The sequence below is a fragment of the Pleurodeles waltl genome, chromosome 2_2 (assembly GCF_031143425.1).
Source record: "Pleurodeles waltl isolate 20211129_DDA chromosome 2_2, aPleWal1.hap1.20221129, whole genome shotgun sequence".
NCBI classification, from domain to species: Eukaryota; Metazoa; Chordata; class Amphibia; order Caudata; family Salamandridae; genus Pleurodeles; species Pleurodeles waltl.
Genome location: NC_090439.1, coordinates 545183509 through 545255597, shown reverse-complemented (window position 1 = coordinate 545255597; position 72089 = coordinate 545183509).

Sequence of the window (72089 nt, the reverse complement as noted above, 5' to 3'; positions counted from 1 at the left end):
TCATTAGCACCTATCTGCTGTTTCTAATATTCACATGCTCTTTCTTTTATTAATTCGAACTGAGAAAAAAAAAAAAATCTATCACTGAATTTTATGGATTTCAGTATTATATGCTTCGACCAATTACGACTGAAGCTATGGTCTATTGTTTTGGCATTTTGCCTTTCCTTGTTTGATGCTTTCTGTCTATGCTTGGATTAAACATGAATTATTTTATGTGCTATTCCATGTGTCTGTTTTCTTTCACACTGGGGTCCATATTTACCATGATTTTGCATTGAGTGGCTTCACTTTTGTGGTGCAGCCATGACACAAAATGCATTTTTGCATTTAGTAAACCACACTAAGGGTCTCAGTACGAGTTTGGCAGTTGTACCGCATCAGTCTTGGCAGTCCGACTGAGAGGTTGGTGGCGATCAAATCATGGTCTGACACAGAGTTGTTGAGTTCAGCACCGCCATGTTGATCCCGACTTCCCTTTCTGCCAGCCTTTTCATGGTGGGATCCCCACCATGAAAAGGCTGGCAGAAAGGCAGTGCTGGGGCCACAGGGAGGCCCCTGCACTGCCCATGACCAAGTTGTGGGCAGTGCAGGGGGCCCCCTCCCCATAACCCTCACAATGGCCACTGGCTGCTACAGCGCGCAGGCAGTGTGCATTCTGAGCTTGCTGGGTGCACCCTCCATTTGACAACATTGGCTTAGGCTCCCTGGGGATCGCAGGCCAATGCAGCCATACTGTTTCCACTGGGATGACCAGCTGGAACCTACTGATATGAAAGTTTGCACCAGCCAGTCAGCCCGGTGGAAACATCGTAATTGGGCCGGAGGGAGACCTCCTCCTCACGGGTCTGGCCAGCCAACGGTCAGCCTGCTAAACTCATAATGAGACCCTAAGTCACGTTGTGTGGTTTAGTAAATACTAAGTAATGGAACTCAGTGCAGTGTACTGTTTTATGTTACTTTGCAGAAAAAATAAAAGATTGAGTCTTTATCCCCCTCTAGAGCCTAGACTGCACTAAACAATATATAAAGACGAAAAAGTTTAGAAGGATAAATGAAAACTATACCAAAAATAACTTTTTGTTAGTTATTGGAAAAGGAAATATCCAACTGTTACTGGAATTTTTTTTAATACAACATTGTTGGTGTATAATAAACATGGCATTATTTTTATGTTAAAAAACTGTTATATACATAGACAAAGAAAGTTTTGAGCTTTTGTCTAGGATTTAGGCAAAGAAATTATAAATCAAATGCAAAAAAAATTGTGTTGAATCCAAAGTGATGTCAAATTAACTTGTTGGTTTTCAATTGTATATATGGGTATAGAGCACAATCCTTGCTAGATATAAAGTATACAACAAAAGATTGTTGAGTCCATTAATTGGGGTTTAGGTACTGTCACCAGGCAAGACACCTAAAATGAGGAGTAGCACTTAGAGTAATTTATCAATTGTCTCTAGTGAGATGGAGTAATGGTTTTTGGTAAAACATGTAACTTTATTTTGTCATTCTTGTGGGGAAAGCTCCTGGAGTAGATAGTCTATGCTTTTTGGCCTTGCTATTGTGGGCCTCTTCAGGATAGGACAAAGGTCTGTACTGCTGCTTAGAAAGATAAGTTAGAGTGGACTTGCCAAAGTGATCATAAGGAACGAGTTCTTACTTTGGTATCAAGATGTGTGTTGTAGATAGAGGATAACACATGCATAACACATGCATAACCTCATTTTGAAGTGTTATCCGGAAATTACAAAACATTGTGTGTAGTTTAAGTGTGTTCAAGTGCAATAATAGAAGCCAGGATACAGAAAAAATGGCAAAAAACCTTTTGGTATAACCCCAAGTGAAGGTGCAAAGAGAAGGAGCACCATAACATATCAAAGCTCAGATTTACAAGGTTTTTGCACCACCTTAATGCCACAACTTTTGGTGCAATTGTGGCAAAAGATTAGCGCCCTATTAAAAAAGTGGTGCTAGATCTGTTTATGCCACTTTCCTGGACCTTGCGCCATTTTTTTGTATCACCGCCTAACTCTGAGCTGTTTAATGAAAATAATATGTAGGTAGGCGTTCCCTACTAAAAATGGTGCTGGCCACCCAAAGCCATATTTACAAGCCTGTTGAAAAATCGTGCGTGGATCGGAAAAATAACACACATACCCATTAGTGCTGAAAATATATCATCTGCTCAGATCAGGCGTTAAAAAGCTGCAAAGTCACAGGTAAAAAAGGAAAACACACATTAAGCAGTCTCGAAATCACAAGAGAAAAATTGACGTTTTGCTGCTCCAACTAGGCATGAGAAGAGGAAGACAAGGATGACGCCAAGCACTGCCAGCCCATTGTAGAACTCTGCATCACTGCTACACCAACCACAAAGGGAGCGCAGGAGGAGATAGCAAATCTATCAACAAAGATATCCATCCGTGGCCAAGGAGAGGAAACTGTCATCAGATAATACTAGCTGAAGCCAGAGTCCAATGTACAGCTGCTTTATATCATAGCACCAGCAGTCACACCAAGGATGATTAGGTCAACCAACATACCACCCATGACCAAGCTCCTGGCTGAGCAGAGCATCCAGGCCTCTGGCACTTTCCAGTCAACTGTGGCAGAAATGGGTGGATTATTCCAGCCCTCCCTGTCAGCCCTACTGCCAAGTGTGTTGGATGCCTTCATCCACCTCACTCCTCACCATATCCTGTTCCCCAACACACACCAACTGCAGCATGAGACCAAACAGGGATTTTATGCAGTTGCCAGCTTTCCACATGTGCTGGGTGCGATAGACTGCAAGCATGTGCTACTTGCCCCTCCTGCCGAAACCGAATACCTGTACAGGAAGAGGAAGCACACGCATCCAATCAACGTGCAGGCCCTTGTGGACCACAAGGGACTATTCACCAATGTGCTGGCCAAGTATCCTGGAAGTGTGTGTGATGCCTACATGTTACGGCATTCCACCACCATAAACCAACATTTCCAGGATAGACAATATGACAATTGTCAACACCAGGGCAGAGCGTGCTCTATTGGCGACTAAAATGCAAAAACCCAGCACTCCCAAAACAACGTAATTTATGCATTGTGCTGATATGTTGTTGTTTAACCTTTTGCATTGCTGAGTTCAATCCTGAAGACTTATTTTTAATGTGCTTACAAATGCTGTTCATTTGCAATGTATTGCTGCAGGCTTTCAGAGTGTGTTAGGGTGTGGTCCCTTTCTAGGGCCTTCTAGAGACTTTACCTTCAACATGCCTGGGTGTGGTTGTGGGCTGGGCCAAGTCTCTATAAAAAGGAGCCAGCTAGCTCTAAGTGCTCACTATTCAGAGGTCCCGGTGCAGAGCAGCAGCTACTTCCTGAGCTTGTGTCCCGGTGGCCTATTTGATCTTCCAGACATCTGACTTTCATTCTTCATTTGGAGACCCTTCTTCTGGGTGGTAAGACGGTGGTTGGGCTGGCCTCCCAACGCCGTTATCGAGAACTCTCATGTTCATGGGCCTAATTCTTTTATGATTTGACAGAGTACTTTGCGTGTGTGAAATATGCACTTGAGTGTTTGTGACATTTGCAGGGTGACTTGCGAATCGGCAAGACGCGCAATTCATTTCATGATAATTTAATCTTGTTATTCATTGCACGCTACCATTTCTTGACATTTGCATGGTGGCTTGGTGGCTTAAGAATCGGCAAGACGCGCAATTCGTTTTATGGTGTTTTAACTTTGTTGTTCATTGCGCGCTACCATTTGTTGACATTTACATGGTGGCTTAAGGATCAGCAAAAGAAGCGAGATTCGTTTCATTGCACTTTGATCTTGTTATTCATTGTGAGCTGTTATTTCTTGGCATTTACATCGTGGTTTACGAATCGGCAAGACACGCGATTCGTTTAATGATGATTTGACTTTGATATTCATTGCGTACTACCATTTCTTGGCATTTTACATGGTGACACTCGAATCAGCAAGACGCACGATTCTCTCCTCGAGTTTAATTCATGTTGTTTATTGTATGCCACTATTCTAAGATATTTAGCATATAATATTCGAGTTGACAAGTTATGTGATTTGTTTTCCTGAATCCATATTGTGTTATTCATGGTGCACAATCCTTTTTTGGTGTTTACTATATATATATAGAAGAGGGAGAGGAACAGACAGGCCAAGAAGAGGGGGCGCAGGAGACGATACAAGACCCCAGGGAATGACAACTCGAGCACGCAAGTGAAAACCATGAATATTATAAATCTCTCCAGCAGAGTGTTGTCTGCTGTTGAAGAGGACCTCTTATCTCTGGGCCTGTCATTCTGCCCAACTAGTTGTTTCAATTACACTCAGACTAGGATTGACACCTTTAAGTTCATTAGGAAGTTAAAATTGAAAAAGTGGTACCACACTAAGGTTAGAAAGGATAAGAAAGTGGGGGTGGAAACGAATGTGAGCAATCTATGTATCTCTGATATTGATGTATTACATACAGCAATGGATTTATGTGAGGGGATGGTTCCCCATGAAGACCCTATCCTCAATCTGATGGGAACTGGTATTGCTTTAAACAGCAATTGTCCGAGTAATTTCAAACCAAAATCTACCTTTCTACCTGCCATTCATTGTGATGCCCTTGAGGTTTTTGAGCGAGAAATGACCAAACAATTGAAGAAGTTGAGATATAGTGTGACGAATGTGAAAAACAGCAATTTATCAGGTGAACAGTGGCAAGCCCTTCGGAAATTGAAAGAAGACCATACCATTGTGATTAGACAATCCGATAAGGGGGGTAATGTAGTCATTCAAGATACCACCAAATATGTGTCAGAGGGAATGAAACAGCTAAGCAATACTCTGTGTTATGAAGAAGTGAGTTGGGGAGATGTCAAATCAATGAATGAGAAATATATTGATATGCTCATTGATTGGAAAGATCAAGGGTTGATAGAATGGGATGAATTCCTGTTTCTTAAATGTGATCATCCGAAAATTCCAGTTCTGTATCTTCTCCCCAAAATTCACAAGGATGCGGTTAACCCACCAGGGAGGCCTATAGTTTCGGCTATGGAATCGCTCCTGGAAAGTACATCAAAATATATTGACTTCTTCCTACGTCCTTTTGTGGAGTCAATACCCTCTTATGTTAAAGACACCACACATTTTTTAAAAATCATTGAGGATATTGTATGGGAAGATGACTTCTTACTGTTAACCCTAGATGTGACTAGTCTGTATACGAGCATAGATCATGGCTTGGGGGTGAGAGCTATTAGACACTTTCTCAGAGCAAGGTCATTGTCTTTTTTCTTCCATTCGGAAATGCTATGCACTATGATAGAGTTCTGTCTTAAGAACAATGTATTCATCTTTGATGGTCAACTATACAAACAGCTTCAAGGGACAGCTATGGGCACCTGTTTTGCCCCCAGCTATGCAAATTTGTTTATGGGCTGGTGGGAGGAACAGGTGTCAGAAGAAATTACCCAATTCGATACCAATGTGGTCTTGTGGTGTCGTTTTATTGATGACATTTTTGTAATTTGGAGGGGTAATGAAGAAGCAGCTATGCAATTTGTGCGAGATCTGAACACCAATGAGTGCAACCTAAGATTTACTGAGCATTTGGATTCAAAGTGTATAGAGTTCCTCGATGTGGAAATTTCTGTGAAGGGCAGTAGATTAGTGTCCAAATTGTATAGGAAGGCAACAGCCGGTAATAGTCTACTAAGTGCTCACAGTGCACATCCGGGGACTCTAATACGGAGTATTCCGTTTGGAGAATTGTTGAGAGCCCGGAGGAACTGTAGCGAAGAAGCTGATTTTCACCAAGAGTGTAATGTGATGTGTGAAAGGTTCAGGAACAGAGGCTATGGGGCTAAAGTGATCGATCAAGCCAAACGCAAAGTGGTGACATTAAGTAGAGATGATGTTTTGTATGGAACTAACAGAAGGCAAGAGAAGGAAAGTGAGTCCATTAGATTCATTACAACCTATAGTAATCAGTCGTACAAAATACGCTCACTACTTAGTAAGAGTTGGCATATCTTGCAGACGGACCCTGTTTTGGCAGACTGGATCAGTGATAATCCCCAAATAACCTTTAGGAGAAATAGATCTCTCAAGGACAATTTGTGTCGCAACGAGATAACATCAGTAGGACGGATACAAAATACGGGAATGGAAGGTTTCTTCTGTTGTATGAAGTGTAAAGCCTGCAAGACCAGCAATAGTTGCAGGACATTATATGTTCCAGGAAGGTTAGACAGCTTTGTAATTAGAGGTAATTACAATTGCAATACATCTTACTGTGTGTACTGTCTGATATGCCCATGTGAAAAATTGTATGTGGGCAGCACGATACATAATGCAAAGAAAAGAGTTCTAGAACACAGACGAGCCATTAGAAATCAGGATAAAAACTATCCAGTAGCTAGGCACTTCTTCAGCCATCATTTTGGCAATGAGAATCTGCTGAAGTTTGTAGTTATAGACCAAGTAAGGATGAGTAAAAGGGGAGGCGATAGAGAGAGATTGCTACGTGTTTTAGAGTCTAAATATATAATAGACTTCGAAACGTTGGAACCTGTAGGGCTAAATTCGAGTGAGGAGCTGAGCATCCATCTAGGGTAATCGATACTTTGTTTGGTGGGTGGTCATCTGATACAGAATGTGAAGTAGGGGTGATTTTTTGAATCCTATTTGATTCTTAGTAGAAGGGTACAGGTGTTGGGGTCTATAAGGTTTCTACAATAGAAGAATTTGTTTGTCTACCCACTTGGGTAGAGAAGCTCCATATACCAATATGAGATTCCCCAAAAATATGAGATCCCCCAAAAGTTTTGTGTAGGTGTACAGGTCTATTTGGATGGTATAGGATGATATGTAATTAATTCAAGCATAGTTAATAATGTTCAGGATTTAAGTGATATATTGAATTTTAAAATTTTGAAAACATTCATAGTTAACAAACTTTTATAATGCAATGAATTATTCTATTTACAATTTTTGTATTTTGGCAATTGAATTCTACTCTATTTATTGTGCGAATTATGATATCACATTAATTTAAAGATTCTGATGGATTTGAACAATAATTTGAGTTGTATTTTGATAGGACTATGGTACAAACTACTGTGAAACTTATTTATAGATGCACTTTAAGATGGCCGCCACATTTTGTGTCTTTTGGTGGGGATTTGAGATGTTGTCTGTTTTTTATGTCTAGGATTGCATGGTTTTTAACTTGGGGCACTGTAACAATGATGTATCCATGAGTAAGGCTGCTGCCGAAACGCGTTGGATTTGTGTGCTGAAATAAATTGATTTGCACCTTGGAGGTGTCCTGGGTCTCCTGTTATTTGGAGGAGAGTTGGAGGATTTATTAGGGCCTCTCGGAGCCCACCCGGGACCGCTGTGTGGTGTTCCTGCAGTCCGAGTGTTTATGTGAATTATATATATATATATATATATATATATATATATATATGTATCAATCTACAATATGCGCAATTTGTGTTGAAACATTTTAAGAGTACACAGAAGATCAGAGTTTCTAGATGCAATATTGTATGGTCCTAGTTTGCATTCTCAAAAAAGGATGTATATGACTGGTTTGAAATTTAGTCAGAATGTTTTTTTGATTCTCATGTAAAGGAAAGTACTTGAATAAGAAAGTTTTCATTTAATCCATCTTGATTCTCCTACAGGTATCCGGCCATCTGGAAACATAGTCATTTTAAACTTAATTCTTAGATTGTTCATGTTTTCAGAATGACTATGCTTAGAATCATAGTCTAGTATTGATTTCAGAAGATATAATTTTCATATAGTGTGTTCTAACCTTTTTCTTACTACAGGTCTCCTTCCCAGCTGTTTCCCTTCCTAATCCCCTCTTCCCCTCTTGAGCTCTCTTAGCCTCTATGATTTATCTATCAGAGTCTTGGAGCTTTTCAGTGGTGGACGTGTTGGGAACGTGCGCAGACCTCGAGGATCTGGTGACTCTGACAACAATGGCCTACTAGTAGGTAAGCAAACACCTACAACTTAACACCTACAACACCCTTAGTGCAAACTAAATACACACAACACTAGCCACACATGATTAGGGACACATGGATCATTAATCAACAAAACACATACAACATGCATCACAGCAAACTTACAATACACATCTCCAACACATAAAGATTGCAGTACAAGCCTTTTACAATGATGCTACAGTATAGAGGTGCCTTCACCAGGGGGTGTTCAGCGACTCATTTGGCTCTTTAAGCAGCTCTGTCAACATAGCTGTTTAATATGCACCCCTGAGTGTGGAAGGGCCTTACAGTGGGTCATGATGTGGGTGTGCCACAACAAAATGTATTGCATATTGGCACTGGCACACATATTTAGCAACATGTACACCTGCTGCAGTACTACACAATAAGCCCACCATAGGGGTAAAAATAATAGTGTGCAAAAAGGAGAAACAATCCACAATTCAATTGTTTTTCATCTCCCAATGTGTACACCAGCCTACAGTAAACCTAGAAATAGCTAATTGGCCACATTGATATGTCATGTGCAGAAAAGGAAACAGTCATACACATGAGCAATCACCCCTGCAATGTGGGCATCATAGTATCAAGGTGCCAGGGTACTCTTGTTGAAACTGAGAAGCTAAACAAGTGTCAGCACAGTGGCTGAGGACAGCAATGCTCCATATCTAGAAGTCATGGCACACTGCTGATATGTCCAAGTGGTGTAGGGTGGGGTTTCCTGACAATTCCTGTCACATCCTGTGCCACAGGCACTACTCCCAAAAACCACAAATATGCCAATGTATCTCAAGCTACTATGCCACACTTTGCATGATGCCCACACACACACACACATGCGTCTGAGTCAGGAACTATGGTAAATAGTCATTTGGACAGGGGGAAGAGTACCATGCCCAAGTGGGGTGTGGTTTGTGTGCTACACACAGGGCACTATATCTGTCTCATGGCACAGAATGTGCATAAAGGGATCAAACTCACACTACATTGGTCTTTGGTAGGTCACTTGTTACAAATAAATTTACCTACATACAGCACATTTCACACATCCTTCATATGTGAACTGTAATGCCATTCAAATAACACAATCCCCATGCCCCTGAGGTTGCACACTCAACTAGAAGGAGTGCCACTACAGAACAATATCATCATTTATGCAAACTGGAACTCACACAAGTAAGTAAGTGATGCAAGTCTGAACCCCTAAATCATGCTCCAAAACCATGCCAGCTCAGTTGAAATGATACAGAAGGGCAAGTCTAACACTGGTTCTCTTTTCTCATTGCAGCAGACTAGGGATATGACATCCAACCATGGGTGATGGCCCCGTTTGCCAATCCACAAATGAACTAGGAGAAGGCTTATAATGAGGCACACAAAATGACCAGGAACCTGGTGGAGAGGACATTTGGCATACTAAAGGGCTGCTTCAGTTGACTTGATTTATCTGGAGGAAAACTGTTGTACTCACCATCACTTGTGTGAAAAATTATACTTGTGTGTGCCATTTTGCACAATGTATACGGGAGGACCAATGTCCCCATGGAGAAACAGGTAGAGGACCCCAAGGAGGTGGATGAGGACAATGAGGCTCCACCACATGAAAGACGACTATTTAATACTGCTGCTGGGGCATGCAAAAGTACAGTATTAGAGTAATTGTGTTATTCTTGAATACTGACAACATATAAAGCCACTATACACCTTTGCTGTAAATAAATCACTTTTCCTCACAACTGTCTTAGAGTAATTTTAGACATAAGTCTGCAACAGTAAATCATCCACAAACCTTAAACATTGAGTAGCCTACAAATGTTGGTAGACAAGGACTAGCACACTCCAAAAGTCTCAGCATACACACAAACTGCACTGAGGAAGGAAAGTGCAAGTGAAAAGTATGCACTGCAATTTGAATATGGTTATCACATAGCTACGCTCATATGACACAAGTCTGTCACTATAATACATGACAGCAGAAACAAATTAAGATTCAAGTGATGAACGCCATCCATAGGTTAGGCAAAGGTGGGACAGCAGTGGTCAGTGACAGCATCATTGAGTCACTGTGATCTATATGAAGAATCTATGTCTGACAGTATCACAGGTTACAACCATGAACACACCCCTCATTAGCAACCACATGTGTGTGATAACGCGTCCCGTCTTAAATAATTAATAGTCTGGGGCTCGTTTAGGCCAATGAATCTTTTGACCCTGATGGAAGACACCTCAGGACGAGACAATTAATCAACATAGCAATCAATTGATCAATAACATCATCAATACTCACTATAATAAATCGACTCAATTTGTATAATGGCTTAGGTAAGAATCAAAACACACCAAGGCCTCTCAGTCATGAAATAACCACACAATATTTTGTAAAATGTATGATATTTATTCCCTATTGATTACACTCTACTAGCAAGTTTATTAGTCTCAAAACCGGAAAACACATCAACACTGTTATAACATGGCAGATCGAACAAGATTTCATCAAAGCAAAAAATATCATAAACATTAGAACAAAGCACAGCGTCAACATGGGTTAATCTTAACAGAATATCATTAGTGCATTATTCAACAAAGCATAGATTCAGTCAATTGTCTATTTGCATCCGTTTAGTGAATTCCTTAACTAACCTCAAATCAGCAATAGCATGTTGGGCTTCATGCAAAACAATTTAGGAACAAAAATGTGGAAAACATTTAAACTATGGTCTCTATCAAAAAAGCAGTTGGTACCTAGAAAGAAAAGGCAAACAGACAATTTACAATTTCATCATCATGTAGTTACCCTCTGTAATGAGTCAGCATACAGAGTCAGTCTTCGTCCTCAGGACATCAGTTGATTCGCCATCAGTCAGGAAACGCAGCAAAGTTTGGCAAGACGGGTAATAAGGGACACTTCCCTCATAAGGAGGAAAGTATGAATCGGGCAAGGCAAAACAAGGATGGTTCGAAGAGATAAACCACAAAGTCTTTAAGACAGAGTGGCAAAGTGTCTAGGCAATAGCAAAGGCACGTAATAGTTATGGCAAAGGAATGGCATGTATTGGCCATAGAAAATGGCTCGGAATGGTATATAATGGCTGATTTCTCCTGGTGTCCTACGATTATATCAAAATTGTCGAACAAGTCTCTAATTTCCAATTTGTCAATATTTGGTGCATCATTATCTCCATCCAGTAGTCCAACGGTCACCCCATTAGAGCTTTCCACTTTTGACAGTTCTCACGCAGCTCATTGGTTCCTGGGTTTGACGTCTTTAACGGGTAGAATGTCAGGTGAGGAATAAGTGACATTTGTTACTCAAGTCAGTAGTCCCATTGTCTTCCTTAGTCTAAATGACCTTGTACCTGTTGCGAATTACACTGTTGCGCTCCACAAGAATGTCTCCTTGAGCAAGTCGGGTTCTCATGAGAAAATTTACTACGGTTACATACATCTTCTCTAACTCCTGGAAAAGTACAGCTTCACGTCCTTCAAGAAACATTAAATTGCCCGTTAGAAAATGCAGTTAATATGAAACCGGGCAGCTAGGCCCGACTCATGCTAACTAAGGCCTAGTGATTAATTAGCAAAACCTTAACATATAACTCTTAATACTAATACAAATCATACATTAGTACATTAATATTTCAATATTAGTCAGTTTCATCGAATACAATGGTGGCCACTCCCCGTGGGCACATTTCAAACACACGTTTAGTAAAAGCACATTAATACATTTTCTATGAGGCATCATTAGGCATTAATTCATAAACATTTCATGTTAATTTTAATTATAAAACTACACTCCAGCAATCCCTCCTCTGATGACACTTGTCATCACACAAATCCTTTCCCTTCACAACATTTCACTTTCTTAGTTCCTTCATTTCAATTTGTTCCCCCATTTTTAACTTTTCGTATTTTGCTTTGAATATTTTCTTTCTTTTCTTTTCTTCTCTCCTCATATTGCGTTTTGCCAATTTTTCTCTAATTCTTTTACTAATTTTACATGATAACCATAGTCCGGTACCCCCTCTATTATTTTTGCAAATATCCCATGCCAAATATTACTAAACCAACTTCCCACTTTAGCAAGTCCCTTTCCAGCCTTTTTCCAGACTCCTGGTTCTTTCAGTTCCTTCAAATCTGTACTATCTCTTGTTAGGTTAGTAAGCATACTTCTAATCTCATTACTATTATCCAGAATACAAGCACAACAGTGGCGCTCATTAAGCATCTTACAGACTCCACCACTTTTCGCTAAAAGAATGTCTAAAGCAAGCCTATTTTGAAGAGTCATAGCCCTCTCCGCAGCAAGTTCAGTATTCACCAAGAGTATAGCTCCTGTGAAGTTTGTCAGCATGTTATCCACAATAGTAGACAACTTTCAAATCATTATGGAGTTTAAGATAACTCCCACTGAAGGAATTATTGCTCCAAATATATCACCCACGACAGCAGCAGCTGTCTCTACTTTCTGTCTAGTATGATGGAATTTAGACACTTTAGGAAACTTCCTTAAGTCATCAAATTGGTAAATCTTTGGAAAAACTATTCCCAAATAACATGTCCCATACACGGTAGTGAGCATTAAGTCCACATATGTAATAGATCCCTGGGATCGCTGGATCCTGTCCATTTAACATGAACGTCCACTTACTCTGAAACAAAAACACATGTCTGCACTCACTCGTTCCCACAACTAAAGTGTCATGGTAAGTTTTTGGCCTATATATACAAAGCTTTCCTACGTGTAATGCATCTAAAGCTAATTTGCCTTGTGTCTTTATTGCACTATAAGCATAATCATTTGCAAACATTTGTTTCTCTAATCCCTTATCTAGCTTTTCTTTCAACGCTTTTCTTCTATCATCAGTGTGATCTAAAAAGCTCTTCTCTACAGGCGTAAGCTGTACCAAATGTCAGTGTGGGCTCAAAGAAACCCCTAACTATTTTTATACTATGCTATCTAGCTACCTTACTCAAACATTCATTTATAGGCACAAAAGAAAACACAACATCTAGATTAGAATAGAAGTACTGAATATATTCTTGATCATAAAACCTTGTTAATAACAAACTACAACTTATCCCGTATGTTAACGGCAAACTATGATAGGTAACCCCTTCTTGTACTAAGAAAGGAATTTTTGTGCACACATAACAATTCTTCGCATCCATTGTTTCAACATACTCATTCAACAAGCGATAGAAAACATTAGTAGATAGTTCTCCTTTTGTGTTAGTTCCCTCATGCAAATGTTTTGTATCCTGCTCAAATCTCTCCCATGGTGTTAGTGTAGCAGTCTCAGGAATTGTAGCATTGTTAGTCTCACTCTTATCCACCCATGGGATTCCCACAATCACAGCTATGATTACTATCGCACACACAACACCCAAGATAATACCCAACCATCTACAAATCCTACTCCCCTTATTATTATCTCTAGTGTTAATCATGATCTGTAAAGAATCAGAAAGCAGAACAATTTAAAGGCAAACAATCAACTGAGGAAGGTCTAAAGCTCTTTTTTTTCTTTTTTTTCTCTTCTCTCAAGCAAAGTCTTTCTTTAGCAAATATTTACAGCTTTCACTCACTCCCAGGATCCTTGTCAAATCAGGTTAGCAGCTTGTCAAAATCGTTTTTTCAAGTCAATTCAGGTTAACAGTGTCACATCTGGTAATTTATCAGTCTCTTTTTCTCTCAGCTTTTCAGCTTTACTTCAAGTTTAAATCAATCTCTCTTCTCTGTGGTCAAGTTCAGGTGCCGTAGTATTGACCTGGAACTTCTCGTTCAAAACAGAATGCCAAGAATTCTTGTTGCCACTCAGCTAATGTTGCATACGCCCACTCAGGACCTGCGTACCTTCTGTTTGCTATCCTCTTTCTTTTCAGCTTTCGCTCGCCCTGCAATTCTCCATCACTAAGATCTTCTTTCCTGGTCATATCGACTTCCTCTTCTATACTTTCGTTAACAACCACCTTTCCTTTGGTTACTCGCGATTCTGGCCACTTGTCTCATTCAGTACCTTTTCTACTTTTCGTCTTTCTTGTGGCTGTTCTCCACCCTCCTCTGATTCTATGATGTCTTTTCTTGATGGACCTGCAATTTACTCAGGAGGAGTCTGCCTGCTTTGCTTCTCTCCTGACTCTTCCCCTTCACCTTCTGGGTCTGTCACGGGCTCTACTTCAAACCCGCATCCGTCTGCTTCTGGGAGAGCCTCTCTTTGCGTCAGTTCTGCTTGCGCTTCAGTTGAGATAGGCTCACTGTCACCCCTATAGGTCTCAGCTCTTGCTGGAGTGGCCAAGCCGTCCTCAACAGGCTCTCCTTCTGTCTCAGTTCCCCTTTGATTACTCTCCAGCCCTGAGACTTCCTTTTCAGTAGTTGTAATTTTTGACAGTTCAATTTCCTCATCAGTTGGGCACGTCACTTTCTTTGTGTGACTGGTATGGATCCAGTTTGGAATTCCCACACATTTCACAGCAGTTGTAGTTGTCAGTATTACTTGATACGGCCCCTTCAACCTTGGCTCCAAACACGATTTCCTTACGTGTTTCTTGACAACAACCCAGTCACCGGCTTTCAGGTTGTGACCTGGATCATTTATCGGTGGCAGTGTGGTGGCTTCCACCTGGTGAGAGAAAGAGCAGACCACGTCTGCCAGACCCTTGCAGTAGTCCAACACCATATGATCCGTGGTATTCACAAGAGCATTTGCAGGCACTGTGGGCAATCTCATGGCTCGGCCCATTAGAATTTCATGAGGAGACAGTCCTGTTTTCCTGTATTTCTCATTGACATCAGCACTAGGGGCAACGCATCAGGCCATTTCAAATTGGTAGCTGCACACATTTTTGCCATTCTCGACTTCAAGGTACCATTCATCTGTTCCACTAGTCCTGAGGCTTCGGGCGGTAGCTACAATGCAACTTCTATTCAATGTTCAGTGCGACACACAAGAGTTTAACCACCTCGTTGTTGAAGTGACTTCCTCTATCTGATTCTCAAGAGATCGGAAACCCGAAACGTGGTATCAACTCTCTAAGCAGCAACTTCGCTACTGTGAGACTGTCATTCCTACGTGTAGGGTAAGCTTCAATCCAGTGACTAAAGATGCACACAATCAACAACACGTACCTCAGACCTCCACACACAGGTATCTCTATAAAATCCATCTGAATCCTGCTAAATGGACCTCCGGCTCTCCCAATGTGGCTCAAATTCACTACGGTCCCTTTCCCCGCATTCATCTGTTGACAGATGATGCACCTGTGACAGATTACTTCTGCAGCTTATCTGAATTTTGGATTGAACCAATCAATTTTGAACAACCTAATCATGGCATCTCTCCCAATATGTGCTTGACCATGGTAAAACCTTGCAAACTGTGACAAAAGGCTGTTTGGCAAACCCATTTTCCCCTCACCTGAAACCCACAAATCATCAGGTCTTTGTACACATTGCATTTTAAGCCAAGAACGTTTCTCTTCTCTGCTGGCACGTTCCTGCAACAATTTTAACTCTTCCATTGTGTCAACCACCCTCAATGCATAAACTGTGCATGTCTCATTTTCAGTTTCCGGTAACAATTCCCACTGATCTTTGAACGATATACAGTTCAATGCACAAAACTTTGCGACTTGATCTGCATATCTGTTTCCCATTGACACAAAGGGGGTCATTCTGACCGCGGCGGACGGCGACCGCCGAAAGTCCGCCCGCCAGCCCAGCGGGAAACACCCTTCCCACGAGGACGCCGGCTCAGAATGGAGCCGGCGGAGTGGGAAGGTGCGACGGGTGCAGTTGCACCCGTCGCGAATTTCAGTGCCTGCAAAGCAGACACTGAAATTCTTCGTGGGGCCCTCTTACGGGGGCCCCGCGGCACCCCCTACCGCCATCCTGTTCCTGGCGGGAGAACCGGTGTGAGGATTCTCAAGGGCAGCGGGAAGTCGGCGGTACACCGCCGACTTTCCGTTTCTGGCCGCGGCTGAACCGCCGCGGTCAGAATGCCCAGCGGTGCACCGCCAGCCTGTTGGCGGTGCTACCGCCGACCTCCGCCATGGCGGTAATTACCGCCAGGGTCAGAATGACCCCCAAAGTCTTGTGATTTCACATCAGCTCTGCATTTCACCACAGCAATTTCAAGAGGTAACTGAATCGCGGTCAACAACTCCTTAATTTTTTCACCATTTTTCCCGGAGAAACAGAAGAAGTCATGAAACCCCTCTGTGACCACAACTGGCCAAAATCATGGATACTTCCAAATCCGTATCTGCCGTCAGTATAGGTAGTCACTTTTAGTTTGTTCAACGGCATGCATGCCCTATTAAGAGCAATCAATTCAGCCACTTGAGCAGAGTACACTCTTTCGAGCCAAGATGCTTCCAGGTTACCAGTGATTGTACACACAGCGTATCCGGCTGTTAGTACTCCCACTGAGTCCCTCAAGCATGAACCATCAACAAAGATAATGTAATCATTTTCTTCCAATTGGGTATCTTTAATGTCAGGTCTCGGTTTGGTGCACAGTTCCGTTACCTCAAAACAATCATGTTCTACCTCCTCAGCATCATCAACATCTGTATTTTCATTAGGAAACAAAGTTGCTGAGTTTAACACAGTACATCGTTTGAGTGATACATTAGGTGACCCAAATATAATAGTTTCATATTTTGTCAGGTGAGCATTTGTCATGAGCTGCGTCTTGGTTCGGGTAAGTAGTATTTCAACTGAGAGTGGGACCATTACTGTTAAGGGATGCCCCATCATTATATCTTCACATTGAGTGAGGCTTTGACCAACTGCTGCAACTGCTCGCAAACAACCCGGTAAGGCTGCTGCGACTGGGTCCAAAGTAGCTGAAAAATATGGTACTGGTCGGTTTGCACCTCCATGGACCTGAGTCAGGACAGACAGAGAACAAGCATCACGTTCATGACAAAACAGTACAAAAGGCTTTGTGTAGTCAGGCATACCTAAAGCTGGAGCCCTGCACATGTACTCTCTCAGTTCAATAAAGGCCCTCATTTCTTTCTCGGACGTAGTTAGGGTATCCGGGCCATCCTTAACTTCTTTGACAGTCAACCTCACCAAAGGCTTAGAGATAACTAAGAAGTTGGGAATCCACTGGCGACAGTAGCCCACCATTCCCAAAAACATCCTCACGTCTCTCTTAGACGTAGGGTGACTCATTTGCAATATGGCTGTCACTCTTTCTTTGTATATTCTCCTTGCCCCCTTTTCAATCAGGTGGCCTAAGTACTTCACCTCTTTCTGACAGTACTGTAGCTTCTTTGGGGTCAGTTTATGTTCGTTCTTTCCCAAATGGTTCAGTAGGGCAATAGTATCATACCTGCAGTCATCTTTCGTTTTGGATGCAATCCACAAGTCATCAATGTACTGTACTGGGGTCGAATTAAAAGGCAGTTCCAATGACTCCAAATCCTTTTTTAATATCTGATTGAAGATGGAAGGCGATTCTGAAAATCCTTGAGGAATTCAACACCAACTGTAAACCTTGTCCAAGAATTTAAAACTGAAGAGAAATTGGCTGTCCTCGTGAAGAGGCATAGAAAAGAGTGCTTGAGACAAGTCCACAACGTGAACCACTTCACATGGGACCTGAAACATGATCACAGCTGGATTTGGCACTATGGGGCAACATTTTACCAATATCTTGTTAATTTTTCTCAGGTCTTGAACAATTCAAACTTTCCCAGAATGCTTTCTCAGTCCCATTATTGGCGAATTACATGGGATGCTCATCAATTCTTTTAAGACCCCTTGCTTCACAAAGTCTGAAATTATCTGCATCACTTGGATAAGGACATCTTGTGCCATGTGGTACTGCGGTACCTGGGGAAACACAGCATTTGGCTTCACATTTACTTTGACTGGTTCTACTCCTTTGATCAGTCCCACTTCCTTTCCTGTCAAGTCCCACACCTTCTCTGTCACTGTTCCCTGCAATTCTGTTGGCAAATCGGTCACTGTGAACATCGGGAAGAAGCTTATCAAAGGGTATTCCTCATCTGTGGTCTCCGTCTCTGGCTCTGAGATCTGACCATTGTCCACTTCATCATCACTGTTTGTCTGCACCTCAATTCCCTCATTGGAGCAGGTGATCGAACACCTCATTTTACACAGTAAGGCCCATATTTATACATTTTTAGCACCGTATTTGCGTCATTTTTTGCCGCAAAAGCGACGCCAACTTACAAAATACAATTGTATTTGTAAGTTGGCGCCGCTTTTGCGCCAAAAAGTGATGAAAATGCAGCGCAAAAAAAGTATAAATATGGACATAAGTCTCTTCCCAGTAGGGATACGGGACTTGAATCACAGACTTCAAACCTGTGCAATCCCTGGAAGGTACTAATCTCAACCTGAACCGGATCTGTAATCGGATTAGTCAAGAGCTGATTTGCTACTCCTACCACCTTTATGGTACACCCGAAAGCGGCAATTTCTGAACCTCTGCACTTCTGACTGTAGAGCGTGTAGCTCCTGTGTCAACCAGGAATGAAACTTTGTAACCCATCACCTTCCCCTGTACATAAGGTCCCCTCTGATCTACTTCTAGGGACGCTGCAAGCCTGCACTTCTCACTATCTGAACAGTTATCCGACCATTCATCATTTATTCCATTCTCACCACGTAAAGGGAACTGTTGTACTGTATTATTTTGACTCATTGTTTGGCCTGTGACCTGTTGAGGAAGCATCACCTGTTGCTGTACCATTGGAGCTAAAGGCAACTGCATTTGCTATCTAGGTACCATGGGAATCTGCTGTTGTATTTGCTGCAACTGTGCTGGCTGAACACGTGGCATTTTCATTTGTTGCATAGGCTGGAGACCCTGCATCTGAACCAAATTATTCTGGAAGTTCGAATTTGGACCCCTCATTCTTGGACCCCTCACATTTTGACATGTACTGACATCATTGCTTGGTTGAACAACACCATCCTGCACCATCATTAGTCACTCCCGCTTCCAGTGTCCCACGCCCCGCGCGCATGGCATGGCGACATCTTTTTCATCCCTTGCACGTCATTTTGAACCACAACAGTATTCACGTCTGGACCACGGTTCACAAAACCTTCCCGACCTCTGCCTCTTGTTTGCGGCTGGAACATTCCGTTCCCCTGAGGCTGTTGCTGTACCATCTGCTGTACTCCATTTCCCTGCATCCCTGCCTGAGCTGCCTTAATTTGCATCACCATCACCTTTTCTTTCATCTTTCTCTGCTTCAATTCAATCTCATCGCTACAGTATTTTGCATACTGCAACACTTCATCAATCGGTTTCGCTTGCCAACAGATCAAATGATTCTTAATCATCTGGCTGATCTCTGGCCTTAGACCTTCAACAAACCTGAACACAAGGTGATTCATATCTTTCGATTCTATGACCTCCGTGCCACTATAGTGTTTGAATGCCTTTAACAATCTCTCATAGTAAGCATGTCTCGACTCTGTCTTCTTGTGCCGTTCGATCAATTTTCTGCCAATCAGTGTCTTTCGGCAACTTTTGTTTTAGAAACTCAATCACCTTATAGTAATACCTCATCACCTCAGGAGACGGTGCTCCAGTAATCTTGTCCCTTGCCGGTTCCTCTGTCGGTCAATCCACACTCCTCTTGCATTCAAGCCATAAATCAGCTGGAACTATAATCTCAAATAGGGTATTCAAGTCTTCCCAGAGGCACTTTGCAAGCTTCACAAATCTATCTGTCTGCTGATACCACTCTATTGGCTTTTCCCTCAACCTGGAATAATTATTTGTGAATGACAAAATGTCACCTCTAGACCACAGTACATGGACTAGAACCCCTCCAGTTGTCTCCCTCATCAGTAACATCTTTATTGTTCCCGTGTCTGGTGCAGCTTTCGTCTGCTGCGGTTCCAGGCAGTCACTTTTCCTCTTATCTCTCTTCTTTGCCCATCTGCCTTCTCACTTCTCTAATGCTCCCCAAACCTGCACACTCTGTAGTATCTCTTTGAGGTGTGCCTTAATTCCAGTGGATCTCATATGATCAAAATCTTTAGGCTCGAAGTCTAACTTATAACTCCTCTTCAGATGCTTAGTATTGTCTAGGTCTATGCCGTATTTGTCTGCTATGTTTGCTAACCTTTGGTGCCCCTTACTCACTTCTTTGGTTATTTTCGGGCACAGATATCTTAATTCTGCTTCAGTGTATTATTCTAATCTGTTCACTCCCATAGTCCCTTCAACTAGCTCAGATGCTTCCACACCCAACCTCACAAAATTCAGGTATTCCTCTCTCTCTGACCGCTCTGCTGTTGCAGGAGTAGTCTGTGGAGTGCTAAGCTTGTCTAACCACTCAGTCAACTGTTGCGCCATTAAGCCATGCAACAAGATATTTACAGCCTGCATCATTGGTGCCTGTGATGTATTTGCTCCCAAGACCTGTGGAGTCAGTAGACCCAAACCTGCTTGTCTCATGGTCTCTAAAGGAACCCCAATCGGACTGAAGTCCAGCAAAGATCCAGACCTCTCTGCTGTCTGTTCTCCCGGTGTCTTTCCCTGGGAGCTTTCCCTGAACCCTCCTCTTATTACTTCTTGAGTCATTACCCCTTGGTCACATACACTAGGCTTCGCCTGCGCATATAGCAGTACTAGCGGACCAACGGTAATCTGTCAGTTTCCCAATCCCAGTGGAGCGTTAACTCCCATAGCTTGATTCATCATAGGTGCTGTAACTGACTGCGATCCTGTGACTGAAGTGTAACTCAAAACCACCTGTTGCTACGGCTGGGGCAGCAATTGGGGGTTGGCTCAACCTGCACTAACTTTGATCTCGTGTACACTGGATCAGGCGGCACCATCAAACTCGTAGTTGTCTCTAATACTGGGATATCAGGGTAGAGCCTCTGAATTGGCAGTGGTTGCAACCGTATCTGCGTCTTGTGTGCAGTGGATACACTAGCACCATTCTGTATCGGAGCTGATGTGATAACATTATTTGCCCGTGCTGCACTTGTGGTTCCCTGATTTTGTGTTGAATTTACTGGACCTGCACTAGTTTTCTGCTTTCCTAAGTCTCCACTCGAATTTCTGTTGCCTCTGTAGTATGGCCATTAATTCCCAAATTGCTAACGTCTCAAACTGAGCTGGTCTCAGAGACGGCTTCTGCTCATTTAACGCTTTCCGCAAATTTTCTAGAACCCCTATGTTAAATGTTCCATTCTCTGGAAACGCCAAACACCCATCCTTCTCTGTTAATTTGCAACAATGCTTCAGCCAAAGGCATGACGCGACTCCCTTCTCCTCCATTATGGCATAAGCCGGGGTGTCCTCTGGCGGTGTAGGCTTCCCGACATTCGCTGTAATTTACGCATCTCCCCTCAAAACACTCTTTAGAGCCTTGAAAAACTTTATTTTTGTGTCTTTTATTTTGTTTAGAATCTAATCAGGAAGTGACTTTAATTCCCAGAACACTCTTCGCCTACCTTCTCAACCAATTGGCTCTCACAGACGGCTGCCAATCCGTGCCCGACCCCTCTCGGCAACTAACCTATCCCAGCACGGCTCCAATGACATCACACTCACACACACTGTGGCTGACAAAGTCTTGCCGCTTGTCTTCCTCCCTCTCTATTCACACAAAACTAATGCAAGATATTGCGAGCACCTTAACAACAAACTCAAATTTGCCAGTTTACTACAGGAAGGGTAACACAATTGCTTCAGAACTGTACAGAGATTTCACTTGAAGCCTTGGCCGCTACTCTCTCCTTCTTAGATCCCGCACTCGCAAGCAGAATTCGACCCGCAAATTCTACTCTCGACTTGTCAATGGTTCATTCTAGTGCACTTTAGAACTTGCCAAATCTCCATCGAAGGTTTCACTCACACAATTTGACTCAAACTTGACTCGTCAACCACGCCCGATTGACCTATTAAACCACGCAAATTACAACATAAACTAAGTGTTTCATACACTTTCACTATACTCTGGATCCGTACATCACCAACAACCACATTGATAATTTTCAAGCACAAAGCGCCACACTCACATGAAGTTCGCCGACGCGCCTACTCTCATACTGCGGAGTACGCCTACTCCTACTAAAACATTACCTGGCCTAAATTCTCGCAAACCTCACAATTCACCTGCGATATGCATAAGCTGAGCAAGCGCAAATTCTACTTCACTCATACTATCACTAGAATGCCGCGAACATACCCAACTCACTTCCGCAAGCTCCGAGATTCTGGGAAAGTAATTTGGGACTTAGGGGCAAATCATACCTCCAATTTGCATTATTTCAAGAATACTTCTGAAACAATGGTCTCTCGTCCTGGGGCCCCAAAGGGCCTAATCCATCCTCTGCTACCAGAACTGATAACGCGTCCCGTCTTAAATAATTAATAGACTGGGACTCGTATTAGGCCAATGAATCTTTTGACCCTGATTGAAGACACCTCAGGACGAGACACTTAATCAACATAGCAATCAATACATCAATAACATCATCAATACTCACTATAATAAATCGACTCAATTTGTATAATGGCATAGGTAAGAATCGAAACACACCAAGGCCTCTCAGTCATGAAATAACCACACAATATTTTGTAAGATTTATGATATTTATTCCCTATTGATTACACTCTACTAGCAAGTTTATTAGTCTCAAAACCGGAAAACACATCAACACTGTTATAATATGGCAACCCGAAAAAGATTTCATCAAAGCGAAAAAAATCATAAACATTAGAACAAAGCACGATGTCAACATGGGTTAATTTTAACAGAATATCATTAGCGCATTATTCAACACAGCATAGATTCAGTCATTTGTCTATTTGCTTCCGCTTCTTGAATTCCTCAACTAACCTCAAATCAGCATTAGCATGTTGGTATCATGCAAAACAATTTAGCAACACAAATTTGGAAAACATCTAACTATGGTCTCTATCAAAAGAGCAGTTGGTACCTAGAAAGAAAAGGCAAACAGACAATTTACAATTTCATCATCATATAGTTACCCTCCGTAATGAGTCAGCATACAGAGTCAGTCTTCATCCTCAGGACATCAGTTGATTCACCATTAGCCAGGAAACACAGAAAGTTCGGCAAGACGGGTAATAAGGGACACTTCCCTCATAAGGAGGAAAGTATGAATCGGGCAAGGCAAAACAAGGATGGTTCGAAGAGATAAACCACAAAGTCTTTAAGACAGAGTGGCAAAGTGTCTAGGCAATAGCAAAGGCACGTAATAGTTATGGCAAAGGAATGGCATGTATTGGCCATAGAAAATGGCTTGGAATGGTATATAATGGCTGATTTCTCCTCGTGTCCTACGATTATATCAAAGTTGTCGAACAAGTCTCTAATTTCCAATTGGTCAATATTTGGTGCATCATTATCTCCATCCAATAGTCCAACGGTCACCTCATTAGAGCTTTCCACTTTTGACAGTTCTCACGCAGCTCATTGGTTCCTGGGTTTGACACCTTCAACAGGTAGAATGTCAGATGAGGAATAAGTGACATTTGTTACTCAAGTCAGTAGTCCCATTGTCTTTCCTAGTCTTAATGACCTTCTACCTGTTGCGAATTACACTGTTGCGCTCCACAAGAATGTCTCCTTGAGCAAGTCGGGTTCTCATGAGAAAATTTACTATGGTTACACACATCTTCTCTAACTCCTGGAAAAGTACAGCTTCACGTCCTTCAAGAAACATTACATTGCACGTTAGAAAATGCAGCTAACATGAAACCGGGCAGCTAGGCCCCGACTCATGATAACTAAGGCCTAGTGATTAATTAGCAAAACCTTAACATATAACTCTTAATACTAATACAAATCATTACTATATTAATATGTCATTATTAGTCATAGGGATAGTCCTAGATGTGAACCAAATAGTTGGAACAAGCTTTGTGTCAAGAAATTGCTGTAACATGCATGAAGGTCTGGATTGCGTGGATGAGGAAGATGAGAAGCTATTTTAAAATCTTCAAACAGTGGCAGCCAAGTGATAACAGACACCTACACTACATGAAGTAGCTGCACCATCTGGGAAGCATTACAAAATGTCATATCCAGTCAACAAATCAACACTCTAACCATGTGAGCCCACACACTAGCTTTCAGAACGTGTATGCAACTTTACATCACACTCCCACTGTTAGGAAGTCCCCCCATGTGATAGCCCAGATCTAACAAGTATAAGTGAGGTCTGATGGCACTGACAATCTTTGTACCCCAGGTTGCAGCACATGTCCCTGTCCCAATGTCTACTAATGAAGTGTAACAGCATAGACTGAAGACATGAAAACCACATATCACAGTGCCCTGTGAGTCCCTAGTAGATAATAGGGTATGGCTACAACCAATTGACCACTGAGTCCCAGGAAATAATGGGTATGGTTGACACTAATTGACCTGTAAGTCCCTACTAGATAATAGGGAATGGCTACCACCAATTGACCACTGAGTTCCATCAGATAATAGGGATGTCTGTGACCAATCTACCTGTATGTCCCTAGTAGATGATGGGGTAGGGGAGTGTAGGCAATGGTTTCATGTCACTGCACATCATTGTGCACTGATGTGTACCCTGCACTCCTTATCAACAGCCCTGCCATACAGAGTGTGTGTTAAAACAGTCAGTGAAATGACACATGATGAGCAAGGCCACTGTCAAAGTGTATGTGTAAGGTACCATTACAAAAATTACTACTTAATTGTACTCCCTGCTGACCACTGCATTGTGTGTATCACTAATTTGAACATGCACAAATGCAATGATACAGCAAGGGACCTAGTGTATAGTCAAACCACCTCTGCACACCTAGGTATAGGAGAGATGTCTCAATATTGAACTACAGGCAATGTGCCATTATATGCAAAGATACTGCAGAGAAGGACTGCATTGACCTATAATTCAGTTAATGGGTTATAGAATTTTACATCCAGAACACACAACTGTAGTTTTCAGAAGATGAAGGTACACAGAGAACAATTGCTATTTACATGAATGTCGTCAGTAAACCAAACACCATTTACATTTTCCAAACACCACATCCAAAAACAAGTCTGCACCACTAAATAAACCCATCCACCCACCCAACCACCTTGCATGATGGCATGCACTCCGCACTTTATTAGGTTGGTCATAATATGTGACATGTGGACAAGTCGACATGTTGATGTTACAATCACATTCCATGTCAAGTACTTAGCATCCATGGGTTTAACATGGGCATTGTGATTTGATGACAACACAATGTCAGCACATGAAACAAATATATGTAGTTCATATGTAAAACACTATTACAAAATGTGGCCTAAACATTTACATATCCTTTTAAGGCATGTATCATAACCCCTGTATACAGTTGACACAGTCATTGTACACGTGTATAGAGCAGTATGAGTCATACAAATTTACATACGCAGGACATCAATCCACAAGGCATGTAAATTGTGAACCTGTGTACTATATGGCACCATACATCTGCAAACACAAATTACACACATTTTGATTAAAAAAATGACGCATTGGTCATATACGTGCTGTTTACACATGTTGCATGTGAAAAATACAACACATACCATGCAACGCATATGTACTACCTAATGTTTTGACATTGTGACTTCATAGGAAAATGAGGCATTGGAGCATTGCATCAAAAAAAGACACATTTCCCAAAACGTGCAACAGGTGCCAAACAGAACCTGCTGATTTACTTTTGCTTTCATTTTCTAATCTCAGTCTTTTTGTCTGTCTTGGAGGATGTTGTGATAGTTTTATGGAGAGTTTTGAAATGGATTTGGAGTGGTGTGTTGTGCGGTGTTGTGTCCCTGTATTGTTCCTTGTGTCTATTTGGTGTGTAGTAATTGTTTTTTCTACCTAATGATCATTGTATTGTGGGGTATTTGTATTAGGGATAGTTTAGTACTTGGTTCAGTTGGGATTAGGGTAGTGTTTGCTTAGTTTTTAGGAGGATAAGGTGCTGTGGGAGGGTAGAATGTCAGGGAACAGTAGGTCCTGTCATTTTAGAGCACATGTAGTAGGGGGATTCATATGGTTGGTCCTGCACTACTTCTCCAAAATGGTGGCCCAGGGTGGGAGGGTGATCCAGGGCTACCGGACAGAGGCCATAAAACTCGGTTGGGGCATATGAACAGGATCTTTAAGGTAGAGAGGGTGATACGGCAGCTAAAACATGGATGGGCCGACCTGATAGCGCATGAGGGTGACCTGATGGAGTTCTTCAGAGTTGAAGTTGGTGGAACAGTGGGTGAGCATAAAGACTTTGGCCCTCATTATGACATTGTTGGTAAGTCCCGCTTACCGCCATGCCGACTGCTGCCAACATACCGCGACCGCGGCGGTACACCGCTACCTATATTATGACCCACATATAGCAATCTGTCACTATACAGACACACACACAAGTCCGCCAGCCCACAGGTCAGTGATAAACTGGCGGTAACAAAAACCACACCGTTACGCCAACCGAACTACGCCCACAGCATTATGACCTACGAATCACTGCAGTGGACATTTAATCACGGTAAACCACTAGCGGCACATACCACTGCGCTCAAAATACACACAACCTAACAAAACAACACTACATTGGTCAATTCAAACTACATACACCTGATACCCATATACACACCACACACCCACAACACTATAAAACACACACACGCATTACCCACATCCCTTTACGACTAACAAAAATTCCCACTAGAGAGAGATACAGCAAGAGCACCTACACAACCAGAGCCACAGAAAACCATCACCCATACACCATCCACGCACCTCAAAGCACGCACCCCAACACATCACCCCAGACACCCTCATACACACACCACTCACACTACACACATGGCACCACAAAGACACCTCAGGTTCTCAGAGGAGGAGCTAAGGGTCATGGTGGATGAAATCATCCGGGTAGAGCCACAGCTATTCGAATCACAGGTGCACCAGACATCCATCGCTAGGAAGATGGAGCTATAGCAGACAATCGTGGACAGGGTCAATGCCATGGGACAGCACTAAAAACAAGGGATGACATCAGGAAGAGGTGGAACGACCTACGGGCGAAGGTGCATTCCGTGGTAGCAAGACACCATATAGCTGTACAGAGGACTGGTTGTGGACCCCCACCACCTCCCCCACAACTAACAACATGGGGGGAGCAAGTCTTGGCAATACTGCATCTTGAGGGCCTGGCAGGAGTAGCAGGAGGACTGGACTCTGGTAAGTCAAATCTTTAGTACTTTCACTCCCCTGTCATCACATACCCCTACCCTCACCCCCATCACCCTACCACCTCACATACACCCCAGCATCACAACACACCCATCCCAGTACCCATCACTGCATGCAACAACAATGCATTGACACCACTCACAGCCCTGCATGGACATCCATCACCACAGCATGCACACTAGAGAGAGTAACCTAGCCCAAAAAAATAACTACTCACACAAGGCAAAGCTGACAGGACACTCACCACCATACAGGGCAGCACACCCATGCACAAGATGTCACATGCAGAAACAATAACACTGCATTTATATCCCCACAGGTCTTACACCATACATCACCGGAGCGAAGGTGCCAGCAACATTCATTCCCCCCACAGAAGAGGCCCACAGTGATGACAGCAGCTCTGCTCACCTGGATCACGATGACCAACCCCGGCCCACCAGGGACCTCCGGACAGTCGGTTACCCAGGCACAGTCCCATACCACCACAGACCCTCCCCCTCAGGAAACACCGCCACAGCACCCACCCAGCAGGCCCGTACCTCTGTCCCCAGGACACATCAATCAGCAATGTGTCCACCACTACAGGGACCCCAGGCCACCACACAAACACAGGATGATCAGGGACTGGGGGTTAGTGGCAGTGGGTACACGGTTCAGGGGACAGAGGCACAGGACAACAGTGAAACTGGGAGGACTGCTGTGTGACAGGTGGAGGACAGGCCCAGGGAACCGATTCTCCATGAGGCACTCAGCAACATCCTGGGAGCATACCACCATTCCCAAGAGACGATGGGCCAGATACTGGCCAAGTTGCAGGAGACCCAGCAGCTGCAGGAGGACAATACCTGGGGATCAGGGAGGACCTGAGGGACATAAACACCACCCTGGTCACCATTGCAGGGTGCTGGCAGACATGGCCAACACCATGAGAGAGGTAGTGGCACACCAACGGGCCCCTGCCACACTGATGAGCAGCCCTCTACCTCCGCTGCCGCTAGTGGACAGGAGGCCCCGCCACAGGACCAACATGCCACCAGCACCACACCCCTTGCAGAAGGAGAACCACCCTGCAAACGGTCCCTGAGATCCAGGTAGAAGTCAGAGAACATTGCCAAGACCCCCGCCAGGAAATAAGACTCTCCTGATTGCCACCCTTGTGTCCCAATCTGTCACCCTGTCCACCTTGAACTGCCATTGCTCCACTTCCTATGCCCCCTTGGACAATGCACCTGTGATACAAATAGACTAGACTTTTTCCTGGTCTCTCCTCCACCACCCCCTAGCCTATAGCAATACCCCATCCACTTATTAGCACATGACTAAACATTCTTGTAAAAAATACAAGTATTGAGTCTGTCAAGTGATTGAACTATGTATTCGTTTCACAATCTGTAGACATTGCAATTCAACTGTACAGTCATGTATACTTAGGTATGACCAGTAGTTTGCTGCAGTCAACACACGAGGAGCCAGAGTGGGGCACAGATATCTGTGAATAGACATGTCAAAGGGTACAGTAAGTCGCCATAGTAGTGGGAACATTAGCCTGCCAGTGAAAATTGACGACACAAAACTACAATGTTAGGTGAAGTTACAGTGTCTTACCTGTGTGTCACTGGAAGTACTGTTGAATGATTGCTGTACTGTTGTCCACATCCTCATCCTTTGCCTCAGCTTTGTCACTGTCCACAGGCTCGACCGCTGCCCACGCCCATCTCCAGCCTCATCCTCCTGCAGAAAAGGTACCTGGTGACGTAAGGCAAGGTTGAATAACATGCAACATGCCACGATTATCTGGCCCACCTTCTTGGGTGAGTAGCACAGGGAACCACCTGCTAGATAGAGGCACCGTGACCTGGCCTTCAGGAGGCCAAAGGTTCGCTCTATAATTCTTCTTGGTCACCCATGTGCCTCATTGTAACGTTCCTCTGCCCTTGTCCTGGGATTCCTCACTTGGGTCAGTAGCCATGAGAGATTGGGGTAACCAGAGTCACCTGCAAATACCGAGGGATACTAGTTAGAGAGACACTAACCCTTATGTCCAACTCCACACCCATATGCCAACATCCACTGGGTGGGGACCATGGGCTCACCTACTAGCCACACCCGGTGCCTCTGGAGTTGAGCCATCACATATGGGATGCTGCTATTCCTCAGGATAAAGGTATCATGCACGGGGCCAGGATACTTTGCATTCACATGGGAGATGTACTGGTCCGCCAGGCGCACTATCTGCGCATTCATCTAGTGAAAGCTCTTTCGATTTCTGAACACCTGTTCATTTCTCCGGGGGGGGACAAAGGCAATATGTGTACCATCTATTGCCCCAATATTGTTGGGGATACGTCGCATTACATAGAAGTCAGCTTTCACTGTGGCCAATTCCTCCACCTGGGGGAAAACGATGTAGCTGCGCATGTGTTTCATCAGGGCAGACACCACAATGGTCAGCACTATTGAGAACATTGGCTGTGATATTCCTGCTGCCAAGCCCACTGTCACTTGGAAGGAGCCAGTTGGCAAGAAATAGAACACTGATAGGACTTGCACAAGAGAGGGAATTCCAGTGGGGTGACGGGTAGCTGAGATCAGGTCTGGCTCCAATTGGGTACACAGCTCTTGGATTGTGGCCCTATCAAGTCTGTAGGTGAGGATAATGTGCCTGTCCTCCATTGTTGCCAAGTCCACCAGGGGCCTGTACACAGGGGGATGTCTCCATCTCCTATTCATCCTCAGCGGTTGTAATCTAGGGGGCAAAACGATGAGCATCTGGTCAGTTTTCAACATTTCCTAAATCTACAGTGCATTGCATGTTGTGACAGAAACAGTATGTTGATGTTTAGCCCCAAAATGTGCCTATGTGTGCTGTGACGCAGTTAGGTGCCATGGCCTGCACCCTCCCCCGAAATGGCAGCTGCCTGTCCTGTGTGGATGGACAGCTGGAAATGAGGTAATGGCACTGACGTTGTGCGCTGTTGCAGGAGGCAGTCGACTACTGCCGTGCAGCTCCTCATTGCTTAACATTGGGCCCTATGGGTTACAGTAGCCAATGGTGATGTACGCCGGCGGTGACAGTACGCACCGCCGTGGATGTGACTGCCATTTTCTATCTGTTCACTCAGTTGCTACCTGACCTTCAACAGAAGAGGACCTACACTGCAAGTGCTGCTGTGACCTGTGTCTGGAACCGAACATGGCTTGTGTCACTGGGGAAAGGGCCCCTGCCTTCACCGCTGCGGAGTTGGAGAGACTAGTGGATGGGATCCTCCCCTAGTACCGAATGCTGTTATTTGCCTCCAGACTAACAGGTGAGTACACTGTGAGCACGATGCATGGGGCATGAATGCATGGAGTGCTGTTTGTGAGGGCCTCGTGTAAGGGGGGGTGGTTGAGGGGTCCTGGGCTGCGTGCTGCATGTATGGTGGGCAATGTATGTGCATAAGGGGATGGGAGGGGTATCATGGGCCATGAGTGTAACAGGCCAGACAGTATGACTGATACCTTTTTCTATGTTTAGTTCTCTGCAGCACCCATCAGAAAAAGGGTATATGGCGTGCCATCGCCCAGGACGTGCAGACCCTGGGGGTCTATGGCAGGTGGAGCACCCACTGTCGCAAACGGTGGGAGGACCTGAGAAGCTGAGCATGGAAGACGGCAGAGGCCCAGCTGGGGATGGCCTCCCAACGAGGAAGGGGTGCCCATCTAACCCTGACCCGCCTGATGTTCCGCATACTGGTGGTGGTCTATTAGGAGCTGGATGGGCGCTTGAGGGCATAACAGCAGCCACAAGGGGGTGAGTACAGTTCCCAATATACTACTTGCACGTGGTGGGGTGGTCTCTGAGTGGGGGATGTGCGCCTGTTGGTGCCCCTAGGCCAGACCGGACATTGCAGGGTAAGTTCCATGTTGGGCAGGGGCTGATGAACACCACCTCCAAACAAGCTAGTGGGCATCCACTACTGGGAAGGGATCTATGGGTCTCAGGTATGCTGCAACTGGTGTTAGGTATTACTGTCCATGGCCTGGTGACTAGCATTGTGACTTGTAGTGCATTGCCTAGTGTGTAGGGCTGTTCCCCGTGTGTTGTGTATGCCAACGGTGGTGTTTTTTCTGCCATTGATCAAGTGTATCCTCTGTCTCTTCCCCCCCTTTTTGTTTTGTCATCCTGTCCTTCTGTGTATTAGCATCATCTGGCAGAGGAGCAGAGGCACCGGCGAATGGAGTGAGCTGCATCCCACAGGGCCCAGGAGGTCGAATCCACCGACGGTGAGTGCACCAGTGGGACGGAGGGCGAGGGAAGCACCCTGGCGGAGACAGGAGGGGACAGTTCTGAAAGTGATACCTCCTCCGATGGAAGCTCCCTAGAGGTGGCAGACAGCTCTGTGCCCATCCTAAATACAGGTACAGCCACCACCCCGTACCAGCACCGCCCTCCCAGCAGCCCCTCAGCGTGTTTCCCATGGCTGCTCACCCAGGAGGGTGGGCATCTCCTTTGCTCCAGGCACCTCAGGCCCTGTCCAGGTTAGCCCTGCTGCCCTGAGTGAGGAGGCTATAGACCTCATGCGATCTATTTCTGTTGGGCAGTTAACCATAGTGAATGCCATCCAGGGCCTGGCAGGGCATTTGCAACATACAATTGCATTCCTGGAGGGTATTCACTCTGGCACAACAGAGATCTTTCAGGGCTCTGGCCTCCTCCCTGATGGCAGCCATTGTTCCTGTCTCTAGCCTCCCCCCTCCAAATTCATCTGCCCAGTCCCATTCCCGTGAACCCCAACCTATCCCAAGCACACATTCAGACCAGCCTGCACCCAAGACAACACACAGGAGTGGCTCAGGCAAACACAAGCACCACACATCACCCCACAAGCACTCACACAAACAACATCCACTGCCTCCTCTGTGTCCCCCTCCTCCTCCTCATCCACTTCCCTCTCAGTAGCGTCTCCAGTCACACCTGCATGCACTACATCCACACCCACTGCCTCCATCACCATCACGCCCATCACTACACGCTCCTCACTTGCAGTCACCACCCCCACATCCATACACCCGTCCCTGTGTCCTCTCCCACTGTGTCTGTGCCCCCTCCTCCCAAAGTACACAAACGCAAGCACTCAGACACTCAACAGCCATCCACCTCACAACAGCATACAGCCCATGCACCTGCACCCAAACACAGCAGAAAGACACCTCCTACAACCAATCCCTCTTCCTCCCCTCCCAAACCTTCCCCCTCTTCCCACCCCAGTGTCCCTAAGAAGTTTTTCTTCTCTGCCGTTGACCTCCTCCCCACCTCTCCCCCAGTCCTTCACGCCGGTTCCAGGGTGGGCAGAACCCAGGCTAGCGCCTCAGCAACCCAGTCTACGGACATTGTAGTTTCAGCAGCTTCTGCAGGTGTGAGAAGCTCCAAGGAGACACCCATCAGCACTGGCAGTGTGCCTGCACCAGCTGTCAAGGAGAAGGGCAAGGATGTACCACCAGCTGCCACGGGCAAGGAGGCACCACCAGCTTCCAAGGGGTAGAGCAAGGTGGCACCACCAGCTTACAAGGGGAAGGGCAAGGAGGCATCACCGGACGGCAAAGTCAGGGGCAAGGAGGCACCACCAAATGGCAAGGGCAAAGACAAGGAGGCACCACCGGAGCGCAAGGGCAAGGAGGCACCACCAGACGACAAGGAGGCACCACCAGATGGCAAGGGCAAAGGGCCTGTCCCTGAAGGCAGGAGGGACAGAAGGCCTGGTTCTGTGACAGAATTTGAGCCCCCAACACCAACCATGGTGCTTCAGCCGTCTGAGCCTCCCACCACCACTGGCAGCACCAACACCAGCACCGGCACTGCCACCTCTGTGCAGCCATTGCTGTCGGCGGATGGTCTGTAGTCCTGCCTCCATGGAGTATAGTGCATCCTGCCCACTGAAAATCCTGTGGGTATGACACCCAGGTGAGAGACTGTGACCTTGCACTCCCAAAGATCTGCGTCACAGGGCATAAGGCTCACTTCAGAACCAGTGGAAGAAGGCATCCACTCACCCCCTCCTTGGCATGATGAAGCACACTGGGCGCAAGGACCCCTCCAGAACCAGTGGAAGAAGGCATCTACTCACCCCCTCCTCGCCAGGATGAAGCACACTGGGCACAAGGCCCCCTCCAGAACCAGTGGAAGAAGACATCCACTCACCCCCTCCTTGCCAGGATGAAGCACACTCGGCACAAGACCCCCTCCAGAACCATCCATTAGAGAGACTATGGCCTTGCACTCCCCAGGACCAAGCAGTGGGCAAACCACCCACTTGAGAGACTGTGGCCTTGCACTCCCCAAGACCAAGCAGTGGGCAAACCACCCACTTGAGAGACTGTGACCTTGTACTCCCCAGGACCAAGAAGTGGGCAAACCACCCACTTGAGAGACTGTGGCCTTGCACTGCTCAGGACCAAGCAGTGGGCAAACCACCCACTTGAGAGACTGTGGCCTTGCACTCTCCAGGACATTGCACAGGGCATGTTGCCCCTTCCAGGACAAGTGGTGTTGTACCATCTTCCGGCTGAGGAGCCCCCGCATTCCCGATCTCCCTAAGGTGCCTGTGTATTTTCAACCTGATGCCCCAGCAGTTTTCTTTCTGTGTTGATGCAGGAGTAAGATGGCACCTTGGCCTATGTGATGTAGCCCTGTGGCCCACGGACATTATGGACTGGGCAGTGTCCCTCCATTTGTACATATGTAAATACTGTTTTGAATTTTGAGGACGTTTTCTGGATTATTATCTTATTACACTCACTTTCATCAATTACTGTAGTCCTTGCATTATTCCTGAGGGGTATGGGGTCAATATGTTTTACTTCATCTGATTGTGTGTATGGGGTGGGGGTGTTGCTTGTTGCACGTGTTTCTCACTCTCTTTTTCCTCCCCCCTCCCCGGTGTGCTAGGCAGCAGTACTCACCGTTGTCGTTGTCGCTGGCATTGGTATTCCTGGTGTAGGAGGAGGTAGACCAGCATGGGGAAGATCTGCAGTTCGGGCTCCATGGTGGCGTGGTTGTTCCCTGAGTATACAGATGTGAGTCCTTTGACTTCTGAGATCTGTTTCTGTCATGCTTTTGTTGTCGTTGGTACCGCCCCAGAAAAGGTGGCGGATGGGCCTCTTGTAATACAATGGGCGGAACCTTGTCTTCCATCTGGCTGTTGGTTGTTACCGCCGTGGTGCTTGTTGCTACAGCTGTGGTGGTCGGTGTGTTAAAGTGGCTGTCTGTGTTGGCGGTTTCCGCCGTGGTCATAATTTCATTTTTTTTTTTACCGCCGGCTTGTAGGTGGTATTACCGCCGCTTTATCACCGACTGCCAGGGCTGTAATGAGGGCCTTTGTGGGTTATTCCAGTTGTGTGAATGCTACTGCATGTCTGTTTAACATATGCCCACATTTTTTAAAGTAAAACATCAGGGCTGCCTATTGGGTGGCGTCAATTTTGTACGTATGCAACCATGAAAAGGCTAGTGAAGCTACATGCTGTAGAAAAATAGCTCATCACTCACCTTATCCTTAGTATGGTATATTAGATGTCTTTAACACTGAGATGATATATAGAAATGTTGGCACAACTGTCTCATGGATGTATAGAACACATTCATCAGAAGATATGTCCTTGTCCACTAAGGGATTGATAGATGTCGTATGTTGCATATTAATGTACATGTGATGATGGAATTGATGCAGGAATTAAATAAACATGTCTGAATGTGTCCCTTGAGTCACATATGGGCTGGGTGATATGACGATTGTCTATGTTTGCTAAATGATGCAATAATGAGACCTTTGTAAAACTGTGTACAATGTGGCTGAGACACGTATGTATTGTCCCTGCATGCCAGTTAACATGTCAAGGTGGCCTATGCAATGTATGTCACAAAGACATCTCATTTAGCTTTTTAGGGTTATCTTTATCCAATGTTCCCTCTGTACTTCATGCAAGTATGTGTGATGTGCAATATGTAACCATGATGTTAAGTGATAAACATTCACAACACAATGTCTCATGCTTATTCTTGCAGGTGGTCCACCTCCCTATACCATCAGAGAGATCTCCACATTTGCTGACCCCGATTCTGTCAATAAGTGTCAACATACTTTTCATCAACTGTGGTGAGAGTATGGTGTGAGATGTAGCATGGTCATCTGTGATTGTCTTGAATAATTGCATGTATGCCATTACAACCATCATATGCAAAACATGGATGAGGACTGATTTATTGCACAGGTGTTTGAGATGTGAATCCCTAGTACACAATGCACTGGTGTCAACATGTACCGGTAGAAGCTTGTAAATACATGTTATGGTACAAGAGTACCAAGAACAGTGTTGACTGTTGGTAAATGTGCATGTTTTGAAGATCAGAAATATATTTGGACAATGTTCATATTTTGATTTCTAAATATAAGCCTGCACTGTGTGCCCTATGTGGAACTTGTCGAGTCCGTACATGGTGAGATTTTACAGCCTTTGATTACTACCCAGATGATGCTGTATAGTCGGCAGGGTCCAATGACTCAGTACTACATTCAGTGGCATACCCCATATGCAGTGTTGTTAGTCACTACATTGGCAAAACATGTTATCCTCAGATATCTTGCCCTGTGTGTGGGCTGAGGTCTGTCCATACAACCTTGTCAGATCACATTCCATCTTGTCATACAATCTCTGTTAGTGATGGACCTGTAAGTGTCCATGATGTAAACCAAACAGCTTGTCACTATGTACAACATTAGTCAGTGCTGACCCAAAGTCACAGTGCAGATTAGGTCTTTGCCATGCGTACACCTACATATCAGATGGTGGTGCTGAGTGTTGTATTGTATTGTAATAGTATTTATATAGCACTTACTACCCCTGATGAGGCGTTGAAGTGCTTTTCGGCGAGCAGCATGCTACTCCGGATCCCATTAGTGTAGGGAAATAGGAGTACAGTTTTAGTATTATTGTGAGTTAATTTAAGCAGAGGATATGTGAGTTTGTTAGTTGGATTGACTAGAGTAATGGAGGGATAGAGAGTGAAGAATCGAGAAGTGTTAATTGGGAGTTTATAGTAATAGGATGAAACTTGGGATGAGTACAGGAGAGATAGAAGAGGGAAGAGTCTGTGGAAAGGGTTAGGGAGATCATAGTAGCAGAAGGGGTTTTGGATGAGTCAAAGGTGAGATAAATGGGGGAGACTTTAGTAGGGTTGTTTGGAAGGTCATGGTAGTAAACTGAGGTTTGGGTGACTTAGATGTGGAAGAGGAGGGAAGAGCTTAGGTAGGGTTATTTTGGAGATGAAAGTAGTAGAATGGGTTTGGGATGAGTCAGAGTGGGGATGGAGGATAGATTGTCTACCTATCACCATATGTCATGTCTCTAATCAAAGTAAAGCTTACAAGAGAGAACATTTATATTATTTTTATTTATCATTTTATTTATATATACATACTTTAATCTTTATTTTTATTTGATTTATTCATTTATTATTGTTTTATTATTCAATTTACTTATTTATAATTTGAATTTTATTTATAGATTTTATTTAATTAAAATTTTCTATAGTACAGTAGGACTAGAGTGATAAATAAATAGATATGTAAATAAATAGTAAGGGAATATATGTTCAAGGAATAGAATAATGGATATAAAAATATGAGAAGAAAAGTTGCATTGTATAAACAGACTTTCAAGATTTGTAATATTTGAAGTTAATTAATGAGTGTACTTTTCTAACATTTATTTCTCTCCTCAATTTTTGAATAATGAAATGCTTATGATAATAAAACATTTGATCAGTGTGATATAAAAACGAGACCAGAGATTCATAAGTATCTAACATAACAACTTATCTAGGAGCTATGCAATGACCCATGAACATGTTAAGCACAGAATAACACACATATATATGTATATATACACACACGCATACACACACACATACACATTTAATCATGAGTAAATGTACATTTGTTCAACAGGTTTCAAGAGTATGTGTGTAATTTGTAATGACAGAGTAGCGATACATATTTCCTAAATAACTATTCATATCTAGAATATACACATAATCAGATAAAAAATATTAAAATCAACACAGGTATATGCAGTCCATTGCTGTTTGAACATGGTGGTTATGAGGGAAAGAGCCAACTCCTGAGTAGTCTTCTAAAGACAAGATAGTTATCCGTGGATCTTCTATTTGGGGGTAATGAATTCCATAGTTTGGCTGCTTGAATGGAGAAGGATGTACCACCAATAGGCTTTTTCTCGTATGGTGGTGTTCTAAGACGGGTGCCAATCTTGAGCGGAGGTTTCTTTGTTGAATGTATTTGGTTATTTTGTTTCTGATAAAAAGTGGTGCGGTTCCGTGTATAGCTTTGTGGGTGATACAAAGCAGCTTGAAAGTGGATCTTCTGGCAATGGGTAACCCGTGTAGTGCTCTCAAAGCAGGGGAGATGTGGGCTTGTGGCTTTACATGTAATAGTAGCGTGGCAGCGGAGTTCTGAATACGTTGTAGGTTCTTCATAATAGATAGAGATGATCCATGGTAGAGGCCTTTGGCAAAATCCAGATTGGATAGTACAAGAGAGATAGTAGCCTGCACCTTGTGTGGAAATCTGAGGTAGGGGAAGATGCGTCACAGAGTTTTCAAGGTGACAAAGCTTGCTCATGCTAATTTGTTCACTTGGGCATTCATTGTTACCTTGGAGTCCATGGTAATTCCAAGGTTTTTAACTTCCTCAGATAATTGAGTAGGTGCTCCGAGATAGTCAGGCAAGGCGCACAGTGGGTCATAATTTTATCAGTCACCACACATGAGTATTTCAGTTTTGGAGGCATTTAGTTTGAGATGGCTCCAAGTCATCCACTAATCAACGGCTCTGAGGAAACTGAAGATTTGTGAGTTTTCAATGTCTTTGGAGCATTCCAATGTAAGTAGTATTTGTGTGTCATCTACATAGTTGTAGCATGTGAGTTGAAAATCATTGAGCAGTTCTGGTAATGATGTCAGGTAGACGTAATGAAGGTGAGATGATTGATCCTTTGGGGACCCCGGCTTTTGTGAGGTACAGTTTGGATGAGGGTGGAGAATAGATAATATTAGTTCTGTTTTGAAGGTAGGATGTGATCCAGTTGAGAGCAGTCCTTTCGATGCCGGCTTCGTGGAGTCTTTGGATTAGGGTGTCATGTTCAACCGTATCAAAGGCAGCCGAGGGGGTCCAAGAGAAGTAGTGCAGCAACTCCATTGTGATCGACTGTGTTTTTAAGATCATCCCAGATTGCTATGAGTGCTATGATTTAGTGCCTCTTCCTGTGCAGAATCCAGTTTGATAGTCTGAAAATATGAAATTGTCTTCAATGCATTGTGACATCTGGGTGAATGCTGCTCTTTCTATCAGTTTGCCCAGGAAAGGTCCATTTGTGATTGGTCTGTAGTTGTTGGGGTCGTGTGGCAATGCTATTTAAAAAAAAAAAACTATTTGTATAAAGTTTTCCAGAACATTAATCAGAAAATTTGCGATCGCAGCACAACTCAGGAGGAATACAGCACCAAAACATAAAGTGCAATTGGGGTAGTCTCTGTCTGCATTTAGTTTTTGGGAGGTGGGGAGCTCAATCCCAGGAATCCTTTCGCAGGAATGGAAGCAGGCACAGTATTTCCCCACTCTGGTCTCTTCACTGTGATGATATGGAGAACGCCTACAGGAGGGGATTGGAAAGAGGGGGGTGTAAGTGTGAGATCTGGAAACTGCTGCAATGCTGAGAAACATTTTGCAGATAAATTCAGGCTTCAGATTTCAGTGGTCAAAAGCAAACAACTTTCAAATGCAAATGATCTTCCAAACAGTCGCAGAGGCAGCTGAATCTTCCCAAGAGGATTTCGTCCCATGAACGCAGTGATCCCATAGCTGGTGCCAAGAGAGGCCACAGTGCAGGCATTCCATGAGGTCATCGGTGACACATTTGCATAATGCCTTAAACAGCTAGATACTTTCACAGATAGAGAGCATGATTATGTGTGTGTGTGTGTGTTCCTTCCAAAAGGAACAGAGAAACTCCTAAAAGGCAGTACACATACCCTCCTGGACCAAGGCCAGGTTCCAGTCAGAGCCAAGAAACACACATGCGGCTTGGAGCCCAGGCTCTCAGAACACAACCTGCCTGAGCAGAAGCCCACGTCTCCTTTGTCAGAGGCTAGTTATTTCAGACCACCAATTAATTTGCTAGCTGTAACAACCTGCAAAGTAAAACAGATTGATTACAATCCCACCAGACAAACTAGTGCTGTACTTAATGGAGCCAAGTACTGCGGACAGAACCTGAGGGACCACACACCTTGTGTGGGGAGCGAAGGGCCTAAGAAATGGGCACAGGATGATCAAATGTATTATTCTAATTCAACATCAAATAGCTGACTCTCACTTATGCCCACCTCAGCAACCCAGACAACTACCATCCTACCCAAGTTCAGGCTTTTTTCTCCCCACAATAAGAAAAGTAGCACTTAATCATGGTGTGCATTTCAGACCTCTAAACAAGTTTCTCTCAAAAATAAATATTTATTTTCACAGGACCACACCTGGGGAAGGCTATGGGTAAAATGAAAAGTAAACCAAACAAACAGCTGAAACGTTAGGTTGCTAGGAGCTGCTGCTGTCAGGATGAAGATGTTTTGATCTTTGATGCAATAGGTATTTATAAGCCTAAGGTGCCAGGCTTGGAGTGCCAAGGCCCAATTCTGAAATTTCCCCTGAGAGAGATTTATGGAAAATGGTAAAATGAATGTTCTGCCAAGGCTGGACATTGTTGCAATTTTTTTTATCTTGGGTCCAAGAGAGGGGCACTGACTAACCATTACCCGTAGAGGGGGAAAGATTCCACAAGACCTCCAGTCTAAGAAGTTGAAAGAAACATTCCTTCATGCAAAAACAGGGAGAGGCAGAGAGCTTATGAAAAACGTAAACAGGGCAGAGCTTTCCATACTGTACGAAAAGCCATGCTAGCAAACTTGTAGTGCTAAATGCAATTAATATGCATTTAACCACTATACAAAGTGTGTTAAACATAGTGCTAGGCATAAAGGTACTCTTGGATTCCCCCCTCAGTTATGGCAAAAGAAACCTGGTACAGAGCTGTGTTGACATTTGGAATGTGTCACCCTTCTCTGTGTGACATGTGTGACAGGTGTTTCCATCTTTCTCCCATAATATGTGTTTGACAGACTGTTTCAATGTAGCAAGTGGTCAGACAATATCCCTGCCATAGCAGGCACAAACTGTTGTGAGCCTACCTGTCTGTGGCACTCTTTGCTGAGATGGAATTTGTACAGGCAATATGAGCATGGATCTATGTTGCATAAATGAGTCAAAAAGAGTTATCCCACATGACGAGTATAAGATACCATAGCCACATGGATACTGTGTCTGATAATTATTGTCAATGGTGTCATGGTCCTTAGGAGATGATAAAGGATGGTGATTTTCTATTGGTCCACGGTTTATAGCTGAAAAACCCTGAAAAGGTCCCATTTCTAGGAAGGTTGAAGATGGATCAAAATGTACATATCTTGCCCACAAGAGCCTATTATTTAAATTTGTACATCAGTGTCAGAGCTTTGCAGTTGCTGTTTTCACTACATGTGTGTTTGTCTTTTGCCTGATGGACAGTAGCCTAACGTCCTCTTTTTCATACAGCTGCCAACAGTGAATGCCATATAGATGGTGTGATGTCATAAACAGACTTGCATCACTCAGCCACATGTGTGGTATTTGTGGTCAGGTGTCACAATACATGCATGCCACAGGACACATGCCATGCTTGGATGGCACATGTATTACTTGGTTCTCCTCATAGATCTCAGTGACCGTAATCATGTTGCAGTCAGTATATGGGGGTTGTTCCAGACCCATTGACACACATATCCCTTTGGTAGGTACTCAGTGGCATATGTGCAATGCAATGACGCCACCATGCTGTCATTTATTGCAACAATGCTGTGGTGATGCTGTGGTGATGATTTATTACATATATGTACAAATGGGCACTGTGACACTGTGGGTGCCAAAAGGCAAATTTACATGTGTAGCTCCCATGCAGCAGGATGATGTACTAGAGGGGCACACAGTAGGTGGCGATCTGGCCATACCCAAGCACAAAATCATGCTGATTAACACAGCATCAGCCATACCTTGATATGTGTACCTGATGTAATGGATAATTCACTGACACCAGGCTAAGGGGTGTGGTTTGCATAGTACAATTGTAGGTAATATGATTCTTGCTTTACAGATTGGCTTCCACTATGTGTGGCCAATTATCCTACATACATGAAGAATTCAAACATACATTAGAGACTGTTGTCATACTGAAAGGGACACCCTCCAGCACATACTCCAACTATCATCTGCAGGCATGACACACATTGCAGCATGGTGCTACGATGCCTACATTGGCGCTGGGCTTTAGATCATACAAATCAGCTACCGTAGGCACACACTTTAACTTAGCTCTATTTCATATGTCCCTGTTAGACTTTTCATCCTTGGCGTGGTCTCCCTTAACTTTTTGCCTCTGTTCCCCCAGGTTGTTGATATGTGCTGGACTCTGATTTTGCTGTTTTTGTTACTCTGGGAACTGTACCACTGCTAACCAGTGCTAAAGTGCAAGTGCTCCTTTACAAAATGTGTATGTGATTGGTTTATCCATGATTGGCATATTTGATTTACTAGTAAGTCCCTAGTAAAGTGCACTAGAGGTGCCAGGGCCTGTAAATCAAATGCTGCTAATGGGCCTGCAGCACTGGTTGTGCCACCCACATAAGTAGCTCTGTAATCATGTCTCAGACCTGCCACTGCAGTGTCGGTGTGTGCAGTTTTAACTGTAAATTCAACTTGGCTAATGTACCCACTTGCCAGGCCTTAACTTTCCCTTTTCTTACATGTCAGACACCCCTAAGGTAGGCCCTAGGTAGCCCCAAGGGCGGGGTGCAGTGTATGGTTAAGGTAGGACATATAGTAATGTGGTTTATATGTCCTGACAGTGAAATATTGGTATATTTGTGTCTCACTGCTGATTAAAGTGTAGAATCTCAGGGACAGCAAAGACTTCTCTCTGCCAGCACCTAGAGTCTCTGGAGAGACTCCTGCTCTGACAGGTGGTGCCCTATCCAGTCCCTGGGCCCATGAAAGGAAAGCTGGTGGGAATCCAAGGAAATCGACTTCGGACGACTTCGGACCGACGCCACTGCTGAATCCGGTGACACCGCCTGCACCCGATGCCGTGACCTTTGCTGGAACGCAACACTCTTCACAGCCCCGACGCTGCAGCAGCCTTGCTGAAGTCTGTGACTCCGTGGAAGTCGCCGCACCACGTCGTGACCGATGCCGCTCAAAGGGTGCGGATTCAACGTTTCGCACAGACGCCGTGATCCCCGACTTCGCACATCGGCTTGTTTTCACTCTTCACCAAAGGTACTGTACTTGGGGGTCTAAGCGACTCCGGGTCCGGCGCCGCTGGTGTCGGCTTGTTGAGAACGACTCAGTCACGACACCGTGTTAACACCTCATCGAAGCATTTTTGTTTCTAAGCGCTATTTTTGAGTTTAATCTTAAAAAATTCCTAACTTGACTTGTGTATGTTGGATTTTTGTCGTTTTGGTCTTGTTTTGTTTAGATAAATATTTCCTATTTTTCTAAACTGGTGTTGTGTCATTTTTTTGTGTTTTCATTAAGTTACTGTGTGTGTTGGTACAAATACTTTACACCTAGCACTCTGAAGTTAAGCCTACAGCTCTGCCAAGCTCCCATGTGGGTAAGCAGGGGTTAGCTGAGGGTGATTCTCTTTTACCCTGACTAGAGTGAGGGTCCTTGCTTGAACAGGGGGTAACCTGACTGTCAACCAAAGAACCAATTTCTAACATTGGTGATCAGCGGTTGGGATTTGGACTTGTATTTTTACTTAACATACAGTGATTAAGTGTACACTACTGTTTGAGTTCAGACCATTACGTGACCACATACTACTTGTTTGGTGATCTTTTTCTCTTTGGGACTGTTTTTGTTCTACTTCCATTTTTTTTCGCTGATTCCTTGATTGACTTTCTTTGGAACTTCATTTGGGAACTTGTTTTTCTGCCTTTGGAACTTTGCACTTGTTTTTGAATCTTCATCATGTCCAATGCTGGAGATCCATCAGTTGGAGCTGACTTTGACCTTGAGAAATTGGAGAGTTATACCAAAGCTCAGTTGAAGCAGTTCTGTAAAAGTTTTGACTGTCCCATTAAGAGCTCATCCAGGAAGGAGGAGCTGCAAAAGGCGCTGAGGGCCTGGGTGACAGCCAAGACCACTGAAGGGCACACAGAGGATGAGGGAGATGAGGAGGATGAGGAAGAGTGTTCAGTACACAATGGTATTGTGGGTGGGCCTGTGATGTCCAGGAAGAAGGTCTCCAGGGCAGATAGCAGTGTCTCATCCAAGGGTCTGACACCTGAGGAGTTACAGGACAGACAGGCAGAAAGGGAGTACCAATTGGAGCAGAGGAGGCTAGCCCTTGAGGAGAGGAAGTTAGCGATGGCTCATGAGCTTAGCTTGAAAGAGATGGATCATAGAAGCCAGTCCAGTAGAGATGGTGGCAGCAACCCTAGAGTGCAGCCTAAGAGGAGGGTGCACATTCCTAAAGACCCTGTGAAAGATTACAAGAGGGAGGATGACATATACTTGTGGGTCAAAGGGTATGAGTCTGCTCTCCACATGAATCTGGTCCCTGAAGCTCATTGGGGGGGCGGGTCTGCGGAAGCACTTTGAGGTAGAAGAAAGGGATACACTGACAGCCTTAGGGGATGCTCAGAATCTCACCTACTCTAACATGAAGGATGCCTTGCTTACAAGGTATGGTCTTACCCCTGAGCAGTACAAGGATAAGTTTAGGTCCTACAAGAAGAAGGAATCCCAAACATGGTTTGAATGTGTTGATTCTTATTGCAGGTCACTGGATGGTTGGGTGAAGGGCAGTAAGGTAACTACGTATGAGGGGCTTTTCAATCTGATTGCTTGGGAGCACTTGTACAGTTTATGTTTTCCAGAGATGCGCCAACACCTGATTGACAGCAAGCTGACTGACCCCAGGAAGCTTGCGCAGGAAGCGGACCGCTGGGAGAGCACCAGGGTCCAAAAGAGGTATGGGGGAGACCACGTCAAGGGTGGGCAGGGTCCCTCTCAGAAGAAAGGGGGGGTAAGGGCAAACAGGGGGAGTTCTCTAAAGGGCCCCAAACTGATTCCCAGGGTAAGGATTCCCAACCCCCCAGTGAAAAGAAGCCATGGTTCTCCAAAGGGAAAACAGTGGCAGGTGGTCCCCCACGTAAGTGTTATGCATGTGACCAGGTGGGTCATGTGAGGGGGGATCCCAAATGCCCCAAAAGTACACCGGCACCCACTGGTGCACCATCCCAGGGTTTGGCCAGTGTAGCGCTTGGGGAGGAGTTGGTTTCAGGTGGGTGGGAACCAGCTGAGATGACCCTTGTCTCATTAGGGGACAGTGAGATGGTCCAGAGAACCCTAGTGCCTGAAAAGACTAAGAAGTACAGGCAGTGGGTGACCATTAATGGACAGAGAGTGGAGGCTCTGAGAGACACAGGAGCCAGTGTGACTACAGTGAGGAGTCAGCTGGTGTCTGAAGAGCAGATTGATCCCCGGGTACTTCACCAAGTAGTTGCAGTGGACAACTCAGAGAGCCTGTGCAGAGTGGCGCAGGTTCCCTTTGAATGGTGGGGGTTCTCAGGTTCCTTGAAGGTAGCTGTGAGTCCAACCATGCCTGTTGATTGTTTGCTAGGCAATGACCTGGAGGATTCCCCTTGGAAGGAGGTGGAACACAGGTCTCACTTGGAGATGTTGGGTCTACCTGGGCGGGTATGCGTATCCACCCGGTCAATGGCAGCCCGTCAGGGTAATCAAGAGCCCCTGGAGCCTGAAACAGTGGCCCAGGGGACCGCCAAGAAGAGGAAGGGCAGGGGGCGCAGGAAACCGCCCCCAGAAGTTCCCCCGGTCCAGGAGGAGGCGGAGCCTGAGGGTGATGCCCTGGAGCCTACAGGGGAACAGGTGGCTGAACTGGGGGAGGTCCCTGAGCTGTCGTAGTGGCAGAAGGAAGGGTGGCCCACCAGGGAAGCATTCTGTGCAGCACAGAAGTCATGCCCTACTTTGGAGGGTTTGCGGCAGCAGGCGGCAGACCAGGCAGCTGGCAAGGAGCCAGGATCACACCTGATTTATTGGGAGGATGACCTCCTGTATAGCGAGCCTAAGGTTCCTGAGCCTGGGTCAGCCCGCGTGCTGGTGGTACACCAGTGCTTCAGGGCCGTCCTACTGGGGTTGGCTCATGATGTGCCTTTAGCTGGACATTTGGGGCAGGACAAGACCTTTGAGAGGCTTGTCACCCACTTTTACTGGCCCCTAATGTGCAGGCACTCAGATGCACATTGCTGGTCTTGTCAGACTTGTCAGGCAAGTGGCAAGAGTGGGAGAAATGTAAAGCTCCCCTCCAGCCTTTGCCTGTTGTTAGTACTCCCTTTGAGAGGGTAGGCATTGACATTGTGGGGCCTCTGGATCCCAAGACAGCCTTGGGCAACAGGTTTATCCTGGTCTTGGTGGACCTCTTCCCCTGTGGTGGGTCATGCATTAATGGGGGTTTTTACCCGCATGGGGTTCCCCAAGGAAGTGGTATCTGATAGGGGTACCAACTTCATATCCACGTATATGAAGTCTCTGTGGAAGGAGTGTGGGGTAACCTACAAGTTCACCACCCCTTACCACCCCCAAAGTAATGGTCTGGTTGAGAGATTCAACCTCCCCGTAAAAGGCATGATCATGGGACTGTCAGAGCCCTTGAGGCGGAAGTGGGATGTCCTCTTACATTGCCTTCTGTTCGCCTACAGGGAGGTGCCTCAAAAGGGTCTTGGGTGTAGTCCCTTTGAGCTGATTTATGGCCACCCTGTGAGGGGACCCTTGAGTCTGGTTAAGGAAGCTTTGGAGAAAGCTCCTAGTAAACCCCCCCAGGATGTATTCAGTTACATGCTGGCTTTGAGAAACCAGACTGCCCGCTTCAGGAGTCTCGCTCAGGAGAACCTGGAAGCAATCCAGGAGGATATGAAATGGTGGTATGACCAGAATGCCACTCTAGTCGAGTTTCAACCTGGTCAAAAAGTGTGGGTGATGGCATCAGTGGAGCCTAGGGCGCTCCAGGATAAGTGGACTGGGCCATTTGAGGTGGTGGAGCGCAAGAGTGAAGTCCCCTACCTGGTGGACTTGCGGTCTCCAAGGAACCATTTAAGGGTCCTGCATGTCAACCGCCTCAAACCTCACTTTGAGCGTACTAAACTGTCCATGATCCTTGCGACAGATGATGGGATAGAGGAGAGTGAGCCTCTTCCTGACCTACTGTCTACAGGACAAAAAGATGGGTCAGTGGAGGGAGTGATCCTCTCCCCCTCCCTGACTGAGGAGCAGCAAGGCGACTGTTGCCACGTGTTGGGACAGTTTTCCTCACTGTTTTCCCTGATCCCAGGAGTCACACACTTGTGCACACATGATATGGACACTGGGGACAGTACACCTATTAAACTGAAGGTTTACAGGATGACTGACAGGGTCAGGGCATGCATTAAGGATGAGGTATCCAAAATACTTACCCTAGGGGTTATTGAGCACTCCAGCAGTCCTTGGGCCAGCCCAGTGGTATTGGTCCCAAAGAATGCTGCACCTGGTGCCACCCCAGAACTCAGGTTCTGTGTGGACTACCGGGGACTCAATGCGGTCAGCAAGACTGACGCACACCCCATCCCCCGAGCTGATGAGCACATTGACCGGTTGGGAGCTGCCAAGTACCTCAGTACGTTTGATTTAACCGGTTCTGTGCCTTGGACGAGATGATCTCGTCCAAGGCTACAGTTCCCCTGTGCCTTGGACGAGATCATCTCGTCCATGGCACAGGGGAACTTGGGGGCGCGCTAGCGCACCTCCCGTACACCCCCCCTCCCCCCCAAGTCGGGGATGGAAGGGGAAGACCTTCCCCTTCCACCCCCGACCCCCCCACCCCCCCTGTGACGTCAGCGCGCGCGCGCGCTGATTAGTCACAGGGGCCTCCCTCGTCGCGCTGGAAGCTCTGCTTCCAGCGCGATTGAAAAAGAAATGCAAAAGCATTTCTCTTTCAATCACTTGGGAGGCCCGGAGGGGCTTCAAAGGGAAGGAAAAGTATTTCCTTCCCTTTGAAGTCTCTCCGAGGGTTTCAAAAGCCGGATTGCTTGCAATCCGGCTTTTGAAACCCCACTAGACACCAGGGTTGTTTTTTTTTTTTACTAATTTTCACAAAAGGGAGCGACCCCTTGGGCAAGGGTCGCTCCCATGGGGGGCATTTTTTCAGGAAGGCCTTTTCTGCCCCCCCTGGGGGCAGATCGGCCTATTATTAGGCCGATCTGCCCCCAGGGGGGGCAGAAACCTCTAGGCACCAGGGACCATTTTTTTTTTTTTTTTTTTATGTTTCATTTTTTTTTTTTTTAGGTGGGGAGCGACCCCTTAGGCAAGGGTCGCTCCCCTTGGGGGAAAATTATATTTAGGCCATTTCTGCCCCCCTTGGGGGCAGATTGGCCTATTTTGATGAGGCCAATCTACCCCCAAGGGGGGCAGAAACCACTAGACACCAGGGAGCTTTTTCTTTGCGTGAATTTCACGCAAGGGGAGTGACCCCATAGGCAAGGGTCGCTCCCTGGGGGGGGGGAATTTATTTCAGGGCAATTTGTTTTTTTCAGTTTTTTTTTTTTTGTTTGTTTCTTTTTTTAGGGATGGGGAGCGACCCATCAGGCAAGGGTCGCTCCCCAGGGGGGGCAAATTGTGTTTAGACCATTTCTGCCCCCCTGGCGGCAGATTGGCAGAGTTTAGGTCAATCTGCCCCCAAGGGGGCAGAAACCACTAGGCACCGGGGATTTGTTTTTTGGCGCCAATGTCACGCAGGGGGAGCGACCCGTAGGCAAGGGTCGCTCCCGAGGGGGGGGTGGAGGTTGGGGGGAGAGAAATTTATTTTAGGCCATTTCTGCCCCCTAGGCCTATTATTAGGGCGATCTGCCGCCGGGGGGGGGGGCAGAAACCTCTAGGCGCCAGGGCAAATTTTGTTATGTGTTTTTTTTTTGTTTGTTTGTTTGTTTTTTTAGAGATGGGGAGTGACCCATCAGGCAAGGGTCGCTCCCCAGGAGGGCAAATTGTATTTAGACCATTTCTGCCCCCCTGGGGCAGATTGGCAGAGTTTAGGTCAATCTGCCCCCAAGGGGGCAGAAAACACTAGGCACCGGGGATTTGTTTTTAGGCGCCAATGTCACGCAGGGGGAGCGACCCCGTAGGCAAGGGTCGCTCTCGGCGGGGGAGGGTGGGGGTTGGGGGGGAAAATTTATTTTAGGGCATTTCTGCCCCCCCCCCTGGGGTCAGCTGAGCTACAGGCCAAACACCACAGGTAGGCACCTTGCAAAAAACACCTCTGTTTTCTGTGAAAAAATATGTTGTGTCCACGTTGTGTGTTGGGCCATTTCCTTTTGTGGGCGCTAGGCCTACCCACAGAAGTGAGGTACCATTTTTATCGAGAGACTTAGGGGAACGCTGGGTGGAAGGAAATTTGTGGCTCCTCTCAGATTCCAGAACTTTCTGTCACCGAAATGAGAGGAAAAAGTGTTTTTTGGGCCAAATTTTGATGTTTGCAAAGGATTCTGGGTAATATAACCTGGTCAGAACCCCGCAAGTCACCCCATCTTGGATTCCCCTGGGTTTCTAGTTTTCAAACCTAGCACTGGTTTGCTAGGTTTCCTCAGGTGCCGGCTGAGCTACAGGCCAAAATCCACAGGTAGGCACTGTTTTTTATAAAAAAAATTGATGTGTCCACGTTGTGTTTTGGGCCCTTTCCTTTCATGGGCGCTAGTCCTACCCACACTAGTGAGGTATCATTTTTATCGGGAGACTTGGGGAAACGCTGGGTGGAAGGAAATGTGTGGCTCCTCTCAGATTCCAGAACTTTTTGCCACAGAAATGTGAGTAACATGTGTTTTTTTAGCCAAATTTTGAGGTTTGCAAAGGATTCTGGGTAACAGAACCTGGTCCGAGCCCCGCAAGTCACCCCATCTTGGAGTCCCCTAGGTCTCTAGTTTTCAGAAATGCACAGGTTTGGTAGGTTTCCCTAGGTGCCGGCTGAGCTAGAGGCCAAAATCTACAGGTAGGCACTTCGCAAAAAACACCTCTGTTTTCTTCCAAAAATGTGGATGTGTCCACGTTGCGCTTTGGGGTGTTTCCTGTCGCGGGCGCTAGGCCTACCCACACAAGTGAGGTATCATTTTTATCGGGAGACTTGGGGGAACGCTGGGTGGAAGGAAATTGGTGGCTTCTCTCAGATTCCAGAACTTTCTGCCACAGAAATGTGAGTAACATGTGTATTTTTAGCCAAATTGTGAGGTTTGCAAAGGATTCTGGGTAACAGAACCTGGTCCGAGCCCCGCAAGTCACCCCATCTTGGATTCCCCTAGGTCTCTAGTTTTCAGAAATGCACAGGTTTGGTAGGTTTCCCTAGGTGCCGGCTGAGCTAGAGTCCAAAATCTACAGGTAGGCACTTCGCAAAAAACACCTCTGTTTCTTCCAAAAATTTGGATGTGTCCACGTTGCGCTTTGGGGTGTTTCCTGTCGCGGGCGCTAGGCCTACCCACACAAGTGAGGTATCATTTTTATCGGGAGACTTGGGGGAACGCTGGGTGGAAGGAAATTTGTGGCTCCTCTCAGATTCCAGAACTTTCTGCCACAGAAATGTGAGTAACGTGTATTTTTAGCCAAATTTTGAGGTTTGCAAAGGATTCTGGGTAACAGAACCTGGTCCGAGCCCCGCAAGTCACCCCATCTTGGATTCCCCTAGGTCTCTAGTTTTCAGAAATGCACAGGTTTGGTAGGTTTCCCTAGGTGCCGGCTGAGCTAGAGGCCAAAATCTACAGGTAGGCACTTCGCAAAAAACTCCTCTGTTTTCTTCCAAAAATTTGGATGTGTCCACGTTGCGCTTTGGGGTGTTTCCTGTCGCGGGCGCTAGGCCTACCCACAAAAGTGAGGTATCATTTTTATCGGGAGACTTGGGGGAACGCTGGGTGGAAGGAAATTTGTGGCTCCTCTCAGATTCCAGAACTTTCTGCCAAAGAAATGTTAGGAACATGTGTTTTTTTAGCCAAATTTTGAGGTTTGCAAAGGATTCTGGGTAACAGAACCTGGTCCGAGCCCCGCAAGTCACCCCTCCTTGGATTCCCCTAGGTCTCTAGTTTTCAGAAATGCACAGGTTTGGTAGGTTTCCCTAGGTGCCGGCTGAGCTAGAGGCCAAAATCTACAGGTAGGCACTTCACAAAAAACATCTCTGTTTTCTTCCCAAAATTTGGATGTGTCCACGTTGCGCTTTGGGGTGTTTCCTGTCGCGGGCGCTAGGCCTACCCACACAAGTGAGGTATCTTTTTTATCGGGAGACTTGGGGGAACATAGATTAGCAAAACAAGTGTTATTGCCCCTTGTCTTTCTCTACATTTTTTCCTTCCAAATATAGGAGAGTGTGTAAAAAAGACATCTATTTGAGAAATGCCCTGTAATTCACATGCTAGTTTGGTCACCCCGGAATTCAGATATGTGCAAATAACCACTGCTCCTCAACACCTTATCTTGTGCCCTTTTTGGAAATACAAAGGTTTTCTTGATAGCAATTTTTTACTCTTTATATTTCAGCAAATGAATTGCTGTATACCCGGTATAGAATGAAAACGCACGTCAGGGTGCAGCTCATTTATTGGCTCTGGGTTCCTTGGGTTCTTGATGAACCTACAAGCCCTATATATCCCCGCAACCAGAGGAGTCCAGCAGACGTAACGGTATATTGCTTTCGATAATCTGACATTGCAGGGAAAAGTTACAGAGTAAAACGTAGAGAAACATTTATGTTTTTTTCACCTCAATTTCAATATTTTTCTTTTTCAGTTGTTATTTTCTGTAGGAAACCCTTGTAGGATCTACACAACTGACCCCTTGCTGAATTCAGAATTTTGTCTACTTTTCAGAAATGTTTAGGTTTATGGGATCCAGTATTGGTTTCATGCCCATTTCTGTCACTGACTGGAAGGAGACTGAAAGCACAAAAAACTGCAAAAATGGGGTATGTCCCAGTAAAATGCCAAAATTGTGTTGAAAAATGGAGTTTTCTGATTCAAGTCTGCCTGTTCCTGAAAGCTGGGAAGCTGCTGAGTTTAGCACCGCAAACCCTTTGTTAATGCCATCTTCAGGGGAAAAACCACAAGCCTTCTTCTGCAGCCACTTTTTCCAATTTTTTTGAAAAAAACGAAATTTTCACTGTATTTTGGCCTATTTCTTGGCCTCCTTCAAGGGAACCCACAAAGTCTGGGTACCTCTAGAATCCCTAGGATGTTGGAATAAAAAGGACGCAAATTTGGCTTGGTTAGCTTATGTGGACAAAAAGTTATGAGGGCCTAAGCACGAACTGCCCCAAATAGGCAAAAAAAGGCCTGGCACAGGAGGGGGAAAAGGCCTGGCAGCGAAGGGGTTAACATCTGGGTACTGGCAGATTGCCTTAACTGAGGGGGCCAAGGAGAGGTCAGCATTCCCTACACCAGATGGACACTTTCAATTTAAAGTGATGCCATTTGGGATGAAGAATGCCCCTGCCACCTTTCAGAGGTTGGTCAACCAGGTGTTGGCAGGACTGGATGAGTTCAGTGCCGCCTACCTGGATGACATTGCTGTGTTTAGTTCCACATGGGAGGAACACCTGCAACACCTCTGGAGAGTGTTAGAGGCCCTGCAGAAGGCAGGCCTCACTATTAAGGTGAGCAAGTGCCAAATAGGGCAGGGTTCTGTGGTGTACTTAGGACACCAGGTGGGGAGTGGCCAGGTGGCACCCCTACAGCCTAAGATTGATAGGATTCTGGCTTTGGAGCCTCTCAAGACCCAGACTGAAGTGAGAGCCTTTTTGGGACTCACAGGATATTACAGGAGGTTTGTTAAGGGCTATGGTACCATTGTTACCCCCTTAACTGAGTTGACTTCTTAGAAGCAACCCAAGAAAGTGATCTGGACAGAGGCTTGCCAGAACGCTTTTGATGCCCTGAAGGCTGCCATGTGCACAGCACCTGTGCTGAAGGCACCTGACTACTCCAAGGAGTTTGTTGTGCAAACAGACGCCTCAGAGCATGGTATTAGAGCAGTACTCTCACAGCTTAATGAAGAGGGCCTAGATCAACCCGTAGCCTTCATTAGCAGGAGGTTACTACCCAGGAATGTAGGTGGAGTGCCATAGAACGTGAAGCGTTTGCTGTAGTCTAGGCACTGAAGAAGCTAAGACCCTACTTGTTTGGGACTCACTTCCGAGTTCAGACCGACCACAGGCCCCTCAGATGGTTAATACAGATGAGGGTTGAGAATCCAAAACTGTTGAGGTGGTCCATTTCCCTACAGGGGATGTACTTTATGGTGGAACACTGTCCTGGTACAGAGCACGCCAATGCTGATGGTCTGTCCAGGTTCTTCCGCCTTAGTGATGAGAACTCCCATGAGGTTGGGTAGTTGCTCCCCACTTTCAGCTGGGGGGGCACGTTTTAGACTTTTCATCCTTGGCGTGGTCTCCCTTAACTTTTTGTCTCTGATCCCCCAGGTTGTTGATGTGTGCTGGACTCAGATTTTGCTATTTCTGTTAATCTGGGCACTTTACCACTGCTAACCAGTGCTAAAGTGCAAGTGCTCCTTTACAAAATGGGTATGTGATTGTTTTATCCATGATTGGTATATTCGATTTACTAGTAAGTCCCTAGTAAAGTGCACTAGAGGTGCCAGGGCCTGTAAATCAAATGCTACTAGTGGGCCTGCAGCACTGGTTGTGCCACCCACATAAGTAGCTCTGTAATCATGTCTCAGACCTGCCACTGCAGTGTCGGTGTGTGCAGTTTTAACTTTAAATACGACTTGGCAAGTGTACCCACTTGCCAGGCCTAAACCTTCCCTTTTCTTACATATCAGACACCCCAAGGTAGGCCCTAGGTAGCCCCAAGGGCAGGGTGCAGCGTATGGTTAAGGTAGGACGTATAGAGGGTCATTCTGACCATGGTGGACGGTGGGAGCCGCCCGCCTGGCGGGAACCGCCAAATGGCCGCTCCGCGGTCAGAAGACCGCGGAGGCCATTCTGGCTTTCCCGCTGGACCGGCGGGCGACCGCCAAAAGAGCACCCGCCGGCCCAGCGGGAAAGGCCCTGCAACAAGGAAGCCGGCTCCGAATGGAGCCGGCGGAGTTGTAGGGGTGCGACGGGTGCAGTTGCACCTGTCGCGATTTTCATTGTCTGCTAAGCAGACAGTGAAAATCTGTATGGGGCCCTGTTAGGGGGCCCATGCCAGTGGCGTGGGCAGTGCAGGGGCCCCCAGGGGCCCCACGACACCCGTTCCCGCCATCCTGTTCCTGGCGGTAAAAACCACCAGAAACAGGATGGCGGGAAGGGGGTCGGAATCTCCATGGCGGCGCTGCTTGCAGCGCCGCCATGGAGATTCAGCCCATGCAGGGGAAATCCGGCGGGAAACCGCCGGATTCCCTTTTCTGACCGCGGCTTTACCGCCGCGGTCAGAATGGGCTTGGAAGCACCGCCAGCCTGTTGGCGGTGCTTCCGTGGTCCCCGGCCATGGCGGTCTTGGACCGCCAGGGTCGGAATGACCCCCATAGTAATGTGGTTTATATGTCCTGACAGTGACATATTGCTAAATTTGTGTTTCACTGTTGCAAGGCCTGTCCCTCTCATAGGTTAACATGGGGGCTACCTTTAAATCTGATTAAAGTGTAGATTCCCTTTGGGAGCGGATGGACATTTGGAGTTTGGGGTCTCTGAGCTCACAATTTAAAAATACATCTTTTAGTAAAGTTGATTTTAAGATTGTGTGTTTGAAAATGCCACTTTTAGAAAGTGGGCATTTTCTTGCTCATACCATTTCTGGGACTCTGCCTGTTTGTGGATTCCCTGTCTGGGTCAGTTTGACAGTTGGGCTGGTTGCACCCCACACTAGACAGTGACACAAAGGGAGCTGGGGTGTAGCCTGCATATCCTGATGAGCCATCTGTGCTAGGAGGGAGGGGAGGAGTAGTCACTTATACCTGAAAGGGCTGTGCCTGCCCTCACACAATGCAGTCTCCAACCCCCTGGTGAGTGTCTGGGGCCTGGCCTGGGCAAGGCAGGATTTCACATTCCAAAGAGACTTTACTTTGAAGAAGGCCTACTTCAAAGGAGAAACTGGGTATAAGAAGGGCACCCAAAACCACAGACTTTAGAAACACTTCTGGAACCAAGAGGAACGTCTGCCTGGAGAAGAGCTGAATAGCTGAGGAAGAAGTGCTGCCCTGCCTGTGACTGTGCTTTGTGGAGCTTTCCTGCAGTGCTGTTCTGCCAGAGTAAGAGGGCAAAGACTGGACTTTGTGTGCCTTTCATCTTGTGAAGATATCTCCAAGGGCTTGATTTAGAGCTTGCCTCCTGTTGTTTGAAGTCTCAGGGACAGCAAAGACTTCTCTCTGTCAGCACCTGGAGTCTCTGGAGAGACTCCTGCTCTGACAGGTGGTGCCCTATCCAGTCCCTGGGCCCTTGAAAGGAAAGCTAGTGGAAATCCAAGTAAATCAACTTCGGACGACTTCGGACACCGCCTGCATCCGACGCCGTGACCTTTGCTGGAATGCAATGCTCTTTGCAGGCCCGACGCCGCTGCAGCCTCGCTGAAGTCCGCGACTCCGTGGAAGTCGCCGCACCACGTCGTGACCGACGCCGCTCGAAGGGCGCGGATTCAATGTTTCGCACAGAGGCAGCGATCCCCTACTTCGCTCATCGGCTTGTTTTCACTCTTCACCAAAGGTACTGTACTTGGGGGTCTACGTGACTCCGGGTCCGGCGCCGCTGATGTCGGCTTGTTGGGAATGACTCTGTCACGACGCCGTGTTAACACCTCATCGAAGCATTTTTGTTTCTAAATGCTATTTTTTAGTTTAATCTTTAAAAATTCATAACTTGACTTGTGTATGTTGGATTTTTGTCGTTTTGGTCTTGTTTTGTTTAGATAAATATTTCCTATTTTTCTATTCTGGTGTTGTGTCATTTTGTAGTGTTTTCATTAAGTTACTGTGTGTGTTGGTACAAATACTTTACACCTAGCAGTCTGAAGTTAAGCCTACTGATCTGCCAAGCTACCAAGAGGGTAAGGAGGGGTTAGCTGAGGGTGATTCTCTTTTACCCTGACTAGAGTGAGGGTCCTTGCTTGAACAGGGGGTAACCTGACTGTCAACCAAAGACCCCATTTCTAACAGTCCCTAACCTGCACTTTGTGTAAGACACACCTCAGTATATTTACTTCACTTGTAGAAATGCACAGTCCCATTTCTATGTTACTAGGTCCTCTATTGTTTAAGCATCACTTGATGCATTCTGTTCTAATATTTTGAATCTCAGACACAGATTGACACATATCATGTGTAATGTGAATTTATTTACATTTGCTATTGTGAGTTATTGATTCAGTTCATTGCACAGGAGATTTACCCCATGAGAGATCCTAATTCATTGGATGCCCAATGAGATACGAGAGGTAGGGGAACATGTAACTAGACATGTGTGGAAGAGGAGTGGTTCAGTCAGGAGGCCGCCACAAAGCCATAAGTTAGGATGGGGCATATTGACAGACCATAGGTCTGATTCATCAACAGTGGGTAAGAGAAGTGGGAAGGTAGATTGTTCTAGCAACACTGGCACAATCTTGAATAAAGAGCTAAAAATAAACTGACCATGGGCCACAGACTGTGGCTACAGGGATGATCATCCTGTGATGCGTGTGGTTCCCCCTATGCCAGGGATAGTTCTGGAGTTGGAGTTGAGGAAGGCACACACACATCAGGGACAGAAGAAGTGGAATCATAGGTCCTAGTAGCTGTCACCTGTGGGAAGATGTGAGGCATCACTGCAGCAAGGAGAAACTGCTGGTTTCTCAACACAGCAGCAACGTCACGGTGCTAGGCAGCCAAGTACTCCTTAATGGATACCAGCTCCAGCTGCATGGACTGCATGGTAGTGAGCATTTCCACCAGCCTGCTGGGAACCTCGCTGGGGCCACTTTGCTAAGATATTTTTTTGTGCCTCTGTCTAAGGACGCCAGCTGTTTCTGCCAGGGTCTGCTTCAGTCAATGCAGCAGAAGTGAATGCCTCTGATGGCAGCTGAGGTGTCCCTATTGGGACTGAGGCACTTCTATACTTCATCTAAGCTGCTATGGTCTCCATCCCCACCTGCACATTTTGTGCCAGCTTCTGCTGGACTCATAAAGCTTAATTTTGGAAAATATGTCTGAGCCCTGGGAGACCAGGAAAGTGTGTGAGCTGGCAGGTGGTGTGTGTCCTCTGTTGGGTGAGTCATCTAGACACCACACAATGCTGTGTGTCCTACTTGCAAGTGGAGGTGGTGAATGGATGGAACCCAGGATCTGCTGGATGGTGTCTGGATTGATGGTACCTATCTGGTCATCAGATTGTCTTGGAAGTCCAGGACAGGCAGCTGGCCAGGAGGGATTTCTTCAGTGTCTACAATGAGATGGAAATGTGTCACTGTTGTCCTGTACTAGCTATTCTATTTAGTCCTAAGTTTTAAATTTAATTTTACCTAATTGTAATGGCAGTAAGCCACATATCAAGTCCCCCATTCATGGACCCCTGGCTGCACACAGCGCCAACAGGACTTGAATTAGGATAACCCTCTGTTGATAGATTGTGCAAATCAACATGTCCAAGTTGTGTCACCTCTCAGATACGCAGCTTTTGATTTGCAGCTGCATGTGACCCATATCTTGGTCTACATTGCAAGGCATTTGGATATCATTGGTGTTGTTTATGGTGTACTCATGCAAGACACATGAAATCAGGGAGAATCTGCTGCAATGCTAGATCTGCATTTTAGGGACTTTGTCAGGTCCCTATGTCACCCCACATGTGTTGTAGGAGTGATGCAAGGGGGGTGGCAGTCAACGTGCATCCTCCATGTGATCTATTGTTTTGTGTGCATTATCCTGCACCATCCATGGTAAGATGCACCAACCTTGTGTGTGTGTCCATACAAGGGGGTGTCCCTTCATGCCCAAAAGGGATCATCCCCTCAACACAGGCCTCCTTGCAGTATGGTGCTGATGTGTCTGCATAGGCACATGGCAGCAAAATGTTCAGCAGCCCAAGTGGTGAGGACAGTAGACCCCATCTGTGGTGTGCATGTTACATTAGTGCCCTTTCGAAGTGGTACAGGCAGGCCTTTCCTAGTCCTTGGCGTCCCTCCCATGCACAACATACCTTGTCTGTGTTGCCCATTGTGAGTCATAAATGGCTAGATGGTACAGTTGACACAGTGAAGGTAGTGGATTGAAGGTAGTGAGGTGGTCTGTGCATATAGAGGGGGCGAGGGCTCAGTAAACATTACATGCATTTGATGTTTAGCCATTAGTGTGTCCCCATGCAACCCATTAGCATGCATAAAGTGCCTCCAAAGTGCCTCCTCTTTATGTCATTTGTGGGTTACAACATTGCACCCACTGCACCTTACCCTGCATTTGTTGTAGCTTCTGAATTGCTGCAGTGTCCTGTCCCTGGACTTCTCCCACCACCTCATATGGGATGACAGCTGTCACCATCTCCTCCAGCTCATCCAGCTGCTCCTGGGGTGTGGGGCTTCCACCTCCGGTATGCAGTGCTGCCTTTCTGCTGTTGGCAACCTTCTCTTTAGTTCTGCACTTGCAATCGTGTCAGTCTTTCTTACAATTCACCACAGTTCTTCTGGCCTCTGCCACACTGTTGACTTTATCTACTATGGTCTGCCATATGGCCTCCTTTCTATCTATTGGCAATTTAGAGATGACAAAGAGCTGGTGTTAGTGCTCTGTCACCTCTGTGACCACTATTTTATTTTCCTCCTGGCTGAACCCGCTCTTCCTATCCTGTTTCCCCTTCTCCTGTGACTCTGCATGGGCATCCTGGCTGGTACCTGGCTCAATGGGATCTCTCTGGGGTCCCTCCTGTCCAGATTTCTCAATTTTTCTATTTGAAGGCTTCTGCGCTAACAGGCTTAGCTCCTATATTACAATACCTGTATGCAAGTGTGCACACCCTGGAAAGTGATCTTTGGCATTTTCACTGACTTTTTCTGGACACTTTAAGCCGAAAATTGACGTTATTACGATTAGTGTCACGTAACGTGTGCAAATCAGTTTAGCTCCACTATTCTAGCAATGGTGCCATTTACTTTTGTGACACATCGCTTACGTTTGCACGATTTTTTGTGGTGCCAAACTTTACTTGCCACCATGTAGCGGTACATTGTAGATATGGGGCTCACATGACGCAAGAAAATGTAGCGCAGCATTCATTTCTTTGACACAAAATTGCGTTACCGTAGTTCTGCGCCATTTCTTGTAAATCTGGGTCCAAGTGTGTGAATTACTTATAAATAGAGAGGAGAAATGAACTGTAAAGGCACATTCATGCTCATGTGGATAGAGGAGAAAATTTGCACTGGCAGAATGCCACACTTACCATCCACTAGAGAAATCATTAAATATTCACAGGGGTGCTCTCTGAGTGCTTGTGGAGATCAACCACTGGTTGCAAAAGGAGAAAGGACACCATCTAGTATTGGAATCAGCAACATGAGTATTGTGAAAGCTGTTAGTATGATTCGGGGAAATTTACTTTTGAAATGCAGACTGCGGCTCTGGACCTAGACAGGACCCTCTCGAGTAAAGCATCCACGTGTTTGCCTCCTGGCACAATCAGTGGCTGTGGCGTTTCACGGGTGGATGAGATGCAGGACAAATAGAGCCGGGACACAGATTTCATTGCCTTCTACCACTTGAGATGCCAGTGATTTTTGTACTGATTGTAAAGATGAAACCTGTATGAGTGGCGAAGTATCAATCATTGAGGTGGAGGAGTTTCAAAAGTTGTACTAAGATCGAGCAGACACAAGCAGAAACAGAAACGCTTTTGTTAACAAAGTGTTTTTGCATTTGTTGAAGAATGAGAAAAAATCCTTTTTAACCCACGTCAAGCGCAAACATAAATATTCCATGGCAGCTCTTATTTTGTTATTGTGGATGATATATAATAATGATATATTCCATGCACTCCACTTTAATAGGAAAAAAAGCAAACGAGTAGAAAACCCATGAGGAATGATAAAAGACTAGTGTTGTTGATCATCCGGTAATGGTGCATGCAGATAAAAAGGAAATAAAGCGATCATCCTTCTTTAAAGTGCTTTTTTCTTTCTTTGTGTTTTGAAAGACCGGTAGCAATTTAATTCACTTCAAGTTATTTTTATTTAACATCTTTTATTTATAAGCAAAGCAGACCATGCCCGCCTTTTATAGCACGAACCAGACACATAAACAAAACAAGAGGGTGAATAATAAATTTTATAATGTAACTGGCTAGCAATCATACTGTGTGCTAGGGTACAAAATGAATACACACAAAAATCATTAGAGTGAAATAACTTTATTACATACATCTTCCAACAGCTAGGAGCAGTGATCAGGCCTGTAAGAGCAGAAGCAACAAGATGTTATTTCATGTCTTATACAAATATGCCTCTTGCTCAGAGAGGTATTGAGCAAGACCTTGAGGCCCATATTTATACTTTTTTAGCGTTGCAATTGCGTAATTTTTTATGCAAAACTGGCAAGCTTACAAAATACAATTAGATTTTGTAAGTTTGTGCCACTTTTGCATCAAAAAATGACGCAGCTGCGGCGCTAAAAAAGTATATTTATGGGCCTGAATCTGCTAACCTCTTGATTATTACATTTATTTATTTATACATTTATTTAGATGAATTGGCACTCTATGACTCTTATCCCAGACATACAAAGTAGGGGTGGGTGGAACTCGAAAATTTTACTCTACGCAGTTTCATGGAGTTACATAAAAACTCTACAAGATTCCAGGTCTGGATAGGCCTCCACCAGTATGCAGGCCATCATGGGGGTCAGGGTCCGACGGGCGCCCCTTGCTTGTTGGGAGGCCATCCCCAGCTGGGCCTCCACAGTATTCCGTGCCCAGCGTCTCAGGTCCTCCCAGCGTTTGCGACAGTGGGTGCTCTGCCTGCCATAGACCCGGAGGGTCCGCACCTCCTTGGCGATGGCATGCCATTTACCCTTCTTTTGATGGGCTCTGACCTGCAGAGGCAATACAGAGAGGAGAACACCATTACACAAACAGTCCAGCAGGTAACACAAATGACCCACCATACTTGTTTCCATCACTATTGGCACACACATAGCCCAGCATTCAACGTGTACCCAGCCAAGAGGAGATTCCTCCCCCTTACACAATGTCTTCACACACACCTCCATGCATTCATGCCACATGCCTCATGCCCACAGTGTACTCACCTCTTGGTCTATAGGCCCATACAGCAGTTCGTACTGGGGTAGGATCCAATCCACCAGTCTCTCCATTTCCTCTGAAGTGAAGACTGGGGCCCTTTCCATGGTCACATGGGCCATTTTAGGTTTCAGACACAGGTCACAGTAGCACCTGCAGTGTAGGTCCTGTCCTATGGAAGGTCCGGAATGAGTGAGGAATCAGGTAGAAAATGGAGGTCACATCTGCGGCAGTGCATACCGTCACCACCGGCATAGATCCCCATTGATGACTGTACCCCATAGGGCCAAATATAACCAATGAGGAATTGCACGGCGGTTCCCGATCGCCTCCCGCCACGGCGTACAATGTCAGCGGCATTAACTCAGTTCCACCTGTCCCTCCACACACGACAGGCGGACACCATTTCATGGGTGGGGGGGCAGGCCTATGGAATAATGCTGCGTCACAGGATAAATAAGCACATACTTGACAAATTACACTGTCCCATAACATTTTTACAGATTGCGTACTAGTGTTGTGGCTCAATTTTTCCGTATGTGACAACCTCCTCACTCTTTTGTCCCTTAGATACCTACCGCTGCAGATGAATAGGAGATGGATACATATCCCCGTGTACAGACCCCTGGAGGATTTGGCTACACTGGAGGACAGGCACATTATCCTCACCTATAGACTGGACAGGGCCACAATCACAGAGCTGTGTGCCCAATCGGAGCCTGACCTGATATCCGCTATCCATCAGCCCACTGGAATACCCCCTCTTGTGAAATTGCTATCAGTTCTCCCTTTCCAAGCAACTGTTTTTTTCCAAGTGACAGTGGGCTTGGCAGCAGGAATGTCACAGCCAATGTTTGCAATAGTGATGACAAGAGTGTTGTCTGCCCTGATAAAACACATGTGCAGCTACATTGCATTCCCCCAGGTTGAGGATTTGGCCACTGTGAAGGCAGGGTTTTATGCAATGGGACATATCTCAAATATAATTGAGGCTATTGACGGAACACATATTGCATTTGTCCCCCCGCCAGAATGAACAGGTGTTCAGGAATCGTAAGCGTTTCCACTCTATGTGCAGATGGTGTGCTTGGCGGACCAGTATATCTCCCACGTCAGTGCTAAATATCCAGGGTCGGTGCATGATGCCTTTGTCCTGCGGAATAGCAGCATCCCAAATGTGATGGCCTAACTATAGAGGCACAGGGTATGGCTAATAGGTGACCCCTGGATCCCACCAAGTATATGTTGGTGTATGCCTATGTTGTTGGCCATGTAGGATAGTGTGTGGCTAAATGTTGTCCCTCAATATTTGCAGGTGACTTTGGTTACCCAAACCTATCCTGGCTGCTGACCCCTGTGAGGAATGCCAGGACAAGGGCAGAAGAACATTATAATGAGGCACATGGGCAAACCAGAAGGATCAATGAAAGGGCCTTTGGCCTCTTGAAGGCCAGGTTCCAGTGCCTCCATCTGACAGGTGGATCCCTGTGCTACACACCCAAGAAGGTCTGCCAGATAGTGGTGGCATGCTGCATGTTGCACAACCTGGCCCCCAGTCACCATGTCCCTTTTATGCAGAAGGAGGAGATTGGAGATGCCCCTGTGGCAGCAGTGGACCCTGTGGACAGTGAGGATGAGGAGGCAGAAGAAGAAGATGTGGATAGCAGCACATCTGTAATCTGTCAGTACATCCAATGACACACAGGTGAGACAGTGCAACTTTACATTTCAATTACATTGGTTGTATTCTGTGTGGCATTGGCTTGCTGGTATTTCCCACTTCTATGCCCACTTACTGTTACCTCTGGCTATTCATTTTGCAGATGTTGGTGATTTGGCAAATACTCCTGGTGTGATCACATCAGCCAGCTACATGTCATTGATTCTATGCTCATTCAATGTACAGTTCATTTGCACTGGTTGAACTTGTTTCAATCAGTCAATACATATTTCAAATACATGACATGCTCAAAATTGAAATCAATTTATATCAAAGGGTGTTTATAGAGGGGGAAGTGCAATGGGATGGGGTGATGATGGAGGAAAGTCCAGGGTATTGTTCCAGTCTGTTCATAGCACAGGTCCATTGTCCAGGGGACATAGGAAGGGGAAGCAATGACACTTCAATGTGGACAGGGTGACTGAGTGGGACACAAGGGGACAAATGGGAGAGTCTCATTTCCTGGCGGGGGTCTTTGCAAGTGTCTCTAGTGCCTGTCTGGATGACAGAGAACGTTTGGGGGTGGTTCACCTTGTGCAGGGGGAAGGGTGCTAGTGGCCTGTGAGTCCTGTGGCAGGGCCTCTTGGCCACTAGTTGCAGCGGAAGTGGTAGGCTGTTCAGACGACTGCCTTGTGGCAGGGGCCCGCTGGTGAGACACTGCCTCCGTCATAATGTTGGACATGTCTGCCAGCACCCCTGCTATGTAGATCAGGGTGTTGTTGATGGCCTGCAAGTCCTCCCTGATTCCCTGATACTGTTCATCAAGTAGCCGCCTGTTCTCCTGCACTTTGTATATGATCTGGCCCATCTGGCCCATCGTGTCCTGGGAATATTGATAGGTTCCGAGGATCTCAGAGAGCACCTCCTGGAGTGTTTATTCCCTTGTCTTGTCCTCCCCTTGGTGCACAGCAGTCCTCCCAGTGTCCCTGTTGGCCTGTGCCTCTGTCCCATGAACGGTGTGCCCACTGCCACTGATCCCAGGTCCCTGATTGTCTTGTGTGCGAGGTGTGGTCTGGGGTCCCTGTACCGGTGGGCACACTGTTGATTGACGTGTCTTGGGGACAGAGGTTTGGGTATGCTGAGTGGGTGCTTTGGTGTTGTTTCCTGACGGGGAGGCTCTGTGGTGGTCTTTGACTGGGCTTGGTTATCCGGCTGTCCAGTGGTCCCTGATGGGACAGGTAGATCGTCCAGATCCTGAAGACCAGAGTTACTGTCATCACTGTGGGCCTCTTCATTTGGGAAATTGGACAGTGCTGGCACCTCCTCTCCAGTGACATTGGCTGGAGTACCTGTGTGGATGTAAATTATGTATTATGCTTCATGTGTATGACATATTGTACATCCCTGCCTTCCCCTCTATGGTTCGTGTTGGCCTGCCAGCTTTTACTTGTGTATGTTGGTGTATTGTGAGATTGTTAGTTCTCTATGCTGTGCATGCTTTTGTGATGAGTGTCCATGCAGGGCTGTGAGGGGTGTCCATGCATTGGTACAGCATGCAGGGCTTGGCATTGGGATTAGAGAGATGTGATAGTGGAGTGTGTGGGATGTAGTGGAGTGATGGGAGTGAGGGTATGTGATGGCTTGCAGGTAGGGGGGTGATAATTGTTGAAAGTTGACTTACTGGAGTCCAATCCTCCTCTGACTATGGCCAGGCCCTCAGGATGCAGTATTGCCAAGACTTTCTCCTCCCATGCTGTGAGTTGTGGGGGATGAGGTGGTGGTCCACCGTCAGTCCTCTGTGTAGCAATCTGGTGTTTTGCTGCTATGGAATGTACTTTCCCCCGTAGGTCGTTTCACCTCTTCCTGATTTCGTCCCTTGTTCAGCGGTGCTGTCCCATGGCGTTGACCCAGTTCACAATTCTCTTCCATAGCTCCATCTTTCTTGCTACTGATATCTACTGCACCTTTGCACCAAACGGCTGTGGCTCTACCCTGACAATTTCCTCAACCATGACCCTTAACTCCTCCTCAGTGAAACAGGGGTGCCTTTGTGGTGCCATGGGTTTTATGTGATCTGTGTTGGTGAGGATATGTTTGGTAATATGTTGGGGTGTGTGAAGTGGGGTGCGTGAGGGATGTCTGGGTGTAAGTGGTGTGTGTATGTAGTTGTGGCAGTGATCTTGGTGTCAGTCTTGTGCCGATGATTTGTAATCATAAAGGGTTGTGGGTAATGTGGGTGTGTGTTTTATAGTGGTGTGGGTGTGGTGTGTATATGGGTGTCAGGTGTGTGTTGTTTAAATTGTCCATTGTGGTGTTGTTTTGTCTGTGGGAGTCCATTGTGAGCACATCAGTATGTACCGACAATGGTTTACTGCCGTTGAATGTCCATTGTGGTGATTTGTGGATCATAATGTGGTGGGTGCTGTTCTGTTGGGATAACAGTGTGGGTTTTGATACCGCCACTTTATCACTGACCTGGGTTGGTGTATTTGTGTTTGTGGCTGAATGCTGTTGGATTGGTGTGTGTCATAATCTGGTGAATGGATATCCGCCGCCGTCGCAGTAAGTTGGTGGCCGTCAGCGTGGCGGTAAGCAGGATTTACTGCCAGGGTCAGAATGGGGGCCATAGTCTTTTTGTACGTAATTACACACCATAGGAATCAGTCAGAGAAAAGTTCAGAAATACATATAGAATCAGGAAGTGCGTTTACCAATGTCTCCTTTTCTTTATAGGTCTTGGTCCTTGAGATGTCCTGTGGGCCAGCCGGGGAAGTTTGGGTGGCTCCCGGTTTCAGCAGGAGACGCTGCTGAAAAATCCTTGGTTCTCGTGTAGGACCACTGTGGGGGACCGGCAGACTTCAAGGTGAATCTGGTGGGTCACCTTGGAGTGTAGAGATCACATGCAGCGGGAAACCATTAGAGCACAGCTGGTCCTCTGGTGCAGGGCCCAGGGAGGCTGGGTGAAGAGCAGATAGGTGATTCAGGAGCTGTGCACAAAGGTGTCATTGGAAGCAGAAGGCAGGTCATTTTGAGAGTGAGTTACAGGTCTGCAAGGCCACTCTGGGTGGTGGTTCTTTTGTTTCCTGAGTCCCTTGACTGGGGCTTTCTCCTTGTTCGTTGGGAGTCCGGAGTAATCTTTTCTTCTGGGTGTCCAACGTTAGGGGTCCAGTATCCCAGACTATTGCACAGTTCAGCCACTGGAGGTTGCAGTGCCATGGAACTTGCCACACTTACAGGGTTTGCCCTCCTGGTTCATTGGGTAGAATTTTGTCTGGCTACTATGTCCAGTTTCTTGGTCATTAGCCAGTCAGTGAACTGGATTTCACTGCTTCTTTGTTGCAGGGAGGAATGCCTTCACTCTGGAGGGTGATCTGTGAAATTTTCAGAAGGAAGGATGTCCTCTGGGGTTTTGTAGAGTCTGTCAAATGTCCACGCAACCGTCAGTAGTGATTGTCGAGTCCTGGGTACAGAAGATAGGGTTTTGCACCTTTTTCTTTGTGCAGAAGTGTTGGAAAATGGTATATTGGTAAGGGCAGGTAAGTACCTACACTTAGCAATAGGCCATAATCATAGAGAATACACAAATGGGTAGTGAGGGTGAAAGGCGCAGCACATCTGAGCAATAAAACAGTTGTACCGAGACAAGGAATCAAAGTGAAAGCAGGGTCTGGTGCAGCCTGGCCCAGTGCCTAACTACCCGGTGGGCACAAAGACGGGTAACAAAATACCCATAGACAAATCAGAACAAGATGGCCACAGCACACAGAGTATAAAGTCCAATGGTGTGACAGGGAAAATCTTCCTGAAAGTGTATTAGTTGAAATGTAAAGTAGACTGGAGTCCAAGTTCTTGTTTTACAGATGTAGCCTTTAATTGTAGATACCAAAGATCATTGTGTCATCAACGAGATACAGCCAACACGTGTTTCATCACACAAGTGACTTCCTCAAGGCTGGGCCGTCCGGCCAAAGTGGTAAGTAACAAAGGTAAGTGGAGCGGGAGCCTCGTGTTCAGTTAGCTGGGCTCCAGAAGGTCAATTGTAGCTTCTATGAGTTGATCTGTCACTAGTGTACCTGTGTAGGTAGTGAATAAGTAAGAGGAGGACAATGGTAGTAGTAGACCCTGATAAGCCTGTGGTCAAAGAAACCTGAAGTTCGAGGAATGTGGCACCAAGTAAGCAGAACGTAGTAGTGGTCTACTACTACCATTGTCCTCCTCTTACTTATTCACTACCTACCATGCAAGATGGAGGGAAAAGGAATGGAGGTGTCACCTCGCATGCAACAACTTAGAAGTGGTGCAGACTGGGGGAGGGCACTCCTCCTGTCTTTTTTGCATTTTCCTGCCATTGCTCCCACTGAAAGTGGGGGTTTGCAATGGGGGTGAACATTGGCTGCTAGCAGCAGGGCTTGTGGTAGAGTTTTAAGGGTGGCAATGCCTTTTGAAGCTCACTGGCAGGGCAGTGCACATTCCTGGGGGAGGAGGTGTAACACCTCTGTCCAGGTAGGGCTTTGTTTTCTGAACCCAAAGAGCAAGGGTTCTCACCCCAGGATAACGGAATCTTGTCTGGTGATCGCAGGCTGGTTGTGACCGGCCAGCAACAATGCCAGAGTTAGTTAGCTTTTGCAGGGGGTACCTCTAAGGTGGCCTCTGGATATCTTTTGTAATACATCTAATACTGGTACCAGTTTGAATTTATTGTTCTGAGATGTTTGATACCAAACACCCCAGGGCTCAGAGTGGCCATCATGTAGCTGTGAAAACTCATACTGACCAGTGTCTAGCACAACCATTTAAAACAGCTGCTCTGTACACTTCCTATCTCCCATATTTGGCAAGCACACAGTAGGGGCATATTGCTCATGCACTCATGCCCACACATGCATTATGGTGCACCCTGCCTTAGGGTTGGAAGTCCTGTCAGAGGGGTGGCTTAGCTATATTGCACGCAGTGTGTTGTGGACAGATCACACCGGCTGTGAGCCATGTCAGTTTTGCATGTTGGGATTTCACAAGGACGCTCAGCCTGCAGTGGCATTGCTGGGTGCATTTGGATGCACGGTCCCTGAGGTTGCCACAGTCTGTGCTGTTGCCATCATGGGCCCAACCTTAATACTCCAAGCTCTGGGTACCAAAGTACCATTTCCTGGGGACTTATAGTGGCAGCTGAAGGTATTGCTAATTGTGACAATATTTGTATCTATTTTAGGGGAAGAACACTGGCACAGGGGACCTGGTTAGCATGTACCTAGTGCACTACAGTTTACATTGCATTCAGAGACCAGACAAAAAGTGTGGAGGGTGCTGCAACAAGGGGCCAGTTTCCCACAACCTTGTACAATGTTTGAAAATAATAACTTGAGTTTATATGTCACTTTATTTGGTTCCCAGATGGAAATTATAGGATGTTTTTGATAAAGTGGGTATACTCAGGAACTTAATTCACCTCTTAGTGTGGCTCCTTGAAGGTACATATGTGCAGGTGAGATGGGGCAAACGGGGAGAACTAACTAATTCCATCCCTATACAGCGGGGGTTTCCACAAGGTTGCGTTCCGGCACCCTTGCTATTTACTTTGTACATAAATGGGCTGGTGTAAGTCCTGTCTTCTTGTCAGAATGATGACCCCACTTTAAACGCTCACAAAATTCCCATACTACTCTTTGCAGATGATTCCCTCCTCATTTCTAAAACTCCGAAAGGGCTACAGATTCTTGTGGATAGGATTACTGCTTTTTGTGCAGATCATGGGTTGGAATTGAATGTTAATACAACAAAACTGATGGTGCTTATCCCTGGGCCACTCCAGAGATGTATAATTCCTATAGATGATGTTCCCTTGGACAGGGTTGGTTCCTTAGACTATCTTGATGTCAGGATCTCAAACAATTTTAAATGGGAGGACCAGATAAGTAAGAGTGCTCTTATCCTGCAACATAGGTCAGGTGCCATTCTGCTGTTGTATAAGAGTACCGGCGCAAGAGCTGTATCCCCGGCCCTGAAGATCTATACAGCAAAAGCACAGAATGCTGCTATCTATAGTGCTGTGGTGTGGAGCTTCTGGAAAGCTTATAGATAATGTGTAAGTGAGAATATCTTTGTCAGAGGACTACTTGCATGTCCACGCAGTACTCCTCTGGTTCCTATTTATCTTGATCTTGGTCTTAATTGGATTTTAGACATATTAGTTTAAAAACTCTTGTTATATTGGATAAGGATATGGACCACCCCAAATCTAGTACTTATAGAAACTCAGTTCTTTATTTGTTAACCCTCTCGCTGCCAGGCCTCTTCCCCCCTCAAGTGCCAAGCCTTTTTCGGCTATTTAGGGCAGTTCGCGCTTAGGCCCTCAAAACATTTTGTCCACATAAGCTATCCAGGCCAAATTTGCGTCCTTTTTTTCCAACATCCTAGGGATTCTAGCGGTACTGAGACGTTGTGGGTTCCCCTGAAGGAGACCAAGAAATTAGCCAACCTACATCAAAAATTTAATTTTTATAAAAAGAAAATGGAAAAAAGGGATGCAGAAGAAGGATTGTGGTTATTTCCCTGAAAATGGCATCAACAAAGGGTTTGTGGTGCTAAAATCACCATCTTCAAAACTTTCAGGAACAGGCTGACTTGAATCAGAAAAACACTTTCTTCAGCACAATTGTGGCCTTTTTCTGGCACAAACACCATTTTTAAAATTTTGTGTGCTTTTAGCCTCCTTTCAGTTAGTGACAGAAATGGGTATGAAACCAATGCTGGATCCTATATAGCTAAACATTTCTAAAAATAGACGGAATTCTGAATTCAGCAAGGGGCCATTTGTGTAAATCCTGCAACGTTTTTCTACAGAAAATAACAGCTGAAATTAAAACATATTGAAATTGAGATTAAAAAACAGCCATTTTTCTCCACGTTTTACTCTGTAACTTTTTCCTGTGATGTCAGATTGGTGAAAGCAATATACTGTTACATCTACTGGACTCTTCTGGTTGCAAGGAAATATAGGGCTTTTATAGGTTCATCAAGAACCCTAGGTATCCAGAGCCAATAAATGAGCTGCACCTTGCAATGGGTCTTCATTCTATATTGGGTATACAGCAATTAATTTGCTGAAATATAAAGAGTGAAAAATAGGTATCAAGGAAATCTTTGTATTTCCAAAATGGGAACAAGATAAGGTGTTGACAAGCAGTGGTTATTTGTACACTTCTGAATTCCGGGGTTCCCATACTAGCATGTGAATTACAGGGCATTTCTCAAATGTTCGTCTTTTTTGCACACTGTCTTACATTTGGAAGGAAAAAATGTAGAGAAAGACAAGGGGCAATGACACTTGTTCTGCTATTCTGTGTTCCCCCAAGTCTCCCAATAAAAATGGTACCTCACTTGTGACAGGAAATGCCCCAAAACACAACCCAGTGTTCCCCCAAGTCTCCCGATAAAAATGGCACCTCACTTGTGTGGGTAGGCCTAGCGCCCACGACAGGCAATGCCCCTAAACACAACATGGACACATCACATTTTCCCAAAGAAAACAGAGCTGTGTTTTGCAAAGTGCCTAGCTGTGGATTTTGGCCTCTTGCTTAGCCAGCACCTTAGGAAACCTACCAAACCTGTGCAATTTTTTAAAACTAGACACCTAGGGGAATCCAAGATGGGGTGACTTGTGGGGCTCTCACCAAGTACTGTTACCCAGAATCCTTTGTAATCCTCAAAATTTGGCCAAAAAATACACCTTTTCCTCACATTTCAGTGACAGAAAGTTCTGGAATGTGAGAGGAGCCACAAATTTCCTTCCACCCATCATTCCCCCAAGTATCACAATAAAAATGGTACCTCACTTGTGTACGTAGTCCTAGTGCCCGCAAAAGGAAATGCCCCAAAACGCATCAAAATTATCAAATACAAAACTACCTGTTTTTGTGGGGGGAGGGAGGATCTGCATTTTTGGTCCTGGGCTCAGCAGCCATACAGGGAAACCTACTAAACCCGGACATTTTGGAAAACTAGACACCCGAGGGAGTCCAGGGAGTTGTGACTTGCGTGGATCCCTCAGTGTTTTCTGAACCAGAACTCTCAGCAAACCTCAAATATAGGTAAAAAATCAAATTTTTCCCACATTTCTGCGTGGGATCACCACACCGGGACATATTTCCTACCACCCAACATTCCCCTCAGTCTCCCAGTAAAAATTATACCTCACTTGTGTAGGTGGGCCAAGTGCCTATGACAGGAAAGAGCCAAAAACATGTTGAAATTGAGGGGGAACCAAAGCGGGTCCAAAAGGGTAGTTTGAAAAAAACATTGTTAGGCTGACAAGTGGGGCAGAATTTTTATTGGTATAGATGAGACAATGCTGGGTGGTAGGAATTTTGTGGATTCCTGCAGATTCCGGAAGATTCCATCACAAAAATGGGGAAAAATTGGTGATTTCCAGCAAAGTTGGAGGTTTGCAGTGCATTGTGGGTAAGAAAATGGTGCAGGGTGCATGTGAAGGACACCATCCTGGACTCACCCAGATGCTTAGTTTTCAGATGTGTCTAGGTCTTGTGGATTTTTCTACATGGCAGTGTCCCAAAGTCCAAAAAGTGGAGTTAGCGAAGCTCTCATGACCCAAATATAAAACCAAAACCCAAAATAATCAAATGTCCTCTTGCTTGCCATGGGATAAGATGTTTTAGTGTGAGGGGGTAGAGCTGAAAGACTGTTACCCCCTTCAGTTGGGGTGGGGGCATAACCATGCCCATACTTGTTGGTAGCCACCACCACACTATTTTTTTTGTTTGTTTTAATTCCCCGACATCTAGTGGACTTTCTGATCCCCCTGATGTGGATCGGGGGTAAGTCCCCCATCTGTCCACTGGTGGAAAATCCTTTCCTTCCCTTTCCATGCCTCTCTGTCTCTCCTGCCCCCGTACCGAGGAGAAACTAATCAATTTTCCTTGGTCGCTTTGACCTCTGATGAGTTCAGCTCGCGTTGGCGTGCTGATGTCATCAGACGGCAATGGGGGTGGGTGGGTTGGGGGTGGAAGGGGAAGCGATTCCCCTTCCAGCCTTGCCCTGGGGGGGTTGGGGGAGGCCCTCTGGGGGAGCTCCAGCACTTCCCCCGAGGGCCTCTACCAGGATGTAATGGTTACCTCCGTGGCGCCTCAGAGCCGTGCCACCTGACGTAACAATTACTTCTTTGGCTAGGAAGGGGTTAAAAGGACCTAATGTAGCCTCCATCTCATGGTTTAAGCAAGTGTCAAACTGGTTCCTTATTTTGGGACTTTGGAGTTTCTGGGAGAATCCTCAGGGACTAAGGAAAGCTCAAATGCTCTCCCTGAAATCAGCTTATTGGGCCTATGTTAGTCATCGCCCAACATAGGCCCAGATGAAAATAATCATCTTTTTATTGCAATTCATGGGTGACTGACTAATCAATTTCTTGACCTTAAGTGGTACCCCGGTATGAGCCCTTTTTAGATATTATTCTTGATACCCTTGCCAACAGCATATACAGTCACTTTTGCTATGGGTGGTTGCCAATAATGTCTTCAATAGGTAGCTGGAGGGCAACATCTGTATTGAATATCTGCCCAGCCTGTGGTAAAGCCCCTGAGACTGTTGAGCATCTTTTGTTCTTTTGTAGAGTTTACGCTCTTCCTCGACGTAAGTGGATAA